This window comes from Pistacia vera, unplaced genomic scaffold, assembly GCF_008641045.1.
Source record: "Pistacia vera cultivar Batoury unplaced genomic scaffold, PisVer_v2 Contig374, whole genome shotgun sequence".
NCBI lineage: Eukaryota > Viridiplantae > Streptophyta > Magnoliopsida > Sapindales > Anacardiaceae > Pistacia > Pistacia vera.
This window is the reverse complement of record NW_022196195.1, coordinates 1,537,179-1,609,267: the sequence shown is the minus strand read 5'-3', so window position 1 is coordinate 1,609,267 and position 72,089 is coordinate 1,537,179. Positions and strand designations below refer to the sequence as shown.

The 72,089-nt window shown below is 37.1% G+C and overlaps 1 protein-coding gene, 1 non-coding gene and 1 pseudogene across 2 annotated transcripts; 2 read left to right on the top strand and 1 right to left on the bottom strand.

Annotated features, from left to right (window-relative positions):
• Nucleotides 1-4,980: 4,980 nt before the first annotated feature.
• Nucleotides 4,981-5,087, top strand: LOC116140669. The gene has a single exon (XR_004129679.1). It is a non-coding gene; the product is annotated as a small nucleolar RNA R71 (small nucleolar RNA).
• A 45,730-nt stretch (nucleotides 5,088-50,817) lies between these two features.
• LOC116140661 lies at nucleotides 50,818-53,113 on the top strand. Its single transcript, XM_031426258.1, has 4 exons — nucleotides 50,818-51,239; nucleotides 51,324-51,471; nucleotides 51,925-52,091; nucleotides 52,616-53,113. Exons 1-4 carry the CDS (start codon nucleotides 50,877-50,879, stop codon nucleotides 52,634-52,636), a joined length of 699 nt encoding a protein of 232 aa, XP_031282118.1. The 5' UTR covers nucleotides 50,818-50,876; the 3' UTR covers nucleotides 52,637-53,113.
• A 9,641-nt stretch (nucleotides 53,114-62,754) lies between these two features.
• Nucleotides 62,755-69,293, bottom strand: LOC116140621 (annotated as a pseudogene).
• Nucleotides 69,294-72,089: the final 2,796 nt, after the last annotated feature.

Sequence of the window (72,089 nt, the reverse complement as noted above, 5' to 3'; positions counted from 1 at the left end):
TCCATAATTTGTGGATCAAAGTGAACCACCTCAAGTAGCACAAGAGCTACGTAGATCTGGGAGAGTACGCCATGAGCCCGAGAGATACAGTTATCTCATGACTCAACATGGTGACGTACTAGTCTACCAAGACGATGAATCCAGAACCTACGGAGACGCTATATTGGATCCAGATTCTGTTAAATGGCTTGAAGCCATGAAATCTGAAATGGACTCCATGTACCAAAACCAAGTGTGGTCTCTGGTGGAACTACCTAAAGGGGCAAAACCCATAGGGTGTAAATGGGTCTTTGAGAAGAAGACTAGCATGGATGACATCATGCATACTTATAAAGCACGACTGGTTGCCAAAGGTTTCAAACAAATTCATGGCATTGACTATGAAGAAACCTTTTCGCCGGTTGCCATGATTAAATCCATCCGGATTATGCTTGCAATTGCTGCATATCATGACTATGAGATTTGGCAAATGGATGTCAAAACTGCTTTCCTGAATGGAAACCTTGAGGAGGATGTGTATATGACACAACCTGATGGTTTCGTTCTTGATAGTCAAGCTAATAAGGAATGCAAGTTGCAGAGATCCATTTATGGACTCAAGCAAGCTTCAAGGAGCTGGAACATTCGTTTTGATGAAGCCGTAAAAGAATTCAATTTTATCAAGAACGAAGATGAGCCCTGTGTTTACAAGAAAGTGAGTGGGAGCGTAGTAGTAGTCCTAGTGTTGTATGTTGATGACATACTTCTGATCGGGAATGATATACCGAACTTGCAGTCGGTAAAGACTTGGTTATCCAAGTGCTTCTCCATGAAGGACTTAGGGGAAGCAGCTTACATCCTTGGAATAAAGATCTATCATGATAGAACGTGTAGGTTGCTCAAACTAAGTCAGAGCACATAGACAAGGTACTGAACGCATTCAGTATAGAAAAATCCAGGAAGGGATTTCTTTTGATGGCATATGGTGTCTATCTCTGTAAGGATATGTGTCCTTAACCACACAATGAGAGACATAGAATGAATAGGATCCCACATGCTTCAGCAAGTGGATCCATCTTATATGCTAAGATTGATATATAATGTGCATTAAACACTTGTAGTGGATATCAATCAGACTCAAGTGAGCAATATGTTATGTACTTTGATTGATGTCTTATGTGCACTCAGCACTAGTAGTAGATATCAGCTAAATCCAAGTAAATGACACTGGGTGAGTGTCAATGGACATTCTTAAGTACTTGAAAAGGGCTTAAGAATATATATTCTTGGATTATGGAGGAAAGATGAGCTCACTGTAAGAGAATACAGTGACGCTATTTCTAAACGGGAAAAGGATGATTATAGTTCACAATTTGGGATTACACATTTTTGTCACAATGTAACTGCACTGAGCTGGAAGAACTCGGATCATTGTACTGCAGTGAGTTCTACAATTGATGCTAAGTGTATCGCATTTTAATGCTGCCGTGTAGGCGGTTTGGATCAAGAAGTTCATTACTGAACTTGATTTGATTTCAAGCATTGCTAATCCAGTATAGTTATACTGTGATAACAATGGAGCCATTGTTGTGGCTGAGAAATCACAGTCTTGTAGAATACCTACCAATCCAAACACTTACTTAGTTGATTCAATTTGATCTGAAGGATCGATAAGAAAGGGAATGTGCAGATTTGCAGAATACCTACCAATCCACCATTAAAGTTTCTGTCACTGTAGAAGCATGATGGGCCATTGGGTCATTCAATGTTGAGTGCATGAATAACTGGCTATAGTGCAGGCACTTGGGCCATTCAGTGTTGAATGCATGAATGATTGGCTATAGTGCAAGTAGGAGATTGTTGGAGTAGGTGCCCTATAGCCAATCAATTATTGTAGAATTGATTCTTTGTAATAATGTTCATTAATCAATAATAAAAGGCATCTTATTCTATATCACGTAAATCATTATTATGGAAATATGTATTGATATATGTCCTTAGAATGGTAGAACCGTGACGAGGGTATCAAGTGTTTCAAATCTTGATAGTGAGAACCCTATGAGCACATATGGTGGCCATTCTAGAAACGTCCGTAGCCCTAGTATTATTCTGAAGTAAGGGCACAGATAATACGGTAAGGCTATCATAGTGTTGAACGACCCTGTCGAAAGGCAGTGACTGATCTCACTTGTCAAGGTTGTTTGGTGACAACCTGGTGCAACACATGGGTGCTTGTTGTAGGCGATTACACCACAGCAAGTTCACTGGACTGACCCACCAGAGGATTCCATATGGATGGTAACCCCAGTGTCTATGGAACAAATCCTCTAACGAATGGTGGTGCATGTGATCCTTAGACTTGAGATCACCGGAGCGCCTTGTGCACCGATTGGTGTAGTTTGACACTAGCCTAACGCAGTTCTTTTCAGAGCTGTCAATACGGTGGTGATTGGCTGCATCAAGGAGTGTATCAAGACTATGGTGGATTGACAGAGGATTCATCACTCCCGGGTACGGGAGAAAGTTATCTCACGGCGCAATTCAGTATATGGCAATGACACTAAAACTGTGGCCACAGTGGGATTGAGTTGTTGCTCTATCCAGTTTATAATACGGGTCATTGGTCCAGAAACTGAATAAATAATATCGAGAGTAACCGAAGGTTGACACTATTTCTATGCCTTCGTCTCGTCGAGATAACGTATGATGAAAGGATCGAATTGCACGGTAACCATATCGTTGACAGGTAGCTACTTTGCTGAATCCGAATCTATCGAGTGGCCATGATGCCTTGCTAGGGGCCAATCTTGGTCTGTGTATTAGTGAGACGATTAATTGGTGTTAATCGCGATACTATACACTACCGGTATGATGAGGAGCCTATCGGTCACACACAACACACATAGAAGATAATTTAAGACTCAGGAAGAAAGAAGGGTGTTTTCGTCTTTTAAGGTGAAAGGGTATTTTGGTAATTTCACAGTGCAATTAAATTTGCTGAGGTCGTAGCCTTTATTTAATTTGTTAGAAAAATTAAATAAGTGAAATTACATTTAAATATATGTTCGCACATATTTAAATATATTATCATTATTGTTAAATGTTAATATATATTAATTGATTTTAATTGAGATAATGATGGAAAATAAAATATCAAATTGGGAGTGTTTGGCAACATAGGGTGCTTGGGTTGGAGCCCAAGCCTATTCCATATGGGAATAGGGCAACTTGATTATTTTACTATAAAAAGAAAAGTGTGTGATTATTCAATTAATTGATTTCCTTTGAAATTAAAACACACACAGCCCCTCTCTTTCTCTCCCACGGCAGCAACACCTTTTGGCCTAAAAATCAATTCAACTGATTTGCTTTCTTCTTAATCTTGAAGCCAAAGAGAATCTAGCAAATCCCTCTTTGGTTCTTTTGAGATTGTCTTCGTATGGACTACGTGGGTTCGATCCTACACTTGGATCAGTAGCAAAACATTTGTTGACAAATTTGGAGGAGCCTCCAACGTGCGTTTGTTTTCTTTAAACTCAGATTTATTTTTCCTGCAGATTTTATTTTAATATGAATTGTAGAATTATACCCTTGATCTTGGCTCATGTAAACGATCTCTATATTATATTTGTTTTGTTTTCGCTGCGTATATGAGACCGTTTACTAACATAAATTAATACTAGCACGTAAATCACATAAAACATGATCAAAAGTAATGTCTCCTATAATGCAAGGAATAGTAAAACTCCCTGGATCTTTGAGCTTTGTGGGTAGCTTCTTCTGGAGAATGGCGCTGCACTCCTTTGTGAGCATTACCATTTCCTCATCTTCTAGCTTCCTTTTGTTTGATAAAATTTCCTTAAGAAATTTTGCGTAGCTCGACATCTATTGCAATGCATTTGCAAAAGGAATGTTAATATGTAGTTTTTTAAATATTTCAATAAATTTGGAAAATTGCTTATCCTGATTCTTTTTCTTCAGTCTCTGAGGAAAACGCACGGGTGGAGTGTGATGTGCCAACTCTGGTGGCATCTCGGGAAATGGCAATTTCTCTTTCTTTTTCTTTTGCTTTTCTTCCCTCTTTTGTTCCTCTTCCTTAGAACTACTTGGTTTCTCATCAATTACGATCTCTTCATCAACGTCCTCATCATACTCTTCCCTTCATTTTGGTGACTCTTCTTCTTTCCTTGCTTGCCCCAATTCTTCCAAAACTGTCCCACTCCTTAAAATTATTGCATTTGCTTGCTCACATGGGTTCGTCACTATGTTCCTTGGTAGAGCACCCTGTGGTCTCTCATTTAGCTTTTCAGCCAATTACCCCATCTGTACCTCAAGATTCTAAATGGACGCCCCTTGATTTCTGAAATTCATCCTCATCTCATTCATAAAACCTGTGGTCTCTTGCATGAACTTCCTAAACATGTCCTCCAATTTTGTCACTCTTGAATCTCCTGGTTGATTATTCACCCCTGTTTGGTTATTTGGCAATGCTCTTTGGTTCCATTGATTATTTTGCTGGTTCTGATTGCCCCAAGATAGATTTTGTTGATTCCTCCAACCTGGATTATATGTGTTGGAAAAGGGATTGTTTGGTTGCCTCTGATTTCCTGCCAAGTAGTTCACTTTCTCCGATCATGAAGATGAAGAAGCAAATGTGTTCCCCACTTGACACTCGCTGCTCACGTGACTACCTGCACAAAAATCACAAGTTAGTTGAGGTGCTTGAATAGAGTTTACCTGCATAGTCCCCAACTATTTTTGAAGTGCTGTGAGTTGGGCTGAGATGGCCGTGAATGCGTCAACTTCATGAAGACCCATAGATTTTCTTGGTATTACTCTCTCATTAGGTCTTTGATAGTTGTTGCTTGCCAAAACTTCAAGCAACTCATAAGCCTTCTCTGGTGTTTATTCTGTAAGGCTCCTCCCGATGCGGCATCTACCATAGTTTGCACGTTACCCATCAATCCATTGTAGAATGTCTAGACTTGTAGCCAAACTGGCAACCCATGGTGTGGACATTTCCTCATAAGTTCCTTGTATCTCTCCCAAGTCTCATAAAATGACTCAGATTCTTCTTGTAGAAATGATGTGATATCATTTCTCATCTTCGCGGATTTTGCTGGAGGAAAGAATTTGGTTAGGAACTTCTGTGCTAGATCGTTCCATGTTGTGATAGTTCCTAATGGTAGTGCCATTAACCACCCCTTAGCTTTATCCCCTAATGAGAATGGGAATAGTCTCAACCTAATGGCATCATCTGACACTCCGTTTGACTTGAAGGTGTCACAAATTTCCAAAAAGTTTGCAATATGCTGATTCGGATCTTCCTTCAATTCTCCATTAAACCTTACCGACTGCTGGATCATTTGAATGATTGCTGGCTTTATTTCAAAAGTGTTGGCTTAGACCGTTGGTCTCGTAATGCTCGAACCACTACCATCAACTATGGGAACTGAGAATTCCCTAAGTGTTCTGGTTTCTACCATTTCAACTACTATGACCTCTGGTTCAACCACTATAGCCTCTCGTTCTTTTCTCTCTCTGTTAAGTCTTCTGGCGGTTCTCTCAATCTCAGGATCAACAGGAACCACTAGCCAACGTCTTGCTCTTCGCATAAACTACACAGCAAGAGTGAAAGAAAGTGAGATCACAGACCAACTGAAAAATAAAAACAAAAGTAAAACAAAGAAATGATAAAAACAAAAATTAAAACTCCAATCTAGCTGACTAAAGAAAAACTCAATGTTAACATAAAAAAATCAATCCCTGGCAACGGCGCCAAAAACCTGATGCGTGTTTACTACAACATGCATAAATAGCAAGTGTACTAGTTGTAAAAAGTAATAAAGTGATGAGTGAGTATCGTTCTCACGAGGATTGTTTGCTAAGCACTAAGTTTTCTACTGTTTTCAAGTTGGAGCAGTCGAACTCGTTTGGATTAATGGGAGAATTTTAAACTAAAACTAAAGCAAAATTTGCTAAATTAAAACTAAACAATGAAAGCAAGAATTAAAACAAGGATAAAATCAATTCAAACAAATGGGTAGGGTTTTGACTTCATTCGGACTCTATGGGTTAAACCTAAGGATTATACTAATTCCATATTCACATGCATTGATTGTAAATCGAATTCTCTAAAGTGTAAAATATACCTTCTCAGGCTATATTTCCTTACTCTTCCCTATTAAACTTCCGCACCCAACAAAATGAAGACTAATAGTTCAAAGCTCATTAAGCACAAAGAATCCTAGATTGATTTCATTGATTCTCAAATCTATCTCTAGCATTCAATACTACAATGGTGATTATCCAAGAGCTTAACACGATTCATTTCTCAATCTCATCATGTTCATCACATAAAAACAATAAATTCAGAATAATCACACAATCAAAGCTAAATCATATGAAAATAATAACAATCAATTACTTAACCCATGGAATTCCGAATTACATCAAAACCCTAACCCAAAATGGGTTAGTTCATAGCTAAATCAACAACACAAACAAAAGAAACGAAAAACCCAATGTTCAACATAATGAAAATAAGAGAAAAGACAATAGATCTCCCAAAATGACGAATCCACTGGTTTCAATCTCGAATCTTCACCCTTTCAAATCAAAGTTCGCCCAAATTAAGCCTAAGAAAATGGAAATAGCTGCTCTCTCCTAAAAACGAACGACCCTTCACAAAAATGACTAAGTTTTGTTTTTATACCTCGCCCAAAAACCTAGGAAAATGCCCAAAAAATGGAACTATGCGGTTTGGAATTCGCAGACTTCGCCGCGACGACGAAGTGAAATAAAACTCTCGTGCGTAACTCTTTTCGTTGCCGCGAAGAACAAGCTTCGCCGCGGCGAACCTTCATGTGGAATTCTGAATTTACAGAATTGCCCTCCACTTGCTTTTTTGCTTGAATCTTCGACGCTCTCCTCATGTAAACAAGCTTCATAGTGCTCCACTCTACTTCAGAACTTTCCCAACTTCTGAGATCCGATCACTTCTGAGTCCAAAAACTCCAATTCGCTCATTATTTGCATAAAATGTGCATTTTAGCCTGAAACACAAAATATAAAGAATTAAGTAGCAATTTAGGTCAAAATGAACTAAAAAGTATCTGAAATCCGACTAAAAAGTCTAATAAAAACAGTATAATCCATGGATTATCAACTTCTCTTTCCTTCCGTAAACTTACTAGAAGGAAGTTGAGAGGATGTAGGTCGAAGCCCGATGAGAGACCTATGTTTACTCGGACGACTTTGAGGAAGAGGGCGAGGGTCAAGAGGAAATCGAGGAAGAAGACAAGGAGGAGGCCAAGCCCCGGATTGAAGTCAAGGATCTGACTCCCCTGACCACGAGAGGAAGTCACCATTCCTCCTGTCGATGAGCCATCTCTCCCTCTCGCAGATGACCTTCCTGGACTGGTTGAGGATGAAACTACTACTCCCCTAACTGCCTGGAACATCATCTTTGTTGTTTTTTGTTATTGCCCCCACCCCCCACCAACCTAAAGAATGTAATCAAACTCAATCAATATAAGAAAATTTTTATCATTTCCTCATCAAGCAATATTTATCATATTTATGCGGAGTCATTTCATTGTCCTAATTGGACTTGTAATATAAAATCCAAATTTTCTCTAAGTCATGCATAGCTCACTTCTTGAGGAGCTTTTTCGAATTTACGTGAGGAAATCTTATTTGTCGATCAACTTCGATTTCAGACTAATCATCCTTTTCGAGTTTTTTTTTTGGTCCCTGGCTTGAGGTCAATTTCCTTCGACCTTTTTTTTCTTGAATTTTTTCAAGTTTAACTTTGTCAATTTAGGATGTTTCATCCTTAAAGAGTTGGATTTTAGTGTGACTTTTTCGAGATAAGCTGCCTTTCTTGGACTCTTGACTCCGAGTTTTCATTTTGGGATATCATCGCTTAGGTCGCAATTTATGGATTGGTAATTAAATGCTAACGAACTAAAGGTGTTAATTATGACCAAAGAAGATAATGAATAATACCTCTTTTATTGATCAAGTGCTATGGCTGTAAACAGCCTTACAACGAATATAGAACAGTGAAACCCGAGCTGCTTATTAGTTATACCTTCGTAAGTTCTCGGCGTTCCAAGCTCACATTATCGCTTTGTCATTGAGGCGTTCCAGGTGAACAGATCCTACTGCAAGCTTTTCGAAGATCCTAAAAGGACCTTCTCATTTGGGTCCAAATGCCCCCAAGTTCAGGTTTTGGGTACCCTGGATGACCTTCTTGAGGACCAGATCGCCCACTACAAACTCTATGTTTTTTACTTTGGTATTGAAGTATCGTTTGGCTTGCTGTTGATACGAGGCAAGCCTTAACTGAGACTTGGCCCGATGTTCTTTGACCAAGTCTAGCCTCAAGCGGAGAAAGTCTTCATTTTCTTCTTCGTCAAAGGCTTCTCTTCGGAACAAACTGATTCCCACTTCAACCGGGGCCATTACCTCACACCCGTATGATAGAGAGAACAGGGTTTCACCTATCAAGCTCCTGGCCGTCGTTCTGTAGGACCATAGAGCTTCTGGAAATTCGTCGGCCCATCTTCCTTTAAGGTCATCAAGCTTTTTCTTTATGGTGTGCTTGATTACCTTGTTTACAGCCTCTACTTGCCCATTAGCTTAGGGCTGATAAACGGCGGCGAAGCTCTTCTTGATGACGAGCTGCTTGCAAAAGGTCCTAAAGTCTTCACTATCAAACTGTTTCTCGTTGTTGGTTATTATTGTGTGGGCAATCCCAAACTGACAAATTATGTTCTTATAGACAAAGTCTTTCAGCTTGTTTGACGTTATTGTTGCCAGGGGTTTGACCTCTGCCCACTTGGTGAAATAGTCCATGGCAACTACTGCGAACTTTACGCCCGCCTTTCCTTGAGGCAAGAGGTTGATAAGGTCAATAACCCAGATCGCGAATGGCCAAGGGCTTGTTAGAGTGGTCAATTCTTGCGATGGAGCTCACGGGATATCTGTAAATTTCTGGCATCTGTCACACTTGCGAACATAGTCTGCTACATCTTCACAAACTGTTGGCCAGTAATATCCCTGGCGAAGCACCTTGTATGCTAGAGGTCTGTCTCCTGCGTGGTTTCCATAAATTCCTTCGTGGATTTCTCTCAGAACATAGTTCGCGTCTTCATGGTCAATACATCGCAGCAGCGGCACATTGAATTCATGCTTATATAATTTATCGTTGATGAGTGTATACCATGCTGCTTTTGTGCAAAGTGTTCTGGCTTCAATTCTCTCATCTGGTAAAGTTTCATCCCTCAAGTAAGTGGTGATCGCATCCATCCAATGTAAGTGATTAATCTCGAGAAGGCAGCGAAAAAATTTAAAATAATATGGAAATCAATCACTTTTTCTACGCCAAGATCCGAGTATAGATCAAACTGTTCACAAGTTAATAAACAAAAAAATTTGTACAATGTAAATCAAAACCAATAATCCATACAAGGATTAGGAATACATTACCAACGTTTGGAGGCTCCTTCAATACTTTGATTTCGCTTGCCGTTTCAAGAAGAGAATCGCACGAACATCATCCACACGAAGATAATCCGTAGAACCTACTATTGTTTTGCTAAAACTAATAGAAGACTTCAAGAATCAAGTGAATCAAAAGAAGATCTTTGATTCCATACACTTTGAAAAACGTGAGAGAGAAGAAAAGGGTGGCTAGGGTTTTTCTTTTCAATCAATAAATGAATTGTTGTGTTATGTTTTAATTAAGTTTCACTTATATACTGTCACTTAATTAAAACCCTAATCCCAATAGGAATAGCCATGGACTCTCAAGTTAATCCATCCTTGCAACCATAAAGACACTCTTTATGGTATTTTAATTTTAATTGATTATTAATATAATTAAAATCAATTAACATATATACAATAACATTTAATTATTAATAATAATCCATTTAAATATATGCGTATATATATTTAAATATGATCTCACTAATTTTAATTTTAATATTAAAATTAAATACAGGCAACAACCTTAGCTAATTTAATTGCACTGTGAGATTACCAAAATACCTTTTCGTCCTAAAAGACGAAAATAGCCCTTTCACAAAAAAAATGATTCTTAAATTATCTCCTAAGTGTGTGACCCGTAGACTCCTTATCATATCGGCAGTGAGTAGTATTGCGATTAACACCAATTAATCATCTTACTACTCACAGACCAAGATTGGCCCCTAGCAAGGCATCATGGCCATCCGATAGATTCGGATTCAGTGAAACAGCTACCTATCAACGATATAGTTACCGTGCAATCAAATCATTTCATCATCTGTTATCTCATCGAGATTGAGGTACATAAATAGTGTCAACCTCAGTTATCCTCGATATATATGTATTCAGTTACTAGACCAATGACCGAAATAATAAATTGGATTGAACAACAACTTAATCCCACTGTGGTCACAGCTTTAGTGTCATTGCCATTCACTGAATTACGCCATGAGATAACTTCTCTCGTACCTAGGAGTGATGAATCCTTTGTCAATCCACTATAGTCTCGATACACTCCTTGATGCAGCCAATCACTACCATATTGATAGCTCTGAATAGAACTACGTTCGGCTTGTGTCAAACTACAGCAATCGGTGCACAAGGCGCTCCGGTGATCTTAAGTCTAAGGATCACATGCACCACCATTTGTTAAAGGATTTATTCCATAGACACTGGGTTACCATCCATATGGAATCCTCTGGTAGGTCTGTCCAGTGAACTTGCCTCCAGCAAGTACCCATGCGTTGCATCGGTTGTCGGCAAACAACTTTGACAAGTGAGATCGGTCACTGCCTTTTGACAGGGTCGTTCAACGCTATGATAGCCTTATCGTATTATATGTGTCCTTCATCAAAATAATACTGGGGCTATGGAAATTTCTAGAATGGCCACCATATGTATCATAGGGTTCTCACTATCAAGATTTGAAACACTTGATACCCTCGTTACGGTTTCACCATCCTAAGGACATATATCATTACATATAACTATGATTTACATGATATAGAAGGATATGCCTTTTTTATCGATGAATAAATATTTATTACAGAGTCAAACTCAAAGTAATAGATTGGCTCTAGGGCATCTACTCTAACATCCAACTGTATCTCCAGCTCGTAGCTATGACTGGTTCTTGTGGAGCGGTGATGCTTGGCTTCAATCTTGACTGGTATGGACTTAATCTTCTCTTGGCCCATTGTTGAGGCTAAGCGAGCTAGAGCATCTACTTGTGAGTTCTTCTCCCTTGGGATCTAGAGGATTGTAGAGGACCTAAACTGCTTAAGCTTGGTTTCCACCGGCTAAAGGTAGGACACCATCTTGTCTTCCTTTGTTTGGTATTCCCTGATAACTTGGTGGACTACAAGCTGTGAGTCACTGTACACCTTGACAGATTCTGCCCTATTTCCTTGGCGAGGTGTATTCCCACGAGTAATGCCTTGTACTCAGCCTCATTGTTGTGGCAGTGAACTCGAATCTTACTACAGCTCTAATTAAGTTTCCCTTAGGACTTTTGAGCAAGAGCCCCGCTGCTACCCTTTTCTCGTTGTAGGAACCGTCCACATACAAGGTCCATTGCCACAAGTCATCGAACTTCGGCTTCTGTTTTTTGACATCCCTGGTGGTATCTACCCCCGACGGGCTTGCTTCGCCTTTTGGCTGCTAGGAGAACTCAGATATAATGTCTGCCAAAGCTTGGCCTTTGATCGTTGTCCTTGGGATATATTTGATATCGTGTTGACTCATTTCCATTGTCCATTGGATCAATCTACCTAATGCCTCGGGCTTCTACATTATTTTCTTCAGAGGGAAGTTTGTCAGCACGTGGATAGAGTATGCCTAGAAATAAGGTCGTATCTTTCTAGCAGCGACGACAAGGGTGAAGGCGAGCTTCTCCATTTTAGGATATCTCGTCTCCACGTCGAGCAGTCTCTTGCTCATACCAGCCATTGCACTCCTCACTCTTCGCATACCAATGCCACAGTGACGACGAACTTTGATATTGATAAGTACAATAGTAATGGCTCTCCTTGGATAGGCTTTGATAGTAGGGGAGGCTGTCCCAGATGTCTCTTCAGCTCTTGGAAAGCTTTCTCGCACTCCTCTGTCCATTTCAAACCTTTCTTCCCTTTCAAGGTTTCGAAGAAGGGTAGGCATATGTATGTGGCTTGAGAAACGAACCTGTTGAGTGTGACCACATGCCCCATCAAACTCTATACCTGCTTAATGCTAGTCAGGCTTTTCATATCGAGAAGAGCTTGAATCTTCTCTAGGTTGGCTTCGACAGCCCGCTGGTTCACAAGGAAGCCCATGAATTTTCCTAAGCTCACTCCAAAAGCACACTTCAAGGGGTTGAGCTTCGTTTGGTACTTTCTGAGAATCTCAAACATTGCCCCCAGATGCTCAACATGGCTTTCGGTGACCTCAGATTTGACGAGCATGTCATCGATGTACACTTCCATAGTCTTGCCAATTTGGTTGGCAAACATCTTTTTCACTAGGCGCTGGTAAGTTGCCTTAGCATTCTTGAGTCCGAATGGCATGACCTTGTAACAATAAATTTCATGGTCACTAATAAATGAGGTATGCTCCTCATCGGGCTGGTACATCAAGATTTGATTGTATCCCGAGTATGCATCCATAAAGCTAAGTAGTGCATTCCCAATTGTTGCATCTACTAGCTAATCGATCCGCGGAAGCAAAAAGTTGTCTTTGGGACAAGCTTTATTTATATCCGTAAAGTCAACACAAGTCCACCATTTGCCATTTGACTTTTTGACCAGGACTGGGTTAGCGAGCTAATCTGGGTATTTGATTTCCCTGATGAAGTTGATGTTCAGGAGTTTATCAACTACATCCTTGAGCGCTTTGGAGCGCTCTGAATCCATAGATCTTCTTTTCTGCCTTATCAACCAAGCTTTAGGATTAAGGTTCAAATTGTGTCACATTACCTCGGGGCTGATCCCTACCATGTCCGCATGCACCCACGCGAACACATCGAGGTTTTTCTTTCGGAAGCTCTCCAGATTATCAGCCACCTTGCCACTCAAGCTGTTGCCGACCTTCAGTACACAAGTTGGGTCTTCCTTACTGACCCTTATCTCTTGTAATTCTTCTGTTGACCTTGCTACGAGCTCTTCTCTATGGATGTGAGGATCTATGGTATCCTCGAGTGGTCAGGGTTCGGCTTAGATTCTACAATGATCATTGTCCTTGGGTGCAGCCATTCCTAAGCGACATTTATAGCTCGTTTGTAACATTCCTGAGATTCCTTGGTGTGGCTCTTGATCGTTGCGACTCCCCCAGCAGTCAAAAATCTCATTGCTTGGCTGCACACTAACCTGACTATGCTTAAATCATCCAAGATTGGCCTTCCGAGGATGATGTTGTATGTGGTCAGGTAGTCTACCACTAAAAAATTTGGCCATCACTGTTCTGACCATTGGCTCTGCCCCCAGGGTTACGGGAAGGTCGATTGTGCCCTTTAGAACCAAGTTGCCCTTTGGGTGACATCTTGAGTGAGGGAGGTATATTTTGCATACAGTGGGAAAGGCTGCCTGTCCCCATGGTTATCTATTTTTTGTTTCTTTTGGAACCTATTGCGATCACTGTCATTGTGGTCTCAGCCCCCACGCTTATCCGATGGACGATCTTGTAGTAGATGCCTTAGAGCCAATCAATTATTGTAGAATTAACTCTTTGTAATAATGTTCATTGATCAATAAACGGCATTTTATTCTATATAGCATAAATCATTATTGTATGTATTGATATATGTCTTTAGAATGGTAGAACCGTGACGAGGGTATCAAGTGTTTCAAATCTTGATAGTGAGAACCCTATGAGCACATATGGTGGCTATTTTAGAAACGTCCGTAGCCGCAGTATTATTATGAAGTAAGGGCACAGATAATACGGTAAGGCTATCATAGTGTTGAACGACCCTATCGAAAGGCAGTAACTAATCTCACTTGTCAAGGTTGTTTGGTGACAACCTGGTGCAACACATGGGTGCTTGCTGTAGGCAAGTTCACTGGACTAACCCACCAGAGGATTCCATATGGATGGTAACCCCTGTGTCTATGGAACAAATCCTCTAACGAATGGTGGTGCATGTGATCCTTAGACTTGAGATCACCGGAAAGTCTTGTGCACCGATTGGTGTAGTTTGACACTAGCCTAACGCAGCTCTTTTCATAGTTGTCAATATGGTGGTGATTGACTGCATCAAGGAGTGTATCAAGATAATGGTGGATAGACAGAGGATTCATCACTCCCTAGTACGGGAGAAGTTATCTCACGGCGCAATTCAGTAAATGGCAATGACACTAAAACAGTGGCCACAGTGGGATTGAGTTGTTGCTCTATCTAGTTTATAATACAGGTCATTGGTGTACCAACTAAATACACAATATCGAGAGTAACCGAAGGTTGACACTATTTCTATGCCTCGGCCTCGTCGAGATAACGGATGATGAAAGGATCGAATTGTACGGTAACCATATCGTTGACAAGTAACTACTTTGCTGAATCCGAATCTATCGGGTGGCCACGATGCCTTGCTAGGGGCCAATCTTGGTTTGTATATAGTGAGACGATTAATTGGTGTAAATCGCAATACTATACACTACCGGTGTGATGAGGAGCCTATGGGTCACACACAGAAGATAATGTAAGACTCAGGAAGAAAGAAGGGTGTTTTCGTCTTTCTAGGTGAAAGGGTATTTTGATAATTTTACAATGCAATTAAATTTGCTGAGGTCGTAGCCTTTATTTAATTTGTTAGAAAAATTAAATAAGTGAAATTACGTTTAAATATGTGTTCGCATATATTTAATTAAATCATCATTATTGTTAAATGTTAATATATATATTAAATATATATTAATTGATTTTAATTGAGATAATGATGAACTAAAATAAATATCTAATTGGGAGTGTTTAGAAACAAGGGGTGTTTGGGTTGGAGCGCAAGCCTATTCCATATGGGAACAGGGCAATTAAAATATCACTATAAAAGAAAAGTTTTAATTGAAAAGGGTAGTGAATTCATTATTCATTCCTTTGATTAAAAGGAAAAATCCACAGCCCCAAAACACACCCTCCTACGCTAGTTTTAGTTTTGATTGAAAATCAAATACTCTTCATTTCCTTCTTTGTTCTTAAGGTTAAAGAGGATCTAGCGAATCCTTCTTTAGTTCCTTGCGATTGTCTTCGTGTGAACTACATCGGTTCGATCCTACACTTTGGTTGATATCAAAATACATTCAGAGACAACTTAGAAGAGCCTCCAAACGTGCGTATGATTTCTTAAACCTTGAACTGATTTTTCTGCAGATTTAATATATATTGTATAAACTGTAAATTTGTACCCAGATCTTTGTTCTAAGGAACGATCTATCATGTTATTAATTTTTTGTTTTTCGCTGCATAATTGGGTCGTTTCCTAACAGTGGTATCAAAGCCTTGGGTATAAAATTTTTACAGTTTGTTGTATGATTAATAACATGTATTTGGTTGATAACATGTTATTTTCGATAAATCTACAAAATCTGCTTTTGGATGAATGATTCAAATGATAAATTGACTAATAATGTGTTGATGGATGTTATATTGGTTGGTTGATATCCTGGTTGAACGTGTGTGCGTTCGATTTGATTTGGATTCGTGTTATTACACAAAAACTAAAAAAAAAGGGGGAACTGTGCATATTGGGGATTTCCAGGTTTTGCCGCGGCGACGTACTCCCTGGAATTATTCGTCGCAACGACGTAGCTACTGTTCCAATCTTGTGTTTTTCGCGTAGGGACCAAACTACAGTTTTTTTTTTAATAACCTATAAAGCCAATAATCACTAGAAAGATTTCTAGCCCCACCCTCTTGAGGCCAAATTCGAATGTTTTGATAGGGTTTTTGCCGTTTTAGTGTTTCTGGCCAATTTAATTTAATTTAATTTTTTTTTTTAATTTTCTAGTTAGTTTTCAATTTTTGTCATTCATTCTAATTCTTTTATTAGGTTTTTTGTTGTATGACCAGGTCCTCTAACCTTGGTGAATTAACATTCGATCCAGAAATTGAAAGCACTTTGCGTAGGTTAAGGAAGGAAGTCGGAAAAATTCTAAGGAAAGCAATTTGGCTTTTGATTCCCAATTTGCTAGCAACTCTGATATAGAAGAGGAGGACGTCATGGCTGGAAATCAGACTTTGAAAGATCTTGTTGCCCTGATTTGAATCAAGCACCTTTATGCATAACGTTTCCTGTTTTAGATGCTGCTAATACTTGATGTAAAATCTGGACTAATACATCTCTTGCCACTTTCATGGCCTTGCAGGTGAAGATCCTCATAAGCATTTAAGGAGCTTCATGTGGTTTGCACGAGTATGAAAACTACAGGGGTGACCGAGGAGCAAATTAAATAAGAGCTTTCCGTTTTCTTTGAAGGATTCGGCTAAGGATTGGCTTATTTATCTACCCTCCGGAACTTAACCACATGGAACGAGATGAAGAGATTATTTTTGGAGAAATATTTCCCAGCTTCGAGGGCAGCCAACATTCGGAAAGAAATTTGGTGTAAGGCACAACGGAGAGTCCCTACATGAATACTGGGAACGCTTTAAGAAATTGGTGCAAGCTGCCCCCATCATCAGATTGAGCAGTTACTGATCCAGATACTTACGAGGGCCTTACATACACTGATAGGAGCATGATTGATGCTGCAAGTGGTGGAGCTTTGGTGGATAGACTCCTAAGGCGCGAAACTTGATTGCAAATATGGCGGCCAATTCTCAACAGTTTGGCAGTAGGCTAACCTTCCATCTAGGCGTGATAATGAGGTAAATATTCTTCCCTAGAACGACAAATCTCGAGTCTAACTTCTCTTGTTCGTCAAATAGCTGTAGGTAACATGCAAACAGTGAAGGCTTGCGAGATTTGTTCGATAGTGGGGCATCCAACTGACATGTGCCCAACTCTTCAAGAGAAGCCTATTGAGCAAGTGAATGCAGCAGGTGGTTTCCCTGGACAACCGCAAAGGAAGTATGATCCTTATTCGAGCACAATATACCCTGGATGGAGGGATCACCCCAATCTTGGCTATGGGAATCCACAGTGAATCAGCCTCACCATCAAAACCGCCCAAATTACCAGCAGTACCAGCAGCCATACCCCCTAGACAACAATCGAGCCAAACTTCTAATTCTGGTATGTCTTTAGAAGATATTGTTAAGTCTCTTGCAAAATACATTTGCAATTTCAACAGGAGACTGGAGAGCCAGTGTTCAAAGTTTGGAGAATCAGATGAGTCAAATGGCAACCGCGATCAATAGGTTGGAGGCGCAAGTTCAGGGAAATTACCCTCTCAAAAGGTGGTCAATCCAAGAGAGAATGTAAGTGCGATCGTTGAGAAGTGGTAAAGAGGTTGAGATTCCAACAAAGGCAGCCCCTGCATCGTCGAAGGAAGAAAGGAGAAGAGTAGTTGTAGCAGCAACGTTCCCAACGACGATGGTATTCCTAAGCGTAAGTTTCCGCCTTTGTCCGACTATAAACCGGTACCACCTTTTCCTCAAGCTTTAGCAGAATCTAGAAAAGATGAGCAAAATAGAGATATATATGAGACTTTTCGTAGATGGAGGTAAATATTCCACTTTTTGATGCTATTAAACAAGTACCTCGTTATGAAATTCTTGAAAGAATTGTGCACACTTAAGAGGAAACAAAAACTTAAGGGGTGTGAAAAGGTGAGAGGGGAGAGAATGTTTCTGCAGTGATTCAGAGAAAACTTCCAGCAAAGTGCAAGGATCCCGGTATGTTTACTATCCCTTGTACGATAGGTAACACTATGTTTGAGAAAGCCATGTTAGATTTAGGAGTTCTATTAATGTCATGCCATATTCCAATATGCTTCTTTGAAACTTGGACTTTGAATAAAACTAGTGTTGTGATTCAATTAGCTGATGGATCTAATGCCTATCCTAAGGGTGTAGTTGAGGATGTTTTGGTAAAAGTTAATGGCTAATTTTCCCTATTGATTTCTATGTACTTGATATGGAAAATGGTGTCAAACTGCCCCTATTTTGTAGGAAGACCATTCTTAAAACATCCAAGACTAAGATAGATGTTCATAATGGCATACTTACAATGGAATTTGATGGTGAAATGTTAAGTTTGACATTTATGATGCCATGAAATATGATGATGATGATGATGATGATGATGATGATGTATTCTATTGAGTGGGTGATTCTTTAGCACAAGAAGTTTTTGAACTCAATGGAAAAGATGGATTGGAGTTGCCATTAGTAAGCATCTTGAGGAAGAGAATGAGGAGTTAGCTTTAGTACTGATTGCAAGAAACGGTTGCAGCATGGAATGATTCTCCAAAGTTATAGCAGCAGTCAGGTAAATTCTTGTATTGCATTACCAATTTAATGAGAGGCCTTTACCTTCTGTTTTGCAGGCCCCCGTTCAGATTGAAGCCTCTCCCTAGTTACCTCAAGAACGTGTTCTGGGAGATGGTAGAAGTTACTTAGTGCATCGCAAGAACAAAAGCCTTGTGCGAGCCAACGACATAAACAAAGGCGCTACTTGGGAGGACACCCAAGGGGAGTTTGTTTTCTTTTTCTCGCGTTTTGAATTTTGGTTATTTTTGCCTTTCTTTGCATTTCATCTTACATTGGGGACAATGTAAGCTTTAAGTGTGGGGGAGGGGATTTAGGTTGATTTAGGTGTGGTTTAAGTTATGTTTCAAAAAAAAAAAAAAAAAAAAAAAAAAATCTGCAGTTTAAGGGTATATCGGCTGGAAACCAGAACCCGCTTAAAAACTGCTAGCAGTACTTGGCAACCTCTGGTATAACAACGCCACGTACACCTTAAACGAAATACCCCGCATTTGTTTTAGGAAGGTTTATGCTTTAAGTCATATCTTTGAACATCTAGTGATGCATGAAATAGTAACTTGACTTTGTGTTGAACATATTCCTGATTTAGGATGTTAGCAATATTTCATAAAATAGAGTTAATCATATTTGAATCTGTAATATCCCACTTGAGGTACGTATTTAAGATTTGCTGTATTAGTTAAAAGTTTACGTTTCAGCTTCAATTGAGTTTATTTGTTCATGTAGTTGAGTGGTGATTGGTTACCTTGAATTGGTTGAATTGGTGAAGTTGGGAATCCAATCTTCGCGGGGCGAAGAATAAGCTTTGCCGCGGCGAGGAGGAGGAGTTGCACCACGGGTAGGTTCGCCCTGTTTCGCCGGGGCGACGCAAAGTTCTTCGCCGCGGCGACGAGCCTAAGACAAAGTTTCTTGAGTTTTCTAGAGAATTCTTCTTTGGGACACAATGACCATTACCCCTAATTAGTAGGAAAAGTGGGGAGTAAAATGAAAGGAAATTTAGTAGAGATTGTGTTTGGATGGGGGTATATTTGTAAAGAACAAAGGATATAGATGGAATTTCAAAGAAGAGTAAGGGCAAAATGGGAAAAGTGTTATATATGAACTAAAAAGAAGTAAAGTGTAGAGAAAGCCTTTATTCATTTCATTCCACCGCCTCTTCCATTGCCCATTTTCTCTCAATTTCTCCATCCAATTCCAAGATTTCTAAGGGATTAAGAGGGGTTTGAGTAGAGATTTCATCTAAGGCATCCTAAGGTAAGGATTCATGCTTAGATGTGAGTTTTCTTATAATTGTAGTGAAGTCTATATGGTTGCTGCTGTCCTTGTGGTTGTTTTGAGTTGTAGAGAAGAGACAAGACCCAAAGGGAAGGAAAAGTGCTAAAGAAGTCATCTTTGCACAAGGTAAGTAAATCCAACCAACTTGAGTTTTAAACAAGCTTTTTGTGTAGAGATGTATGCATGATCAGTATGTAGTATGATAATGAGAAAATGAATTGGATGAGTAGCTATTTTTGTAGTTGTTGGATAGATTCCATGTATGAGAAGTGTTTTAATGTGTATTGAGAATGGAATTTGAGATGAAGTTTGAGAGATGTGTGTGAAGTTTTTTGGGAGTGCTTTTCTGACAGGGATTATGAGTATTTGAGGGAGTTTTTCCCCAATTGGATGGCTGGAGAATGAAGTATAGTAGTAATTCTAGTAGAGTGTTTTTATGCACATGAGTTGTTGATGAATGCCTAGGTGGAATTGCCCTGTCACTGCCGTGACTTTCTAAGTAATTTTTGGGCATCTTAGTTTGAAATGGGCTGAGACCAAAACAGATAAGTTGTAGCCTGTTTCTAAGCTTTAAAACGAAACCAAAATCGTAGCAATCTGAGGTGTATAGCACAAGTTATGGCCGTTTTAGGGTAACCTGTGCAGAATAACGGTTTGAGGAAATCTTGTAGTTGGCATTTATTAGTGCATTAGTGAGCATGAGTTAGCTCCAACACATTGTTTATGCACTTAAGTAGTAAGAAGTAGCTTGAGATTTAGTAGAGAATTTGAGCATAAGCTACTTTAAGAGGTAAGAGAAAGAGAATAGAGTAGGTTGTGCGATGGGGAACCGTGAGTAATGGGTAGAGTATTCCCGCATGTACGCGCATTGAGAGAGCGGCCTGAGTATGGATAGAGAAGTGGTGTAGCCCGTGAGAGTGCATGCGGATGAGGGCTATACCCGAGTACCCGAGAGAGAGATTATACCACATGGCCAGGGTTCCGAATCCATGCATAACCGAGTCCGATCGGCTAGGATGAGTAGAGATCACGTAGAGTGGGAGCGATGCCCGGCCGTGCCCCCGGGTAGATGGGGTCGTGATTTACTAAGAGAGGTAATAGAAAGAGTTCTAAGAGAAAGAAAACGAGATAAAGAGAGAAGTACCCAAAGAGAAATTGAATGAGGAGTTGTAAGGAAAGAATTAGAGAAAGAGAGTTACGGGGCTAGCATGAGTAGAGGATTACTTACTGAGCATTATTTAGTGCTACACCCGTGTGTTTCCTATGTTTTGGGACCTAGGTGAGGACACTGTCGGATGGATGTCGGCGTTCGAGAAGAAGCGGTTACACTGTCCCTTACGTTTTTTGATGACTTTTGTATATGGTATACATTTTATGTAAAAAATGTATATGTTTGTAGAATATATTTAATAAAAGAAAATTTTGGGGCAATTTCTTTTTTTTTGTATGTATTTCATTATAAGTTTTGAGTAGTAGTGGCTAACAGAATCCTTGGAGTTTGAAGCAATATGTCTTGAGAAGTTGTGTGAACTTGGTGACGAAGCATGATTGAGGAATGTATAACAACATTAAAAGAAAAAAAAAAAAAAAGTTGTTTCTCTTAAGCTAGTCCTAAATTTGGGTTTAAGCAAATAGGATAAAGAAAAGAAAGGTTGTGGTGAGCGTCGAACACACTCACTCATAAACACAACCATGAAATGAGATGGAGCATAAAATGCACTCATTCTTTTCAAACAGAAAAAAAAAAAAAAAAAAACGAGAAAAAAAAAGTTATCCTAGTTTGCTACCCAGTTTGTAGTAGTAAAGAGAATAGTAAAAGAAAAGTTGAGAGGGGAGTTGTACATGAATTGGTTGTGATTAGTTCCCTGTTTGCATTGACTGATTAAGAGTAATTGTGGAAGATGATAAAGAGAGATGAATGTCATTAATTGTTTTATTTTATTTGCTGCTTCCTAAGTTAGGTATGAATATGCATGGATTAAATATTGTTGCTTTGCATCATGCTGATGTTCTTGAGATGCTTGAGATGATGGTGTTCCTGATATGACTTGAGTGTAGGGTTTGTTGAATAGTTTGCCCGAGGACGTGCAAAGCTAAGTGTGCGGAGAATTTGATGGGAATGCAAAATGTCATATTTAACCCCCTTAATGTTTAGTCTTTATACGTATTTGTTTCCTAATTGTACTCATTATTACTTTATTTTGGTTTAGGAAGCAAATGGAGGTGTTAATTGAAAAACGGAATTATAGGGAATTTGGACAGTTTCGCCACTGTTCGTATTCTGGGCAATTCTCTCATCCGAGCTAGATTGAGATGATTCAAAATGTTGTGGAACGCTAAGAATATATCTACAACTTTCATGTTTTGGTAGTTTTTAGAGATAGGGCTGAATAAAGGTTGTAATCGAGCTTGAAGTTGACGCACCGCATTGCCGACGTCCTGGAGCGTTCTGATGTCATGCAAGTCAGTCTATATTGCACGTTTTGAAGACATACTTGCTGCACGAAAATTACAGGGAACACCACTTTCCTATTTTATTAGGACTCTATTTTATTTTATTCCAATTAATCAGATTAGGATAAGTGTTATTTAGGATATTAGAATGTTAGGAGATTGAGTGGGAATGCATAAGACTGGATTTTTGCAAAGGGATCAGATTATTTAGGGGACCACGCCTCTCTCTCTTTTCTGCTCTGGAATTTTCTTTCACTTGTGTTTTTGTGATGGCCATGAGCGGCTAGAACTTTTGTAACTTGGTCGAAGGAAATGGAAACCTCGGAATCAAATAAACGTGAGATCTTTCTGTTTTTAGTGTTAAATTCATGTTGAGTATTGAATGTTTTCTGTGCATATTTTTATGATTGATGCATTTAATTACTAGGAGGCTACTAGTGTATGTTGTTGTTAAATCTACTGCTAAGTTTGAATCAAATCCGTAATTGTTTGATCCCTCCAACTTGTGAAGTAATTAGGGTTGTAATTTGCTACGTCAGGAATTAGTAACCTTACGAAGAGCATTCAACTAAATACAACTGCTGTGTTTGTGTTGTTTAGCCTCATCGATCTCTCTAATCTTAAGGCTGCCACTAGATTAAATCTTGAGCGTGTCTAGGATTTTTTTAGGGGTAAGTTAATTAGGAGAGCTTGTTTTCTGATTAATTACAATTAAGGAGAGATAGGAAATTGTTCCAACGGTGAATATTCAGTGTGAATTGATTATCTTGCATCAATGATCAGTTGTAAGATTCCGATGGTGGATGTTGACAGAGACCAAGTTCGTCATTTTGATTGAATTCGAATTAAATTGTTTTTGTTTTTGCTGAGATAGTTTTCTGTTTTTACACAAACCCCCCAGCCTTTTTCACATCAAAGAAAATTCGGCTAGACACTCTTCGTGGGATCAACCCTTGCTTACCCTATTTACAGTTCAGTAGTTAGGTTTGGAAGGTTTTAATTCTGGGTGCCTACGACAGCACGCCAATTATCCAAATGAGCAACAAATCGTGTATACTTTAACCAAGGAGAAATCATTGTTGCAATTAGACAAGAAGAGAAAGAAAATAATCCTAAGGATAATAGTACGGAAATACAAAAAGCCTTGTGCCATGAAGATCTAAAAATGTTTGAGAAACTAAAAATATTTTGGCTTCAACAAGAAGGTATCCATGCTAACGAGCAATTACGTACTCGTAAGGTAAAATATGTGATAATAACTCTAAAACATAAATCATTGTCCCAAACAATTTTAAATAAATATTTTATTTTATTTTAAACCTTTAATTTTATGTAACATATTTTTTTGTAATATATAGATAATTATTACTATATAGAGGCAACTTTCCTTAAAGCGAGAATTAGAAAAATTATAACTTATTACAATGTAGAGTTTATTCTTATTTATAACTATCCCAAATTGGGACTAGAATTTTTTATGACTATGTAGAGTTTATTCCTATATCGAGTATCACTATAGAGAGGTATTACTGTATATATTTACTGTTATTTTACGAGTATACTAGCTAGAAAGAGAGTCATTACAGACCACCAGGGAAGAAAGAGAAAGGCCGGTACCTCCGACAGTGCAAAACTGTATTGAGCCTATTTATGGACTGCCAAGCCAACACTAACCGTCCGAATTTAGGGGTATGACGGACCCATTAGAGGCAGAGGAATGGTTTAGGTTTGTGGAACGCACGACAACACTTTTTCCCATGACGAACAGAGAATTGAGCCTATTTATGGACTGCCAAGCCAACACCAACCGTCTGAATTTAGGGGTACCACGGACCCATTAGAGGCAAAGGAATGGTTTAGGTCTGTGGAATGCACGACGACACTTTTTCCCATGACGGACAGAGAAAAGATACGGTATGCAAGCTTTCTATTTCGGGGTGATGCCAGAATTTGGTGGGAATTGATGGAAGATACCCACGATTTAGCTTCTATGACATGGGAAGATTTCAGAAGATTGTTTGAGGCTGAATATAGAACACTGGATCAGGTTCATGAGAAGATCCAAGAGTTTATCAATTTGAAGCAAGTGTCTAGTACGGTAAAAGAGGATTCTGTAAGATTTAACTCTCTTGCACGGCTCACACCAGGTATAGTAAACACACCAGAGTTGAGAAAAGATAAGTTTGTTCATGGGCTAAAACTAGAAATAGTCTGTGATGTGATGGCAGGAACTGAGCCCCCTCATACTTATAGTGAAGCTTTAGAGCGAGCTTTAAGGGCAGAAATATTTGCAAATAAGCTCACCTCAGCGGGACCATCAAAAACAGTACCGAGTGACCCATCTCCCGCTCCACCGAGAGAAAGAAGTGATGTTTCAAGAAAAAGGGAAGTGAGGAACAAGAAGAGATCCCAACCTAAGAAGAACAGAAGAGACTGGCAGAGTAAACGACCCAGACCTACTGAGTTTTCCCCCTGTCCAAAGTGTGGGAGAACGCACTCGGGGGAGTGTTTACGGGAGTTAGGCCGAAATGTATGCTATAGGTGCTAATAGCCAGGGCACTTGATGAAAGATTGTAAAGCCCCACTTGCACCTGCAGCACAAACTTCCAGAGGTACAAATGCTAGGGTTTTTACTGTGGCACAGAGTGAAGCAGAGGCCAGTCCGTCCACAGTTACTAGTAAGTTATTATTTCATGTAGTTCCTCTTTATGCATTGATTGATTCTGGAGCTACACATTCTTTTATTACTCATGGAATGGTAGAAAGATTAGGTTTGAAACCTGTTGTAGTAAATCAGCCTATTAAGATAGAATTACCTGATGGGGTTAGTGTGGTGACCCATGAGATACTTCCAGCGGAGTCCGTAATATCCATGGAAGGGAGTTACCAGTTGATTTGATAGTGCTTGATATGCTCGACTTTGATGTTATTTTGGGCATGGATTTCCTAGGGAGGCATGGAGTAGAAATTGATTGTTGGAAGAAAAAAGCAAGATTTAATCTTGATGACGGAGATAAATTTAGTTTTGGAGAGGGCCATCAGTTGAGTATGTTAATTAGTAGTGTAAAGGCTAGAAAGATGTTAAGAAAGGGGTGTTCTAGGTATATTGCTCATGTAGTGCACAGTAGTGATGTCCCACAACCAGAGATTCAAAATGTGCCACTAGTCCAGGAGTTTTTAGATGTATTTTCAGAGGATTTTTCGGGTTTACCTCCGAAAAGAGAAGTAGAATTCGGTCTTGAATTGGCACCAAGGACCGTACCAATTTCGAAAGCACCTTACCGGATGGCCCTAGCCGAGCTTCAGGAATTGAAGAAGGAACTCCAAGAACTCCTAGATAAAGGTTTTATCCAACCCAGTCATTCTCCTTGGGGAGCCACAATTTTGTTTGTGAAGAAGAAAGATGGATCCCCGCGGATGTGTATAGATTACAGAGAGTTGAATAAAGTGACAGTGAAGAATAAGTATCTATTACCTCGTATAGATTGTTAGAGTAGATGCCCTAGAGCTAATCAATTATTGTAGAATTGACTCTTTATAATAATGTTCATTAATCAATAAAAGGCATTTTATTCTATATCGCGTAAATCATTATTATTGCAATATGTATGGATATATGTCCTTAGAATGGTAGAACCGTGACAAGGGTATCAAGTGTTTCAAATCTTGATAGTGAGAACCCTATGAACACATATGGTGGCCATTCTAGAAACTTTCGTAGCCCTAGTAATATTCTGAAGTAAGGGCACAGATAATACGGTAAGGCTATCATAATGTTGAACAACCCTGTCAAAAGGCAGTGACTGATCTCACTTATTGAGGTTGTTTGGTGACAACCTGGTGGAACACATAGGTGCTTGCTATAGGCGAATGCACCACAGCAAGTTCACTAGACTGACCCACCAGAGGATTCCATATGGATGGTAACCCTAGTGTCTATGGAACAAATCCTCTAACAAATGGTGGTACATGTGATCCTTAGACTTGAGATTACCGGAGCGCCTTGTGCACTTATTGGTGTAGTTTGACACTACCCTAACACAGTTCTATTCAGAGTTGTCGATACGGTGGTGATTGGCTGCATCAAGAAGTGTATCAAGACTATGGTGGATTGACAGAGGATTCACCACTCCCGGGTACGGGAGAAGTTATCTCACGACGCAATTTAGTATATGGCAATGACACTAAAACTGTGGCCACAGTGGGATTGAGTTGTTGCTCTATCCAGATTATAATACAAGTCATTGGTCTAGAAACTGAATACATAATATCGAGAGTAACCGAAGGTTGACACTATTTCTATGCCTTCATCTCATCGAGATAACAGATGATGAAAAGATTGAATTGTACGGTAACCATATCGTTGACAGGTAGCTACTTTGCTGAATCCGAATCTATCGGGTGGCCATGATGCCTTGCTAGGGGCCAATCTTGGTCTGTGTATTAGTGAGACGATTAATTGGTGTTAATCGCGATACTATACACTACCGGTATGATGAGGAGCCTATGGGTCACACACATAGAAGATAATTTAAGAGCCAAGAAGAAAGAAGGGCGTTTTCGTCTTTTTAGGCGAAAGGGTATTTTGGTAATTTCACAGTGCAATTAAATTTGCTGAGGTCGTAGCCTTTATTTAATTTATTAGAAAAATTAAATAAGTGAAATTACGTTTAAATATGTGTTCGCATATATTTAAATAAATTATCATTATTGTTAAATGTTAATATATATATTAAATATATATTAATTCATTTTAATTGAAGATAATGATGAATTAAAATAAATATCTAATTGGGAGTGTTTGGAAACATGGGGTGTTTGGGTTGGAGCCTAAGCCTATTCCATTTGGGAATAGGGCAATTAAAAATATCACTATAAAAGAAAATGTTTCTTTGTAAAATGTAATTGGTTTTTCATTACACTCATTTTCATTGAAAAGAAAACACATAGCCCCATATTTCCTCTCCCACGGCAGTATTGTTTTTGATTGAAAACAAACATTTCTTTTCTTCTTTTATCTTAAAGCTAAGGAGGATCTAGCAAATCCCTCCTTAGTTCTTTGTGATTGTCATCATGTAGACTACGTCGGTTCGATCCTACACTTGGATCAGTAGAAAAAACTTTCAAAGACAAATTTGGAGGAGCCTCCAAACATGCTTATGGTTTCTAAACACATGATTAATTTCTGCAGATTTCTATTTTAACATAAACTGTAAAATTGTACCTTTGATCTTGGCTCAATGGGAACGATCCTTGTTATTATGATTTTTTTTTCTGCTGCGTATATGGACCGTTTCCTAACATAGATGACTTATTTGATCAGCTGAAAGGAGCAACAGTGTTTTCAAAGATTGATTTGAGGTCGAGTTATCATCAAGTAAGAGTGGTAGAACAAGATATTGCCAAGACTGCTTTTCGGAGGAGATATGGGCATTATGAATTTGTGGTGATGCCTTTTGGGTTAACCAATGCTCCAGCAGTTTTTATGGATTTAATGAACCACGTGTTTCACGATTGTCTTAATCAATTTATAGTGGTGTTTATTGATGACATCCTGGTTTATTCCAAGTTAAGAAAGGAGCATGAGGAACACTTAAGATTTGTGCTACAACTATTGAGAGAAAATAAGCTGTTTGCCAAGTTCTCTAAGTGTGAGTTTGGCTAGATCAAGTGATATTTTTGGGTCATACTGTCTCTAAAGAAGGTATATCAGTGGATCCTAGCAAAGCGAAGGCAATTCTTGAGTGGCAACAACCGAAGATAGTAAAGGAAGTTGGAAGTTTCTTGAGGCTAGCAGGCTACTATAGGCGGTTTGTAGCATGATTTGCCCAATTGGCTAAGCCACTGACAGCTCTCACCAAATAGAGAACTCCTTTTGTATGGTCAGATGCTTGTGAAGAGAGTTTCCAGGAACTGAAGAAAAGATTAACCACTGCTCCCATTTTGGTGTTACCATAGGACGGTGTGGATTATGACATTTATACCGATGCCTCACTACAGGGACTTGGTGCTGTGTTGATGCAGTTAGGTAGGGTAACATGTTATGCTTCTCGACAATTGAAAGAGTACGAGCCGAGAAACCCTACACATGATTTAGAGTTTGCAGCTGTAGTCTTTGCATTAAAGATATGGTGGAAACGATCCATTGAGGTAGCAGAAAACAAAAATTAATAACAACACGGATCGTTCCATAGAACCAAGATCAGGGCACAAATTTACAGTTTATATCAAAATAAGAATTTGCATAAAATTAGTTTAGAGTTTTAAGGAATCATACGCATGTTTGGAGGCTCCTCCAATTTGTCTCTGAATTTATTTTGCTATCGAACCAATATAGTCCACACGAAGACAATCGCAAGGAACTAAAGAGGGATTTGCTAGATCCTCTTTAGCCTTAAGAACAAAGAAGAAAAATCAAAGAAATTTGATTTTAAGCAGAAACCATTCTGATGTGGGAGAGTGTTTAAGGGGCTGGAGGTTTTTCTCTTTTTCAATGAATGAGTGAAATGAAAAATCTCTTACCTTTTGCAATTAAAACTTTTCTTTTATAGTAAAGTTTAATTACCCTATTACCATATGGAATAGCCTTGGGCTCCAACCCAAACCCCCGTTTCCAAACACTCCAATTAGATATTTATTTTAATTCATCATTATCTCAATTAAAATCAGTTAATATATATTTAATATATATAATTAACATTTAACATAATGTATTTATTTTAAATATATTATTTAATACTTTTGCCCAACATATTCTGTACTTCATTCCTGAATTCCTTGAATTTATCAAAGGCTTCAGATTTATGTCTCATAAGGTAGACATAACCATATCTACTGAAATCATCAGTAAATGTGATGAAGTATGAATATCCACCTCTGGCTTCAACTGTTAGTGGACCACATACATCACTATGGATGATGCCTAACAGTTCAGTAGCCCTTTCACTTTGTCCTGTGAAAGGAGACTTGGTCATCTTGCCTAAAAGGCATGACTCGCATACCTCAAATGACTGAAAGTCAAAAGGGGCCAAAACTCCATCCCTTTGAAGTTTTGCAATGCGAGTCTTATTAACATGACACAATCTACAATGCCAGAGATATGTTTGGTTTTGATCGCTATGTTTAGCTTTCTTGGTTTCAATATTGAGAATATCTTTATTGTTTAAATCAAGAACATATAATCCATTATATAACCTTGCAATTCCAAATAGAATACCATTCAAACTAAAGGACAACAATCCATTAGATATCTCAAAATGATACCCCATATTATCCAAAGCGGATACTGAAATAATATTTCTAGAAATAGAAGGTACGTGATAACAGTAATGTAGGTCCAACAACAAGCTCGTAGGCAAACATAAACAGTAAGTCCCTACAGCCAATGCAGCCACATGTGCTCCATTTCCAACTCGTAGGTCCACATTTCCCTTGGCGAGCACTCTACTCTGCCTTAGTCCCTGCACATCAGTACAAATGTAAGTACCACATCCCATGTCAATGACCCAAGATGTTGAGGGAGAGAAGTTAATCTCAATCATAAACATACCTGAAGTCGTAGCATCTGACTTCTTTTTGCTTACGAGGAAAGCCTTGCAGTGTTTCCTCTAGTGGCTAGGCTTGCCACAAAAGAAGCAGACTACTTTGCCTTTCCCTATGCCACTCTCAGGCCCAAAAGCAACCTGTCCTTTGGGCTTGGGCTTGGGTTTGGCCTTGGCCTTACCCTTGCCGTTACCCTTTCCTTTACTGGCAGTAACCAGTAAAATAGGCTTGGACTTCTTCAAGTCCTGCTCTACAGTCCTCAGCATGTTCAAAAGTTCCGACAGGGTTTTCACCATCGTGTTCATATTGAAATTCATTATGAACGGTACATAAGAGTCAGGCAAGGATTGCAGAATCAAATCCATTTGTAATTCTGCATCCAACTTAAATCCCAAAGTCTCAAGTCTCTCTATGTGCTCGATCATCTTGAGCACATGAGGACCAACTTGGGCTCCCTCAGTCAGACGACTCCCAAACAGTGCTTTCGACACCTTGTACCTCTCATGTCGAGCATTTCCTTCGAAAAGCTCCTTGAGGTGTAGAATAATGGAAGCAACATCCATATTCTCATGCTGCTGGTGTCATCGATGCTAACATCAAGCATTGAACGCCATCAACATCATCAAGGAGCTTTTGATAAGTATCCTTTACTTCCTGAGTGGCATCAGGATCAGGCTCAGCCAAGTATGACTTTTCAAGGATATACAATTTCTTTTCCGACTTAAGTATAATCTGAAGATTACAATACCAGTCTAAGAAATTGGATCCATCCAACCTGTTTTCTTTCTCAATTATAGGTCGCAGGTTCATTATGCTCATTTTGGTTAATCTACAATTGCAGAAAAGATAAAGTCATTATAAAATTCATTGTTATTCAATATGGTCTTTTATTAAACGATTCTCCCACTATTTTACTCAAGTCAATAGCCCTCACTATTAACTCGGGAAAGCCTGTTGACTTTCCTAGCGGACCGAGATCCCATCCTTCCCATTTCAAACCTTCACTTTGGCGAACAAGTCAAAATGAGTTGATTAGGTAGGCCAACAAACTTAATCCACAACAGTCGATAACTCCTACTATCAACCTCAAATATGAAAAAGCCAACAAGCCAATCACACAATCCAATAGCTCCAACCATTGTCCTTAAGTGTGATTCTCAGTATCAGTAGATTGGACACTACATGCCACCACGTACACATAATATGTGTACTTCTCTACTATGCCTATGACGCATTTATCAACCTTCGCTTTGGCGAACAAGCAAAACCGTCATTTTAAGTCGACCCATCACCATTAAGGAAAACTCCAATGCATTTTAACCTCCCACTAGCAGAAGTGTACCTTTCACTTTGGCAAATAAGGTTTCGACAAACAGTGGTTTGATTAAGACCATGGTGATGGAAGGCTTACGTGACTTAATATACTTTAATTGAGGGTTTGTTATTTAATGTCTCACTAGATTATTATCTTTGTTAGAATGACATTGTTTGGCATGTTATTGAACATTCAACCTTAGCATGCATTCTAAACAAAATATTAGAACGTGCCAATACATGGCCCAACTCAAACCGATTTCCTCGAGCCTAGAGGAATCGGTAGGTCACCTAGGGGTCCTGTAATAAAATCTTGAGTCTTCAAGGATGGTCGTCCTTTCCTTGACCCGTCTTCAAATACATTACAAAAATATCATACTAAATTTACAATAAAATTAATCTCAAACTAATTTTACATCAACAAATTTAGAAACCTCGATTTACATTCGAGGGGAATGAGATAAAAAGAGAATGTACATCGAGAAGAAGAGAAAGGCAGGACACGCAGGCCCTATTTAATAAATTTACAACCATACATACCCAAAAATCTTAAAACATTCACCATAGGTCTAAGGCCATGTACCGGGCACCATGCAATATACAAACAAGTACATGGCATTCATTAAAAAATAATCACTTTTGAATTGGGTGGGTTAATTATTATTACCCTTGACAATCTGCAAATCTACATTTGGTCCAAAAGTTTTGAAACTTTACAATCTGGCCCCTGTGCACTCGGAAGCGCGCTTGTTGCGGCGATGGTTTAGATCACTGCAGCGTACACTGATCAACGTGGTGCTCACGCTTCACTTGCGATCGCCGTGGTGATGGGTTATATCGTCGCAGCGAGCGCTGATTGCGAACAGCGCTCGTCCTAAGGACAATCCATTGCCGCGGTAAGCGCTGATTTTGCGATCAGCGTGGACGCTAACAACGCACACTGCAACAATGGGTTATATCACCGTGGCAAACAGACACTGATCTGTAGCAACAAATCAGTTCAACCAGCAACCAAAACACCCCAAACAGATAACAAATCAGTTCAACCAGCAACCAAAACACCCCAAACAGATTTTGCAATCAATCTAAACTATTGATTTCAACAAAAATCCATAACCAAATATTCCAAAGTTGCAGATCATCAATAGATTTAAATTAATCAATTAATAGATTTCTTAAAATATCCTCTCATGGCAGATTTTGTGCAAATTCTTCAAGGCAACATGTTATCAATCAAATACATGTAATCAACCATCCACAAAACTGTAAAATCTGGTACCCAAGGCTCTGATACCACTGTTAGGAAACGATCCATTGAGGCAACGGAAAACAAAAATTAATAACAACACGGATTGTTCCACAGAACCAAGATCAGGGCAAAAATTTACAGTTTATATCAAAATAAGAATATGCATAAAATTAGTTTAGAGTTTTAAGGAATCATACGCACGTTTGGAGGCTCCTCCAAGTTGTCTCTGAATGTATTTTGCTATCGACCCAAGTGTAGGATTGAACCAATGTAGTCCACACGAAGACAATCGCAAGGAACTAAAGAGGGATTTCCTAGATCCTTTTTAGCCTTAAGAACAAAGAAGAAAAATCAAAGAAATTTGATTTTAGGCAAAAACCATTCTGACGTGGGAGAGTGTTTAAGGGGCTGGAGGCTTGTCTCTTTTCCAATGAATGAGTGAAATGAAAAATCTCTTACCTTTTACAATTAAAACTTTTCTTTTATAGTAAAGTTTAATTGCCCTATTCCCATATGGAATAGGCTTGGGCTCCAACCCAAACACCCCTTGTTTCCAAACACTCCCAATTAGATATTTATTTTAATTCATCATTATCTCAATTAATATATATATTAACATTTAACAATAATGACAATTTATTTAAATATATGCTAACACATATTTAAACGTAATTTCACTTATTTATTTTTTCTAACAAATTAAATAAAGGCTACAACCTCAGCAAATTTAATTACGCTGTAAAATTACCAAAATACCATTTCGCTTAAAAAGGCGAAAACGTCCTTCTAACTTCCTCGCTCTTAAATTATCTTCTATGTGTGTGTCTTATAGGCTCCTCATCATACCGGTAGTGTATAGTATCGCGATTAACACCAATTAATCGTCTCACTAATACACAAACCAAGATTGGCCCCTAGCAAGGCATCATGGCCACCCGATAGATTCGGATTCAGCAAAGTAGCTACCTGTCAACGATATGGTTACCGTACATTTTGATCATTTCATCATCCGTTATCTTGACGAGACTGAGGCATAGAAATAGTGTCAACCTTCGATTACTCTCGATATTGTGTATTCAGTTACTAGACTAATGACCTGTATTAAAAACTGGATAGAACAACAACTCAATCCCACTATAGCCATAGTTTTTAGTGTCATTGCCATTTACTGAATTGTGCCATGAGATAACTTCTCCCGTACTCGGGAGTGATGAATCCTCTGTCTATCCACCATAGTCTTGATACACTTCTTGATGCAGCCAATCACCACCGTATTTACAGTTCTGAATAGAACTGCATTAGGCTAGTGTCAAACTACACCAATCGGTGCACAAGGCGCTCTGGTGATCTCAAGTCCAAGGATCACATGCACCACCATTCGTTAGAGGATTCGTTCCATAGACACTGGGGTTACCATCCATATGGAATCCTCTGGTGGGTCAGTCCAGTGAACTTGCTGTGGTGTAATCGCCTACAACAAGCACCCATGTGTTGCACCAGGTTGTCACCAAACAACCTTGACAAGTGAGATCAGTCACTGCCTTTCGACAGGGTCGTTCAACACTATGATAGCCTTACCGTATTATATGTGCCCTTACTTCAGAATAATACTGGGGCTACGGACGTTTCTAGAATGGCCACCATATGTGCTCATAGGGTTCTCACTATCAAGATTTGAAACACTTGATACCCCCGTCACGGTTCTACCATTCTAAAGACATATATCAATACATACAATGATGATTTACGTGATATAGTATAAAATGCCTTTTATTGATCAATGAACATTATTACAAAGAGTCAATTCTACAATAATTGATTGGCTCTAGGGCATCTACTCTAACATTACCTATATGGTGCAAAGAGTAATATCTACACTGACCACAAGAGTTTGAAGTATTTCTTCACTCAAAGAGAGCTAAATATGAGACAGAGGAGGTGGTTAGAGCTGGTTAAAGATTATGATTGTGAAATTAAGTATCAGCCTAGAAAAGCCAATGTAGTAGCCGATGCCTTGAGTAGAAAAGCCTATTTGTCCCGATTCACAAAGCAGCAAGAATTATTGAAAGAATTATGCCGAGAATAGATTGAGGTGATACCGGGAAGGATTGCCAGGTTAGAAATTCAGTCCACTTTACTGGAAGAGATTAAAGAAAAGCAAGTTGCTGGTGAGTGGTGTTAGGAAATAAGTCAGCAAGTGCTTGAGGACAAGATACCAGAATTCCACTTGTTAGACAGTGTCCTCCATTTTAGGAATCGCTTATGCATTCCCCAAGATACTGAATTGAAGAGGAGATTTCTTACGGAGGCTCATGACACACCATACACTGCTCATCTTGGAGCAACCAAGATGTATCAAGATTTAAAAAGGGGCTATTGGTGGCCAGGTATGAAGAAAGATATCAGAGATTATGTGGCTAAGGATTTGATTTGTCAACAGGTGAAAGTAGAACACCAAAGACCATCAGGTTTGCTTCAGCCACTCAGTATTCCTGAATGGAAATGGGAGAGTATATCCATGGATTTTATTACAGGCCTTCCCAGAGTTCAGAAAGGGGTTTAATGCCATATGGGTGATATTAGACAGATTAACGAAATCAGCCCATTTTCTTCCAGTAAAGGATAGCACTACCTTAGATTAGTTGGCCCAGATCTATGTCAGGGAGATAGTTAGACTCCATGGTGTCCCAAGACCATAGTGTTAGATAGAGATTCTAGATTTGTTTTAGCTTTTTGGACTAGTCTATAGAGAAACTTGGGTACCAGATTAGCATTTAGTACAGCATACCATTCTCAGACAGATGGCCAGACTGAGAGAACAAATCAGATACTTGAGGATATTTTGAGAGCATGTTATATGGATTATAGAATGACTTAGCATGAGATGTTACCTTTGGTGGAGTTTTCCTATAACAACAGCTATCATTCCACCATTAAGATGCCTCCTTATTAAGCCATGTATGGCAGATGGTGTAGATCTCCATTATATTTGGATGAGGTATGAGAGAAAGATGTGTTAAATGCAACTCTTGGGCTGGATATAACTCAGAAAATGATAGAGGATATCAAGTTGATCAGAAGTAGAATGAAGCAAGCCGAGGACAGACAGAAAAGTTATACAGATTGAAAGAGAAAAGATGTTGAGTTCGAAGTGGGTGACAAAGTGTTTATTAAAATTTCCCCCTATAAGCGAGTGATATGCTTTAGCGGTAAAGGAAAGTTCGCACCTAGATACATTGGCCCCTTTGAAGTATTACAATGGGTTGGAAAGGTAACTTATAAGCTGGCGCTACCACCTAATATGGATAGGGTGCACAATGTGTTCCATGTTTCGATGCTCCACAGGTATGTCAGTGACCCCTTCCATATACTGAAAGTAGAAGAAGTGGACTTAGAAGAGAATCTCATTTATAAGGAGCGTCTAGTGCAGATATTTGACAGAAAGATTAAAGAGCTCTGAAACAAAAGTATTCCACTCGTAAAACTCCTATGGAGGAATCATATGGTGGAAGAAGCAACATGGGAGGTAGAGCAAGATATGCGGAACTGCCATCTCAAATTGTTTATTTCAATTTCGGGGACGAAATTCTTGTAAGGGGGGGAGAATTGTAATGTCCACATCGAGGTATGTAGCTTAACTTATGCCCTTATACCCTTAGTTGATTTGTGTTATAGTTATTTTGAGAAAATGTGAAGAAAATGCCTTGAAATTTCATTTGGGGTAAAATGGTCTTTTCACTCAAACTTAGTTGAAATTGTGGAGAGTGAAAAGAGATAGAATTTCATGGAGAATGCAATAAAATGAGGGCATTATGGTAATTGACTAAGCGACATAGATGGAATTTTAAAGAAAGTGCAAGGGCAAAATGGGAAACTATGTATTAAATTATGTTATATCAAGGATTGAAGACTGAAACCCTAGCCACTCTTCATCCATTTTCACGCCACCTTCACTTTCATATTCTCTCAATTTCTTGATTTCTTTTTCAAGGGAAATTCATAGATTTTGGGAACTTTTTAGTGGATTTTCAATCCCAAGCATCCTTAGGTAAGATCCTTGCACCAAGAAGTGAGTTTTAATTTTTAAAGTGTTGAATTTTGATGATTTGTGTTCATAGGATTTAAGAGAAAGAGAGTTGGATCAAACATGATTTTTTAAAGTGTTGGATTGCTGACATATAAGGTAAGTAAATCCTACCCTAAGTATGATTTAAGTAATATTGTGTAGAGAATTTCTTTTATGCATATATATGTTTTATATGAAGAACTAATTGATGGATTTGGTGTTATGATGATTATCACTTATCCATGAGAAGTTGTGTTGGTGTATTTGAGTTTGATGAATGTTTGGATGAATTTGGAAGAATTGGAGTGGAAATTTTCGAGTGTATATTTTGGATAGGTTTGGTGTTAAATATGAGGGTTTTATTCCCAATTTTTGTGGCTTAGAAAAGAGATAGAAGTGTACCAAATTAGAGTTACTTTGTGCACATAGTTGTTTGATGAATTGTCAAAGAAGTACATGTATGAGTATGATTATGTTTTATATGAGATGAGTTTGTAGATGGCAGAGAATGACATGTTGCATTCCATTTGCATAATTGCTTTAAACAAGTGAATTTAGAAAGAATTATAAGCATGAAACCATTTACATGCATACATATTCATAAGAGCATGAAAAGCCCTAAAGAATGTTAAAGAGTAAAATAAAGAAATGTGAATATTAAAGAAGTTCAAAACTGAATTTTTATTTAAAAAAGTGTAAAAAGATAAAAAGAAAAAGGTTCTTGCGATAGGGAACCCATGAGTGACAAGAAGAATTTTCCCCACATGCACGCCGCCTTTAGTGCGGCCTAATGTTGGTAACGGTCCCGTATACGCAGCGGAAACAAAAACAAATAATTCAGGGATCGTTACATGAGCCAAGATCAAGGGTATAATTTTACAATTTTATCATAATAAGAATCTGCAGAAATATTAAACATGGTTAAGAGAAACAAACGCGTTGGAGGCTCCACCAAATTTGTTACGAATGTTTTTCTACCGATCCAAGTGTAGGATCGAACCCACGTAGTCCACACGAAGACAATCTCAAAGAACCAAAGAGGGATTTGCTAGATCCTCTTTGGCTTCAAGATGAAGAAGAAGGAAAAAATCAATTAAATTGATTCTAGGCAAATGAATCTGCGTGGGAGAGTCAATATTGGGCTGCTGTCCTTTTTGGTTTTCAAAGAAAATCAACTAAAATAAATTAACACCTTCTTTTACATTTAACTTTCTTTTATAGTAAAACCTTAATGCCCTATTCCATATGGAAAAGGTTTGGGCTCCAACCCAAACACCCCCTAATTAGATATTTTATTAATTTCATCATTATCTCAATTAAACTCAATTAATATATATTTAATATATTATTAACATTTAACAATAATGATGATTTATTTAAATATATGCGAACATATATAAACGTAATTTCACTTATTTAATTTTTCTAATAAATTAAATAAAGGCTACGACCTCAGCAAATTTAATTACACTGTGAAATTACCAAAATACCCTTTCTAAAAAGACAAAAACGCCCTTCCTTCTTCTTGGATCTTAAATTATCTTCTATGTGTGTGACACATAGGCTCCTCATCATATCGACATGTATAGTTCGCGATTAACACCAATTAATCGTCTCACTAAACACAGACCAAGATTGGCCCCTAGCAAGGCATCATGGCCACCTGATAGATTCGGTCACAAAGTAGCTACCTGTCAACGATATGGTTACCGTACAATTCGATCCTTTCATCATACGTTATCTTGACGAGACGAGGCATAGAAATAGTGTCAACCTTCGGTTACTCTCGATATTATGTTTTAGTTTCTGGACCATACCCGTATTATAAACTGATAAGCAACAACTCAATCCCACTGTGGCCACAGTTTTAACGTCTGCCATATACTGAATTGCGCCGTGAGATAACTTCTCCCGTACCCGGTTGAATCCTCTATCAATCCACCATAGTCTTGATACACTCCTTGATGCAGCCAATCACCGCCGTATTGACACTCTAAAAAGAACTGCGTTAGGCTAGTGTCAAACTACACCAATCAGTGCACAAGGCGCTCCGGTGATCTCAAGTCTAAGGACACATGCACCACCATTCGTTAGAGGATTTGTTCCATAGACACTGGGTTACCATCCTATAGAACCTCTGGTGGTCAGTCCAGTGAACTTGCTACGGTGTAATCGCCTAGCAAGCACCCATTGTTGCACCAGGTTGTCACCAAACAACCTTGACAAGTGAGATCAGTCATTGCCTTTCGACAGAGTCGTTTCAACACTATGATACCTTACCATATACTATGCCCTTACTTCAGAATGATACTGGGCTACGGACGTTTCTAGAATGGCCACCATATGTGCTCACAGGGTTCTCACTATCAAGATTTGAAACACTTGATACCCTCGTCACGTTCTACCATTCTACGGACATATATCAATACATATGCATAATAATGATTTACGCGATATAAATAAGATGCCTTTTATTATTGATTAATGAACATTATTACAAAGAGTCAATTCTACATAATTGATGGCTCTAGGGCACTTACACCAACAATCGCCACTTGCCCTATCCCAATCATTCATGCACTCAACACTGAATGACCCAAGTGCCTCCTTGCTAGTCATTTATGTACTCAACATGGAATGACCCAAGTGCCTGCACTATAGCCAGTCATTCATGTACTCAACATTGAATGACCCAAGTGCCCATCATGCTTCTGCTACAACAGAAACTTCAATAGTGGGTTGGTAGGTATTTTACAAATCTGCATATTCCCTTTCTTATCGATCTTTCAGATCAGATTGAATCAACTAAGTAAGTGTTTGATCACTGGTGAGACGGTGATTCCTCAGCCACAACAATGCTCCATTGTTATCGCAGTACAACTATACTGGATTAGCAATGCTTGAAATCACATCAAGTTCAGTAATGAACTCTTGACCAAACCGCCTACACGGCTGCATTAAATAATGTGTTACACTTAGCATCAATTGTAGAATCCGCTGCAGTACACTGATTCGAACTCTTCCAGCTCACTGCAGTCACATTGAGACATTGTGTAATCCCAAATTGCGAACTATAATCATCCTTTTTCCCATTTGGAAATAGCATCACTGTATTCTCCTACAATGAGTTCATCTTTCCCCCATAATCCAGAATATATATTCTTAAGCCTTTTTCAAGTACTTAAGAATGTCCATTGACACTCACCCAATTCATTCACTTGGATTTAGTTGATACTTCTACTATTGCTGAATGCACTAAGACATCAATCTAAGTACATAACATATTGCTCACTTGAGCCTGATTGATATCCACTACAAGTGCTGAATGCACATTAGATATCAATCTTAGCATATAAGATGGATCCACTTGCTAAAGCATGTGGGATCCTTTTCATTCTATCTCTCTCATTATTGGTTAAAGACCCATATCCTTACGAGATAGACAACATATGCCATCAGAAGAAATCCCTTCTTAGATTAATTTTTTTTTTTTTTTTTAATACTGAATGGTGTCAGTACCTTGTCTATGTACTTTGACTTAGTTTGAGCAACCTACATGATCTATCACGATAGATCTTTATTCCAAGGATGTAGGCTGCTTCCCCTAAGTCCTTCACGAGAAGCACTTGGTAACCAAGTCTTTACCGACTGCAAGTTCGGTATATCATTCCCATCAGAAGTATGTCATCGACATACAACACTGGGAATGCTACTACGCTCCCACTCACTTTCTTGTACACAGGGCTCATCTTCGTTCTTGATAAAACCGAATTCTTTTACGGCTTCATCAAACAGAATGTTCCAACTCCTTGAACTGCTTGAGTCCATAAATGGATCTCTCAACTTACATACCTTATTAGCTTGACTATCAAGAAAAAACCATCAGTTTTCATGTACACATCTTCCCTCAAGGTTTCCGTTCAGGAAAGTAGTTTTGACATCCTTTGCCAAAACTCATAGTCTGATTGCAGCAATTGCAAGCATAACCGATGGATTTAATCATGGCAACCGGTGAAAAGGTTTCTTCATAGTCAATGCCATGAATTTGTTTGAAACTTTTGGCACACCAGCCATGCTTTATAAGTATGCACTTTGCCATCCTTGTCAGTTCTTCTTCTTAAAGACCCATTTACACCATATGGTTTTACCCCTTCAGGTGGTTCCACCAGATACCACACTTGGTTCTGGTACATGGAGTCCATCTCAGATTCATGGCTTCAAGCCATTTAATGGAATCGGGATCTGATATAGCATCTTCGTAGGTTCTGTTCATCGTCTTGGCAGACCAGTATGTTCACCATGTTGGTCATTAGATAACCGTATCTCTCAGGCTCATGGCGTACTCTCCCAGATCTATGTAGCTCCTGTCTACCTGAGGTGTTCACTTTGACCACAAGTTGTGGAGTAACCTCCTCATGATGCTCAACCACTTCCTGTGGCACATCATTCCATCCTTTGTCTAGTTATCTTTGTGGTCTAGAACTTCATCGAGTTCTACTTTCTCCCACTAGTACTTCTTAGAAAATATCCTTTCTAAGAAGACACCAATCGAGCAACAAAAATTTTGCGCTCTCTGGGTGGTAGACATAATATCCTTTGGTCTCCTTGGATGCCCCACAAATATACATTTACAGGATTTTGGGCCCAGCTTGTTCGAAGTCAATTTCTTTATAAAGCTTCGCAACCCCATATCCTTAGATAAGACAAGTTGGGCTTTCGCCCACTCCATAGCTCATATGGAGTCTTATCTACAAACTTGACGGCACACACGTTCAAACGTGAGTCGCAGTCTCTAGGCTAACCCCATAACGATGCAGGTAAATCCTAAAACTCATCATGGACCTAACCATACCAAGTAAGGTCCTGTTCCTCCTTTCCGACACTCCTTTGTGTTGGGGTGTATAGGAAGGGTGAGTTGTGATACTATCCCACTCCTTCAGGTTTGTCTAGCTCAACTTGCCAAAGTTGGCATAGTAGTCATTTTGGGATTATCCTTGTTGTCTTTCTTAAGAACATATTATTATGAAACATTCCATAAAGAATATTATTTATACTCAAGGACAATATCCATTAGTAAACTAATATTCTCATTTGTCCTATGTGGACACAGAAATATAATTTCTAGAAACTGAAGAAAAACCATAATAATCCACAATTTCCAAGAACAAGTCCATCGGCTAAATCAGACGATAAGATCCTACAGCAAATGCAGCAGCACGTGCTTCATTTCCAACTGGTAGGTCCACCTCTCCCTCTGAGCATCTACTCTACCGTAGTTCCTACACATCAATCAAGTGACTACCACATCTTGTGTCAACAGATTTTTACGGGAGAATTATCTCAATAACGTACCTGACGAAGAAGTAACATTCTTCTCTTCCTTTGCTAGGAAGGCCTTGCAATGTTTCCTCTAGTGGTTGGGATTCCCACAGTGAGGACAAACGCCTTCCTTTCTGCAACAGTTCTTTCCATCAACTTCTGAGCCCTTTCCTTTTCACTTGAGTTGGCTTCAACCAACGTCAATGTTTCTGACATTTTCATGCCTGACTCAATAGCCTTTAACAAATCCAGAAGCTTGAAAAGGTATTCTTCTTATCTTCCCAATGAAGTCATAGACAAATGTGAGAATAAGATATGGCAAGATTGTAATATTAGGTTTATCATTAAACCTTCATTAAGTCCACATCCTAAAATCTCAACTTATTCTATATCTCGGTCCACTTGAGTAATGATCGCCAATTTTGGTACCTTTTTCCATCCTACATCTGAATACGACTGAGACACCATATGCTTCTCATTTCTTCGAAGAAAATGAAGAATAGAAGCTAAATCCATTTTCTGGCACTGTTCGCAGTAATGTGCCATTGATGCAAGCACAATGTATCTAGTCTTTCTACTTTTGTATCATGTGTATGCTTCACATAACATACTCAGTCTCATGGATAGAACTATCAGCAGGCTCTGATGATAGAGCTTGCTCAATAGTGTATAATCTATCGCTTGACTGAAGTATATTATTTATACTTCTATACCCCTCAACGAAATTTTCCCCATTCCTTTTTCTCCCAGTTCGATGATTGTCGCAGTGATGTTGGGATCATTTTGCTCAAATTTAAGTGAATCTACAAGTGCAGAAAATAACTATTATTACCATGTTCATTATTATTGTTTAATATGGTCTTTTATTAACGAAGCTCCCACTATTTTACTCAAGTCAATAGCCCTCACCATTAACTCGGGAAAGCCGTTGACTTTCCTAGTGGACCGAGATCCCATCCTGCCCATTTCAAACCTTCGCTTTGGCGAACAGCCAAATGAGTTGACTAGGTAGGCCAATAAACTTAATCTACACCAGTTGATAGCTCTCCCACTATCAACCTCAAATGTGAGAAAGCCAACAAGCCAATCACACAATCCAATGGACACTACATGCCATCGTCCTCAAGTGTATTCTCAATATCATAGAGTGGAACTACATGTCACCACGTCACACAATATGTTACTCTCTACTATGCCTATGACGCGCGTTTATCAACTTTTGCTTTGACGAACACAAAACCGTCATTTTAAGTCGACCCATCACCATTAAGGAAAACTCCAATGCATTTAACCTCCCACTGGTAGAAGTGTACCCTCGCTTTGGCGAACAAGGTTCGACGAACAGTGGTTTGATTAAAACCATGGTGATGGAAGGCTTTCGTGACTTATATACTTTGATTGAGGGTTTTGTCATTTATGTCTCACCATGTTATCTTTGTTAGAATGACATTGTTTGGCATGTTTTGAACATTCACCTTATCATGCATTTTAAACAAAATATTAAAACGTGCTGGTACATGGCCCATCTAAAACCGATTTGCTTAAGCCTAGAGGAATCTGTGGGTCACCCTAGGGGTACTGTAATAAACATCTTGAGTCTTCAAGTGTGGTTGCCTCGTCCTTTGCTCCGTCTTCAAGTACATTACAAAAAAATATCGTTCTAAATTTACAATAAATAATTATACAAAGTCTTTACATCAATAAATTTAGAAACCTCGATTTACATTCGAGGGGAGTTAGATGAGAAGAGAATGTATATCAACAAGGAGGAGAAAGGCAGGACACGCAGGCCCTATTTAATAAAATACAACCATACATACCCAAAAATATTTAAAACATTCACCCTTAGGTCTAAGGCTCATGTACCAGGCACCATGCAATATACAAACAAGTACAAAGCATACATTTCAAAAACAATCAATTTTTGAAATTAGTGGGTTAATTACATTTACCCCCTGACAATTTGCAGATCTACAGTTTGGTCCAAAAGTTTTGAAACTTTGCATTTTAGCCCCTACACACTCTGAAGTGCGCTCGCTGCAGTGTTGAGTTAGATCGCTGCAGCGTGCATTGGTAACTTGACGTTCACACTTAACGTACGTTCGCTGCGACAATAGCCGCGGCGATTTGGTACAGCGCACGTCCGAAGGACGATCGCCGCGGCGATGGGTTATATCGCCATGGCAAGCACTGGTTTCGTCACCAGCGCTCGTCCAGAGGACGATCGCCGCGGCGATGGTTTATATTGCCGCGGCGAGCGCTGGTTTCGTCACCAACATGAGCGTGAACAACGCTCGCTGCATTGATGGGTTATATCGTCGCAGCGAGCGCTGGTTTCGTCACCAACATGAGCGTGAACAACGCTCGCTGCATTGATGGGTTATATCGTCGCGGCGAGCGTACACAGATCTGTAGCTCCGGATCTGTTCACACAGCAACCAAAAACACTCTGAATGGATTTTGCAATCAACCAAACACATTGATCTCAACAAAAATCCATCAACCATTATTCCAAACATGCAGATCATCAACACCTAAGAATAAGAAAGAAGAAATGGTACAGTCCATAAGAGTGTATGTGGATAAGGGCTGTACCCAAGAAAAAAGAATACACTCACACAGCTAAGGTTCCAAATCCATATCTCAACCGAGTCCAATTGGAAAAAGAATAAGAAAGAAAAGAAAAGAAAAGAATGAGAAAGAAAAGAAAGAAAGAAAGAAAAGAAAGATTTGAAAAGAAAAGAAAGAATAGAAAGAAAGAAACAAAGAAAGACTAGAAAAGGAAGCAAAAAGAGAAATACAGAGAAAAGAAACAGAAAACATAGTAAGAAAATTAGAAAAGAAAATGCATATTTTATACATTTGTGCATTTGCATTATATATATGCATAATACCATGCCCATTATCTGAGTAGTGGGAAATTAGAACAGAGAGAAAGAACAAAGATAGAACAGAGAAAAAATAGAAAGAAAAACAGAGTAAGAGTAGAGAAAGAATAAAGAAGAATGGGGAAGTGTGAAGTAAGGAAAGAAATTCAGAATTTAAGCAACGGCGAGAGCAGGGTAGCATAACAGGTTTACTTACTGAGCAATTAGTGCTCACCCCGTTGTTTTCAATGTTTTTGCACGAATTAGGTGAGATGCGGTCACTTGGAACTTCACACAGTAGAAGGGTTGGGCAAAACTGTCGAGTTAATATTTTGAGACTTTATTATGTTTTGTAAAGATTTGTGTATAAAGAAAATTAAATATGGGCCCATAATTTTATACTCGTTTATATGTATATATTTTCATATATATATTTAGTGAGTTTTACTGTTATTTTACGAGTATACTAGCTAGAAAAAAAGTCATTACATTAATACTTTTAATTCATCTATGGATTATCAATCCATTTACATTAACTCTTGCTCACATACATCATCTTAAAACATGTATTACATTGCATCTTCATGCCATTTCATAACATTAATCATGCATTGACATTATGACCATGTATATCTTTCAAGGATCATCTAACTAATGGGTAAACATTAGTACATGACTTAATCACGTAAATATATAATCATTTTCTAATCATAAGAATTAATTATGTTAAATCTTAAACTTTAATAACTAGAAGCTTATACTTCAGGCCATTTTCCATCCATTTTCTAAACAAATTGGCTCTTGGCCTAAACATAAAAGTTGTAGAGCTATCTCTTAAATTTCTAGTGCTTCAAGAATCATCTCATTTTGATTTTTATAACTCAAGTTATAGTCAAAATACTGAAGCATGTTTAACATAACCCCTAAGCTTACCAATCTGAATATTTCATATTAAACTATGTCACATCAATTCCTATTGACAATTAACCAATAGGTCAACTTATGGATCACATAAACCTCCTCTTAATAGTCTTTAACATCTTAAAGGAAGTGTAAAATCTCATTGCCATAATCATCCATTATTGTTATAACATTGTAAGCTAATGCAAACAACATATCAACATTTCTAATAGCAACCATTCAACACCATGTGGCCTCCAATCCTACAAGTTTTGCCACAATCAGCATCCACACTTCATTTTCTTCAATCAAACATAACAACTCATAAAACATAAATAGCAATAACTTCATGTATAATGAATTAAAGGCAATAAATAGAATAAATGAGTTCAACTACACTCGCCATCAACTAATTCTATGCCTTAAAGCCTTAATTTAAGGTTTCAAAAAAATCTATAAACGCTAGCATAATCCCTAAAGTCATAGGAGGTTCTTCCTTACCTTTTTAAAGAATTCCTCCAACAAATCATTTGTCTTTGTCTTCTTTTATACCTTAATCCTACATATATAACATTATACCTCAACATCTACTTCAAATCTTCAAATCACATCAAGACTAGGGTTTTTAATCCTTACCTTAAACCCTTCAACTTGAAGATCCAAGGCTCCTATCTTGTTCTCCTTGAAAAATTATGCAAAACTCCTTTAAAACTTAGAGAGAGAAGGCTTGTTTCATGGAAGATTTGAGAGAAAATGGAAGAAAGGTTGAAGAAATGCTCTCTCCCTTGGCTTAAACGAATTTCCTCTCATTTATAGGAAAACATTTCATTAATTTTTCAAAATTATACTATTGGCCCAATTATTTTAATTGTAGAACTCATAAGTCCTTAATTCTTCATATAAGGGCATTTTGGTCATTTCGCTCTAAACATAATTATTACTTAATTAATGTCATTAAATGCAATTAAGCCTACTCATCCTTGACTTTTCAATGCTTATCCATAGGCAAAATGACTATTTGGCCCCTAATACCTTTCTATGGATAATTGATTCATATCGTTCCAAATGAATTGACTATTTTGCCCTTAGTTAGATTTTATGCTTTTTAACATAAAATTAACATCTAAAAGACTATTTTGAGTTAGGAACATACCTTTGACATCTTGGGTATTACAGGATTTTGCAATCAATCTAAACTACTGATTTCAACAAAAATCCATAACCCAATATACCAAACTTGCAGATCATCAATAAATTAAATTAATCAATTAAATTGATTTCTTAAAACATGCTTTCAAGGCAGATTTTGTGCAGATTCATCAAGGCAACATGTTATCAATCAAATATATGTAATTAACCATACATAAAATTATAAAATCTGGTACCCTAGGCTCTGATACCACTGTTAGGAAACGATCAAGTTATGGCAGCGGAAAACAAAAATTATTTACAATATGGATCGTTCCTTAGAACCAAGATCAAGGCACAAATTTATAGTTTACACATTATATTAGAATCTGTAGAAAAAAAAATCAGTTTAGAGTTAAGAAATCATAAGCACGTTTGGAGGCTCCTCCAACTTGTCTCTGAACAGGTTTCGCTACCGATCCAAGGATAGGTTTGAACCAGCGGTAGTCCACACGAAGATAACCCCGAGGAACTAAAGAGGGATTTGCTAGATCCTCTTTAGCCTTAAAATCCGAAAACAAATTGAATAATATTTTGATTCAACACAAAAGCAATCTGGCGTGGGAAAAGAGAAAAGGGGGCTGGTATTTTTAATCTTAATGATTGAATGAAATGTTTTATCATTTCACAAAAATTCTGCACTTATATAGTGCACACAATGCCCTATTCCCTCATGGAATAGGCTTGGGAACCAACCCAAACAACCCCTATGTCCAAATAGCCTCATTTAGATATTTTAATTATTATTATTATTATTTCAATTAAATTAAATTAATATATATATATATCATATATTAACATTTAACAATAACAATAATTCATTTAAATATATGAGAACACATATTTAAATATAATCTCACATATTTAATTTTTAATATCAAATTAAATAAAGGCTACGACCTCAGCAAATTTAATTGCACTGTGAGATTACCAAAATACCCTTTTGCCTAAAAAGATGAAAACACCCTTCTTATAAACTAGTTCTTAAATTATCTTCTACGTGTGTGACCCGTAGGCTCCTTATCACACCGGTAGTGTGTAGTATCGTGATTAACACCAATTAATCATCTCACTATACACAGACCAAGATTGGCCTCTAGCAAGGCATCATGACCACCCGATAGATTCGAATTCAGCGAAGCAGCTACTTGTCAAAGATATGGTTATTGTATAGTCCAATCCTTTCATCATCTGTTATCTCAACGAGACCGAGGCACAGAAATAGTGTCAACCTCAGTTACTCTCGATATGTATGTATTTAGTTACTGGACCAATGACCGAAATAATAATCTGGATAGAGCAACAACTCAATCCCACTGTGGCCACAGTTTTAGTGTCATTACCATTTACTAAATTGCACTGTGAGATAACTTCTCCTGTACCCGGGAGTGATGAATCATTTGTTAATCCACCATAGTCTTGATACACTCCTTGATGCAGCCAATCACTACTGTATTGACAGCGCTTAATAGAACTATGTTGGGCTAGTGTCAAACTGTACCAATCAGTGCACAAGGTGCTCCAGTAATCTCAAGTTTAAGGATCACATCCACCACCATTTGTTAGAGGATTTGTTCCATAGACACTAGGGTTACCATCCATATGGAATCCTCTAGTGGGTCAGTCCAGTGAACTTGCCTACAACAAGCACCCATGTGTTGCACCATGTTGTCATCAAACAACCTTGATAAGTGAGATCAGTCACTGCCTTTCGACAACGTCGTTCAACACTATGATAGCCTTATCGTATTATCTATGCACTTACTTCAGAATAATACTAAGGCTACGAACGTTTCTAGAATGACCACCATATAAGCTCATAGGGTTCTCACTATCAAGATTTGAAACACTTGATACCCTCGTCACGGTTCTACATTCTAAGGACATATATCAATACATACAATAATGATTTACGCGATATAGAATAAAATGTTTTTTTATTGATCAATGAACATTATTACAAAGAGTCAATTCTACAATAATTGATTGGCTCTAGGGCACCCACTCTAACATCTCATACTTATTTTTTAGGTATGACCACTTAGGTTCATTGTAACCTAGTTGTGTGCCCAATATTGTATTCCGATATATTTCGTCATAACTCTTTATGATCAAAACTCCTACCGATCATGGTAGGCATTTAGCAGTGCTCCATAACCCTAAAGCCACAATGAAGTTATACTCCAATGAACCTATCCGATCGTATGTACCATGTAATAAAATCCCTCCATCATCTAATCCCGATTAAGAATAGTTCATGGTATGTCAAAACCCTTAACTTAATCTTTAATCAAATCGTCAATCAATACAGTGAAACGTGTTATCATGAAACTACTTTTCATATGACATCTTTATATACTCTGGGCAAAGATTTGCTTTTTCCAATGTTTATTGACATTCGACTAGGAACTCTACATCAAACTATTTTGAGTCAACGGATTCCGTCTTGACCATCACTTGTTCTCGTTCATGAATAACATATGACCAAATGGGCTTCTTGCATAAAACATAACTAGTCTCGTGCTTATACACCATATGAACCATACGCATCCTATGTCAAATCCAATCGTGATATATCAAGTCTAAGGATATGTAGTACACTATTACGATCTACGATGTAGTCCATGTGATTCATCATAATTCGTCATATTTGATAAACAATTCACTAATCGTTTATCTATGCTAATGCCCTAGTGTCATAACTCTATTATCCCGTGATATTCAATGGAGATATTCAGCATGCCTACTATGCAATGTTATTGCCCAATTAACATTACTTACGTAAGGAATGTTTCGATAATTTAATCTTCTAAAGATCCACATCATCCAAACATTATATATATATGTTGTATAAACGAAGCAGTAAACAAACATGTGAAAAATAAGAACTCTTTCTTTTATGAATAATAAATATTTACAAGAAATAATGTCTTAAAACCGACAACATGATTGGTTCCTAGGACATACAACCATACACTAACAGAAGGGGTGGCTGAATTTACCTCTATTTGATAACTAAACACTTAGTTGCCAAAAAACATTATTTGCAACTAAAACATTAGTCATCAAAAATTAATTTTACTAACATATTGTTTCATTTTTCTGGGAAATGAGGGCGCCAAAAAATGGCAATTACTTTGGGCGACTAAATTCAATTTAGTTGTTAAAGATGAGTTTCAGCAACTATTTTAATTAGTTGCAAAATAATTAGTTGCTGATTCTATATTTTCTTGTAGTGAATCTATTGTCGAACCCGTTTGTTGTAACTTTGTTAGATCTCCAAAGAAATCATTAAATTGAGTAGGACCAAATCTACTATGAAGGTCACCCTTGAAAACCTACCAAGTGATGATAGGAGTTCCTTGCTCCCTCAAATTAATAGGATATGTGTCCCCTTCCAAATTGAATGATACTGGTTGTATTTTTTCCTCTTTTGAAGTGTAGTAGAACTCAAAAACTGATTAGTGCGACATATCCAACTTGAGGGATCTTCTTATCAATTGAAGCGAGAGAAATTTAGCTTCACTATCAAGGAAGATACGATATGGTGGAGTTTTCTCGAGCAGTCTCCTCAGACTCTGTAGTCTCATGTTTAGTAGTTTTCTCCCAAGTCTGACGACTGGTATTAGAGAGTTGATGAAAGCATGGATTCATCACTTTGAACATCTTTTCAATATGCTTTAACGTAACATTATTTCTTGATGAGCATCTACAATGTCTGGCTTTGATACTAATTTGTCACATGTTCGGTAACTGATATAGTAATTGGTCGATTTAATGGTTGAGAGGAAGTTTTTCTAGTTCTATCTATTTTTTAATGAAATAAAAAGCAAGTCAATTAAGAAAATTGGTTTGCTTGAAGGGAACTGAAGACATCCTGATTCTTAAAGGAAACTCGACACCTTGTAACTGAAAGAATTGTTATTCCAAATATGTGTTTATATATTAAGGAGAGTAAATACAAATAATTACATAAAAAAATAAGATACTCTATTCAATTATATTTTATCTCTAAACATCTCAATCTCTTGAGAAAAGCTCAACAATTTATTAATCACCTAACATCCACACATCTTAATTGGACTTTAAATAGACCAAGCAACTCTTGACAATGGTATATAAATATAACCCCTAACGTTTGATTTGATGCTGACCTTATTATAAAAATCGTCATATTTGTGTCTAAAAATCTATGAAGTTTATAAATATTTATAGTCTTAAGGTCAGAAGATATATATGGTTGATATTATCTCATATTTCATACGACTCCATTCGACCACACAACACAGCTATGGCACTTGCTCTCAAATTTCTTACTCTCTCCTCACTTTGTTTTCCTCCATCCACAACTTCACTCTTCCTTCTGCGGTCTAATTATTCACAATCTTTAAAGCTCAATAACAAACCTTCCTCAATCTACACCATCAATTCCAAGTCCTTTCGTCTCTTTTATCGTTTCTCCGTTGATGATGAAAATGATGATGAAAACTCAAACTCTAGCTTCGATGAAGCAGTTGCACTTTTCAACAAGAGGGCTTACTATGAATGTCATGATTCTCTTGAAGCTCTATGGTACAGCGCCGAAGAACCAACTAGAACTCTCATTCATGGTATTCTTCAATGCGCTGTGGGATTTTATCACCTATTTAACCAGGTAATTAGTTTAGTTTTTCTAATAATTAATTAAACTCTCTATTAGAATTAATTGCTGTTTAAAATAATTAATTAATTAATACAGAACCATAAAGGAGCAATGATGGAGTTGGGAGAAGGACTTGGTAAGCTCCGTAAAATGAATTTTTCGAGTGGACCATTTCATGAGTTTGAGCGGGAGATTTCTGCAACTTTGGATTTTATTTATCAAACTCAAATTGAATTGGCTGCCTGTAAGTCTTTTCCCATTATCTTACTACATATTTAAAGATTTGATTATTGTGTCAATTTATAGTAATCCAACCATTATAATTTAATTATGTAATAGTTTGTTAAATTGATAATATAAATAGCTATACTTCAACCAAACAAAATAATGTTTGACTGAGAAAGGGATTATGGAAATTTTGAGACGATAATCTACTTTTATCAAGTGATTTATTAGATAATAGAAAATGAGAGATCTTAAATACTACTCGAAATTCATAACTGTAGGGAGGGACCATTGAACGGGGGCTCATTTACAAAAAGTTGAAATGGATACTCTAATTGAATTGGAGTCAACTTGTAAAACTAGTCAATTGGTTTTGTTTGATGATTAATGATCAATAATTGATAATTAAAGGTAAAATACATTGATATGAAGAAAATAATTGATTAGTTGAAATTTGTGTTGTTCAATTCAGGCATTGATGATCTATGTCTTGCAATGGATCAATCAGAAAGATCATATCAACTTCTTGGGGACTATGGTGCTGGGCAACATTTGTATCATCTTGAGAGTGATCACAATGAAATTATGTATATAGTCTTCCACCCTCCAAGATCTTATGCCTCTCACAGCTCTTTAAAGGTAAAACTTCCCCTTTTAAATGCTACTCAACAACATTTAATTAATACCCTCTAAATAGAAATACAATTGATTTTGTATCATATTACTTGATCTGTCAACTACTCTAATATAGAGAGTTCATCACAAGGAACTGTCGAAGTTAAAAAGACCATGAAAAAGAAAAGTACTCCACTCATTGAACAAAACCAATTATCATCTTTTCGCTTAACAGGAATCAATACATCTCATTGAGATCATTCACATCTGCACTGCCTGATTGTAGACGAAAAAGAATCTCCTGTCATGCCATGAACCATAGAAATTAACATTAACTCATAATGAAACAATAACTGAAAAATATTGGTGCAAATTTGCATTACCACTGAATATTCCACAGCAAACAATACTTGCAATTAACGAGAAAACTTTGGATGAGATGATCAATACATATATAAATGTTAAGGCAAGATTTCTCAAGCTTCCATTTCTTTATACTATCAAAGAATTCTTGTGCTCATCTATTCCATTTCGTCATATTATGATAGGCAAGTTGGCCAACGCTATGATAGGGAAGAATTTCGGTATGCATAAGGCAAAACAAAATCAGAAGAGTTCAGAAATATTAGTCATTTTTGGAATGTCTTGAAGGACTATTTCATGCAAGAGGCTTTTGTAAAAGCTCACTTGGATGACCAGTAAATATGATGATGTTGACCGTCGATGGAGTATTCTCACCGCTACGATCGATGGGATCCCATTTAAAGGCAAAAATAGAAACAGAAAAAGAATGATGATGCTACATTTGAGACGATGTGATAGAAACAAATCTTAAAATAGCATTAAAAAGTAACCCATCCAATGATATTAAACATCCAGAAAATTGCCATTTACATGTGTCCCAGGCAGAAAATTCACAAGTACCACTTCACCTCATCTCAGACATTCTAAGAAAACTTATAGCTGAATAAGAAAGAGGGTCAAAAAGATTGCTTTGAAATATAGGAGGAACGTTAGGCTTGTCTTGCTCCTCCACATTGCATATGTATGCCAACAAACCAGGGTGCATTTGAAGGGCCCTCTGATTGCCAAGAAAAAAAGTTTATACTTGATTGAGCATGTAGATGTTAAAGCTTATACTTGCAATACCAACAAAGCATTTAAGAATCAAATGTGACCACACGCCGATCAATATGACTCAAACTTTCTATACTCGTTAATGTCTATGCTCAATCTATTGTAGCATTTGAGAAGGAACACTATGAGTTTTCAAAATTAAACAAAGATTTCCTTGGTGGTGGTGCTCGACCCACAAAGTTCATGATTGAAATTTCAGTTTTACCATCATTTTCTTCAAGTGATCATAAATGACTATTTTTTAACCGTAATATATCATTGTAATTTCAAAATCAAAAAAGAAAAAACAATATTTACACACACAAAAAAAAAAAAAAAATGTATTCGCTTTACTAATGACTTTGTTTAATGAAAAAATAAAATCTTTTAAGAAACAAATTTAATAAAACTATTGGATAAACTCCCCTTCGTTTAGTTTATTTTGAGAATTTTGTAATAATTGCATAGTCAAAGTTATCCAAAAGATTTTCTTTTTTCCTTGTTTCAAATGGCACTCTCTCAGAGACGAAAAAGGATCTTAAAAAGACATGATTGAAAAACCCTTGAACTAGATTGTCTTTAGAAACAATCTAGGACTATTGTAGCTTGCCTAATCTTAATTATCCTTTAAGAGACTTATAAGATTCATATGAATCAAGATTGGGAGAAGCACTGTATTAGAGTAGTCTACTACTGTTAGTCAGCTTAGTTAGTCCGCAACTTGATTTGATCTATGTAACGTCCACATTGCGGTACATAGCTTAATTATGCTTGTTTGCCCTTAGTTATGTTTGTATGCTCTTAATGTTGCTTAGTTGCCCTTAGTTTTGTTGGTTTTAAGGTGGAAGATTGACAAAGTTGGAAATTTTAGACTTCGCCGCGGCCAAGAAAAAAGTTTGCCGTGGCGACGTATGCTCTGGAATTTTTCGCCAAGGCAAAGAGCTAGCTGGAATTCTTGAGAAAATTCTAGAGAAATTTCTTGAAGGGAAAAATGATTATTCTACCCCTAATTAGTTGAAAATATGGGAAGTGAAAAGTAAGGAAATTTGATGGAGAATGCAATGGTGATGAGGGCATTTTTGTAATTGACTAAATGACAAAGATGAAATTTTCAAGAAAGTGTAAGGGCAAAATGGGAAAGTATGAATATTAATATGAGATAGTAAGGGTTCAAGCACACAAACCCTACCATTCTCTACACCCCACACACCACTTTCATTCTCAATCTCTTCATCAAATTTCCAAGGAAAATTAGAGGGCTTTTGGTTGGATTTTGGTAGAGATTTTATCCTAAGCATCCAAAGGTAAGAATTCTTGCAATAGATATGAGATTAATTTTTAAAGTGTTGAATTCTTATAGTTTTTATGCTTAGAGTTTTAGAGAAAGAACAAGTCTACCAAAGAAAGAGAGATTCTAGTGGAAGTACTCAAGTGCAAGGTAAGTAAATTGAACCCTAATCCTTGATTGAGCAATAAAAGTGTAGAGATTTTCTTATATGGATTTATATGCTTGAGATTTGTTGATGGAATTGTTGTTGAGTTTGTTGATGATCCATGATTGGATTTACACCATGAGAAGGGATGGTTGTGTTGATAGAAATTGATGGAAGTTTGGTTGAATTTAGAAAGAGTTTGAGTATAATTTATGGAGTTTATTTCCTGGCCAGGTTTAATAATGTTTTAAGGGAGTTTTACTCAAAATATTGGTGGTTTGAGAAAGAAGTAGAAGTATAGCTAAATTAGAATTTGAGTATGCATGCATTATGTTTGATGAAATGTCCAAGAGAAGTGTATGTTTGAGTGTATTTATTTGTGATCTTGATATGAGCTTGTAGATGATAGAGAAAGACTTATTTTTATGCTACATGGCATTCTTGCATTAAATATTTGCATTTAGAAAGAATAATAAGCGTGAATCATCTACATGCAAACATATGCATATGTATGGGAACTTAAAGAATAAAGAGAAAGAAAGAAAGCACTAAAGAACAAAGAGAAAGAAAGAAAAGTACTAAAGGAAAGAAAATAAAGGTTGTTGCGATGGGAAACCCATGGGTGACAAAAAGAAGAATATTCCCACATACACGCCACCTTCAGTGAGTGGCCTAAGAATAAGAAGAAGAATTTGTACGGCCCGTAAGAGTGCATATGGATGAGGGTTGTACCCAGAAGAAATACCTACATGCATACCACCTTAAATGAGTAGCCTAAGAAGAAAAGAATTTGCACAGTCTGTAAGAGTGCATGTAGATAAGGACTGTACTCACTCACACGACCAAGGTTCTGAATCCACGCATCAACCGAGTCCGATCGGCAAAGAATAAGAATAAGAAAGAATAAGCAAGCAAGCAAGAAAAGAAGAAGAAAGAAAGAAAGAAAGAAATATAGAAAACAGAAAGAAAACAGAATAAGAAACGGAAAAGAAAATAGAGAATGCATCTCTATGCATTTGTGTATTTGCATCTCATCTATGCATGATACCATGATTCCTATCTTGGATAGTGAGAAATTAGAAGAAAGAAAGAATAGAAAGAACTAGAAAGAAAGAACAAAGAAAGTTAGAACAAAAGAACAGTGAGAACTAGCAATAAAGAAAGAATAGAAAAAGAACAAAGAAAGAATCGAGAAGAAGAAAAAGAGTAACATAACGAAAGAATTCAGAATATGAGCAACGGAGATAGAAGATTAGTGTAGCAGATTTACTTACTGAGCAACTAGTGCTCACCCCGTTGTTTCTAAATGTTTTTACAAGAAATAGGTGAGAAGCGGTCGGATGGACGTCGAGGAGCGGAGAGAAATGGCACTACTGTCCACTGTTTTGAGCTTGTGTATATGATACTTTTGCTATGTAAAGAATTATATATATATATAATAAAGAAATTTTTGGGCCCATTACTTTTCATTTTTATGCTTATGTTTTTTTTTATCGTATTATATTTTCCAAGTATATTAGCTAGAAAGAATCATTATAATCTAGGTACTCCAAATCAATCCCTCGACTCTAAATCAATCCTTCGTTTCTTTTTGGAGTAGTGAAAGAAGAGATTTCAGAAATTGAAGCAATAATGGCAGGTGTCAATGGAGAACCGAATATAGCAGCAACAGATCCAAATTTGCCTCTTTATATACATCCATCAAATACTCCAGGTTCGGTCTTAGTCTCAGAACAACTTATTGGGACTGAAAATTATGGAATTTGGAGTAAAGCTATGACAGTATCATTGCGTGCTAAAAACAAGTTAGGGTTTGTGGATGGAACTTGCAAGAAATCGACATTTGATACTCTTTTACATGCACAATGGGAAAGGCGCAATTCTTTGGTATTGGCCTGGATTTTCAACACAGTATCCAAATATATTTTTAGGGGAATTGTTTACTCTACAAATGCGTCTCAAGTCTAGCAAGATCTTCAGGAGCAATATCACAAGGTATTGGTACAAGAATTTTTGGAATTCACAGAGAAGTTATGAATCTTGTCCATGGTACAAACTATGTGGCAGTGTATTTTAACAAACTAAAATCTCTATGGCATGAATTGAATGCTTTAGTAAGCTTGCCACCTCCTGACAGTGCTACAGCAAAGGCTTATCATGAACATTTAAACCAGCAAAAATTATTGCAATTCTTCATGGGACTTAATGATTCCTACTCAATGGTGCCTAGCCAAATACTATTAATGTCACCACTGGTGTCGGTGAAACAGGTGTACTCAATTGTGAATCAGGATGAAAGTCAGAAGATACTTGCTGGAATCAACACCAATTCAGAGCTTTCAACTGCACTTTATGCACAGAATAATCAAAAATCACAAAACCGGAATCCGAAGTACAAAGGAAAGAAGCCATATTTTGAGTGTGAGCACTGTCATCTTCCTGGACATAGAAAGGATACCTGTTACAAGATACACGGCTACCCTACAGATTATCAGTTCACAAAAAGAAAAAATGGAGGAAAAGCTAAGGCCAATCAGGTGTAATCTTCACAACTGACCAGTGATTCTAAGTCTGGCACAAATCTTGGAACCATTCTTACAACTGAGCAATATAATTAGCTCTTGCAACTGCTTGGGAAAGAGAATGTATCAGCTCCAGTAGCTAACCTTGCAAGTAATCTTGTTTCTCTGTATTCATGTCATATTGCCAGTAATTGGATTATAGATTCAGGAGCGACAGACCATATGACATATGACTATTTAGGCCTAGAATCTCCTATTGATATAGGCACATCCCATAACACATTGGTAGGACTTCCAAATGGTACCAAAACTAACATACAACATACTGGTTTTGTTAGTTTGGATGAAAGGATTTCTTTAGATAATGTGCTTCATTTACCAGATTTTAAGTACAACTTGCTTTCAGTGTCCAAGTTAACTGCTTTAAACAATTGTTCAGTTACATTTTATCCTGATTTTTGTTCGATTCAGGACCTTTGGAGTGGCAAGTTGAAGGGGATTGGTAAACATAAGCAAGGGCTATACTATTTCATGCATCTTTTAAAGCTAAAAACCAATGTAACCAATTTACAAACAATAAGTGACAATGCCCACAAAACTTCCTGTTGTATGCAAAACGTATCTTTTGGTTTACAAACTAACAAAGATTGTATCTCTTTGTCATCATCTGCATCTTCTTTCAATAATAATCCAGAAATTTGGCATCATAGGTTAGGGCATGTTCCATATCACATCTTAATATTGATACATGCTAATTTGTCACTGACACATACACCCTACTATTATATATGTCCACTAGCTAAACAAACTAGGATTCCATTTCCGTTGAGTCAATCTACTACTGCTTGTACCTTTGATCTATTGCATATGGATGTTTGGGGTCCATATAAGATACCCACTCATGGAAATGCAAGATATTTCTTAACCATTGTGGATGATCATTCTAGGATAACTTGGCTTTTCCTCATGCAATTCAAATCTGATGTTTTTTTCAAACCTTTAAACATTTTTTGTCCATGGTACAAAATCAATTTGTCAAGACTCCTTAGTGCATCCGGACTGATAATGCATTAAAATTCTTTAATAAAAATTGTTTTGAGTTGTTGCATGACAAAGGTATAGAATACCAAAGTACTTGTACATATTCCCCTCAACAAAATGGTATTGTTGAGAGGAAGCACAGACATTTATTGGAAGTAGCCAGAGCCTTGAAATTTCATTCACATGTTCCAGATAATTTTTGGGGGTATTGTGTAAAGATAGCAGTCTACATTATAAATAGGTTACCTACTAAAATTCTTCAAGGGCAATCACCATATGAAAAAATTTTCCATAAAAAACCTAACCTTGATCACTTGAAAGTTTTTGGCTCCCTTGCTTATGCTACTGCCATGTCTCCTAAGGACAAGTTCTCGCCAAGGTCCACTCCATGTGTTTTCTTAGGCTACTCACCTACCCAAAAAGGTTATTATTTGTATGATTTAAAAACACATTCTGTTCAAGTTAGTTGAGATGTGGTCTTTTATGAAACAATTTTTCCATTTACTTTGTCAAAATAACCACAACCTATGTTTTTATCAGAACCATTCCTGGAATTAGATTCTGTTTCACATTCCTCATTTGTCATAGATCAGTCTACTTTATCTAGAGATGTTTCATTAGTTCAGACAACAGAACCGGCCTTTATTATCCCTTTCCTTGATTCTTCCCTTCCAGAATCCACTCAATCTGATTCCTCACAATCATCACAGGTTGTTCCTCAATTTTCTTCCACAGAATCATCACATATAAACCCTTCCATTAGAAATCTACTAGGATATCAAAACCTCATATCTGGACAACAGACTTTATTTGTCCCACACTATCCAAAACAAATTTAGTTACTCATGTCAAGTATTCTATTAATACTTTTTTATCCTATTCCCATCTTTCACCTACCTATCAAGCTTACTTATCTCAGTTTTCCTCACTCACTAAAACCTTCCACTTTCAATCAAGCCTCAAAAGATCCTAATTGGGTAGATGCCATGCAAAAGGAGATTCAAGCCTTAGAGCATAATGTTACTTGGTCTTTAGTTCCTTTACCTCCTGGCAAGACCCCTATAGGGTGTAAATGGGTGTATAAACTCAAATACAAATCTGATGGCACTTTAGAAAGGTATAAAGTCAGGAGAGTGGCCAAGGGATACACTCAACAAGCAGGGGTGGATTATGATGAAACTTTTCTCCTATGGTTAAAATGGTTACTGTTCGGATTGTTCTAGCTTTAGTTTCAATGTATGACTGGCCTTTGTTTCAAATGGATGTGGATAATGCTTTCTTGCAAGGAGATTTACAGGAGGAAATTTACATGAAATTGCCACAAGGGTTTTCTCAACCAGGTAAGCAACATTTGGTTTGCAAACTTCATAAATCACTTTATGGTTTAAGGCAAGCCTCTCGGGCTTGGAATTACAAGCTTACTTCAGCCTTGCTTTCTGGTGGTTTTAGTCAATCTCACTTAGATCATTCTCTGTTTATTAAGAGAGATCATTCCAAGCTTATTATTTTGCTTGTCTATGTTGATGATATCGTTATCACTGGTAATGATATGTCACTTATCTCTAATACTAAGTCTCTACTGCATACACATTTCAAAATCAAAGACCTAGGGTCTTTAAAATATTTCTTGGGGTTTGAGGTGGCTCGATCACATAAAGGTATCACTATTTGTCAAAGAAAATATGCACTTGAGTTGATTGCATCGTCAGGGTTATCTGGATCCAAGCCTGCCCTTGTTCCCCTAGATCAAAATATGAAATTCACTTCTGCACAATATGATAGGTTGTTTAATCTCTCAAATGATACTCTCTTATCTGATCCTACTTCTTATCAAAGGCTTGTAGGTAAGCTTCTTTATCTTTGTCAAACTCGGCCAAACATTAGTTACTCATTAAATCTTCTCAACCAATTCATGTAGTCTCCTAAGAACTCTCATATGGTTGCTGCCTTGAAAATCGTTAGATATATCAAGCAAGCTCCTGGTCTTGGTTTGTATTTTCCTTCTCATAATTCTCTCCAATTGGCAGCTTATAGTGATTCTAACTGGGCGTCATGTCTTATGACCAGAAAATCCATAACAGGATATTGTGTTTTACTTGGCAATTCTTTGTTATCCTGGAAATCAAAAAGACAAGCAACCGTGTCTAAATCTTCTTCAGAGACTGAGTATAGGGCCATGGCCTCCACTGTTTGTGAAGTAACCTAGATTGTGCAAATTCTTTCTGAGCTTGGCTTTAAGGATTTGGCTCCTATTAGTTTATTTTGTGACAATCAATTTGCTCTTCACATAGCTTCTAATCCTATGTTTCATGAGCGGACAAAACATATTGATATTGATTGTCATATTGTTCGCACTAGCCTCAAGAATGGTTTAATCAAAACAGCTCATGTTTCTACACAAGACCAGCCTGCTGACATTTTTACTAAAGCTCTTGGCAGTAAAGCTCAATCTCATTTGCTTGGCAAGTTGGGTGTCTTAGATATTTTTCACCCTCCAACTTAAGGGGGGGTATTAGAGTAGTCTACTGCTGTTAGTCAACTTAGTTAGTTTACTATTAATTGTTAGTATAGTTACAAGTTACTTGAGTGGTGGTTGCATCCAGCTGTGTAACTATAGTTAATAAATTCAGTAACTATGACTAGTAAATGTTGGTTAATAGCAAAAGTTGTAATTAAACTTGTATATAGTTTGTAACGAAAAACAGAGCAATACATGAGAGAAAATTCTTTCTTCATGAAAACTCTCCTTTCTGCATTTCATTTCACACTCTACCCAACTTGAAGGCAAGAGAAGATTCTAACAAGGCCAGGACAACCATGGTAAAAAATTTGTATTCCTGGCCCAACAAATTGAATATATCAGGAAAGGTTTCAATGATTTGTACAGCTATAAATACAAGCACGAAAAAACATTTGAGACACTCTTAAACCATGTATTTTATACCAAACACCTTGGTGAGCTTCAAATACAAAATATTTCTCACTTCATTTAGGTTTGTTTAGTGCTATTTTATTTTACCTTTTCATGCTTTATGCTTATTTTATTTATTTATTTTGTATTTATTTTAGGTTTTGAAATAAATGAGGATAAAAAAGGAAATTTTGAAGCAAAAGGAGGAGAGGGATGTAAATTCTTAAAATTTTAGAGGCCAAGCAAGGGTTTTTCTTGAATAATCAGAGCATCTTTGGGTATTTTGGAGACAACTTGAGCTACAGATATCGGAATCTCTTGGTTATTGCAGCGTTGGAAAACTAATTGAGAGAGCTAAAATTCTTATGTTTATGACTTTGCCCAAGTCAACCGAAACCGGGAAGAAAATCATGACACAACAGTATGGAAAAATCAAAACCTTGAAAAATAGGAGATTGGTGAAGGAATTCATGGAGTAGCCATCTTCATAGTTTTTTCTTCTCTTCTTTCCTTTTTTTAAGTCAATGTTTTGTCAGTTTGAAATTATGCTTTTCCTTTGTTCAAGTATGAACTAATTTCATTTTGCTAGGGATTTGATGTAGCCTCTCCTTGACGATTTGAATCCTTAAATTATATTATTGAAGTTTTTATCAATCTTTGTTGAGCATGCATCACTGTACTTAATGCTTTTGAATGATTGATCACCATTTGAATGATTTGTTGTGCATGTTGAGAATAATGCATATAAATTGTTTCTTGTGATGTGTGCCATGAATTGAATGAAAGACAGAGATGTGTCATGTGATTTGTGTGGTTTTTATTGAAATACTATAGAACTTAATGTGTTCATATGATTTTAAATTCACATAGAGATATCGTAGGTTATTATATGAGTAATTTCGGTTCTACTTGAGAGAGGGTTTCAAATAAGTTAAGAGTATTTTGCTATTAACATTGGATGATAAAATTTCAGTAACATGTTTTTAGGATTTAGATTGAATTGGTTAGGTCAAATTGAATCCCTTAGCATTTTTTTCCATTGGTGATTCAAGCTTGTTAATTGCATTCTTTAATTGATTTTAACTTTTGATTTATAAAATTCGTAATATTTCAATTTTCGTTATTTTCAAATAATTTAAAACTAGAACAATTTTGGTATTTAATAGGTAAACAATCTTCGTGAGAACGATACTCTACTCATTTAACTATATTACTTGAACAACTAGTACATTTGCTATATTTTTCACAACACACCTTGTGGCTTGACCAAATGACATCAAAGAAATCAATTTGCTGTTGCAATAAGCTTGGTCTTGGTAATGCATGACCTACTGCTAATTAAATCCTCAATCTTGGTACTTAGGATTTGTCAGACCACAATAAAATATGTTATTTTTGTTTTGTCTTTCTTTATAATTAAATTTATTGTAAACTAGGTTAACTGTATTTGCTCACCTAAGAGATGTTAAGTCGTAAGTGTCACAGCAATGTCGAAAACTATAAAAACCTCCTGAAATTACCAAAACCCCTGAAAACTATTATTCTTTCACATTATTGATCACATATAGAGCCCTTTGAGACTTGGCAATTAACCCGTGAAAACTATTATTCTTTCACATTATTGATCACCATCAATTGCTCACACCACTAAAAGTTGGTTAAAATTACAGACCACCTGAAACCAATTGACCACCGTCTGGGTTGCCTATACCTTCAGTAACAAGAGTTTTTGTGTTTCCACTGTTATGGTTGATGTCAAAGCTTTAATACCACAGATGGAGCAGTATCATATCTAAGTAAGTATTATCACTTAAGTGTACCTTTTTCCAAACAAAAAATGGAAATAAGAAAATCAAGGCTACAATGAACAATTATCGGCCTAAGACCATACAGACATGGTTTCATGCACACATGCATAAACAGTTGGAGATACCTGAATTACTTTGTTGTCATCATCTTCTAAGCTGAATTAGAGTTTCCATGCTTATAACCTACATCTCGAGATGACCGACAATGGAGTAGAGTAGATGAATTGGATTAAATCTAGAGAGATGTTAAGGTCCCACACAAACTGAGAAATGACTTTTTGTGCTGATGATGTTGTTACTGAGAATCTAGTAAGGAGATAATCACGGTTAGGCACCTACACAACATTGAAATGTCTAAAATTTTACTTTTGAGAAGATAGAATTGTAGATCTAACATGCATGAAAAATTCAAGAAAAATGCCCTCTTTCTACTAGTCTAACTAAAAGAGATAAGAGATAATGATATTAATAAGATACAAAAGCATCAAGTAGCACACAGCCTCCTGCATCTACAAGCCATGGTAGATTTGGTCTGATTTTTGACCAATCCAAGCTGCTAACAATTATGCTACAAAAGAAAACACATATATGCCTGTTAGAAGATCTGAGTAAGAAATCAGGCCCTGACATTGGGGTTCCAGCACAAAATATGAAAAAGTGAACATGATGAGTGGACAACAATAGAAAGACCCATGAGGATGAGAATGATAGATGGACATATTCACCTTGCTACATATGTTGCATTACCAATCAAAGCAAAGAGAAACATTAGAGGATTAAGGCCCTGCACATCATCCATGAAAAAATCATGATCTTATTGAATTGTCTCACACACAAACACCAATTTTCTTTTCTTTGTACCACAGGATCAAGCAATCCCTTTCTCAAAGAAAAAAACAAAAGAAAAAAAAAAAAAAAAAAAAAAAAGCCAAATTCCATTCCAAACGAACTTTACATTTATATATACAACTGAATTTACTGAAAAAAAAATAATTTCAAACCTATACTTTCTTACCTCCACATTCCCCCTTCTCATCTGCAAATAATAGAACAAGATACAAGAACAAAAGTTTCAGAAAGACGATAATGAAACTGGTTAACGGATATATAAATAAAAGAACAATTTGTCAGATTGAGAAAGATGACGATAGACTACTACATCCATGCTTCAAAGAAATACCATAAAAAACAGTTTTGCTGGCATATAGATGGTTTATTTATACCAGCTCATAGTCTTTCCAATACCATACAATTTCTATTGGAAAAAAGCAGACACATGCAAACATCATCTATATTCATACGAAACATGAAAACCGATGGACACTTATTTCTGCAGATCAGGAAAACCTTACTACAGTAAATACTACCATAAGTCAGTTAAAAAGTAAAGCTTACATTCAAACAAATTTGGGGAAGCCGTCCACCCTATAAATTGCTGCCATTGCCCAACCAAGGAACTTCCAATTCCACTGCTTCCTTCAATACCATTTCTTGTAATACCCACCATGTACCTGAAACTCAAATGCATACAAGATAAAAAGGAAATAATAAAAAATAAAAAAACAAACCAGCAGGAAAAAACTAGAGTGAATCTAAGGAAATGGCAAGAAAATGAAGCCAGTGATCATTCAGCAACTCTGGTTTTCCCTTCAACGTACGTTAACTCTATTTTTTTCTAAAAATAAATAAATGATTTCCTTTCTTTTTTTCTTTTTTTTTTGGGTTTCGTCTTTCCCATGTTTATTTTTTGTCTTTCAACTAGAAACGAACACAAATTATATGATCAACCAGCTATGGCTGAAACTGACTTGCCAATTTAAATTCCAACGTATAGCCATTAATGGACATGCTGTAGCCAACAATGAAATGATCTAACCAGATCCATACACTCTAAACCTAATCTGCTAGTGCCATACAAAAAAACAAGATAGTGCTTGAATTACCTGCAACAGCTTTCTCCCAACTTGAATCACAAATCCTTTATTTGATTTCTCAAACTCAATGTTAGATAACCGATAGCTAAGTATTCAAGATTAACAGTTCTAAGAAATATCATTATTGAGACCTGAAATAGAAATATGGAATCAAAAAAATTATGTCCCATAAAACGTTTGTTGATTCCATCAATTATTGTAAACTTAAGAGTGGGCTGCATAATCTCACCAAGCTAGCATGGTTTTGATGTTTGGAGATGGTGCAGATTGTGTAGAAACTGTCCACCAAGCAAGGGTGTTCAATGGAAATCCAGAATGATCAGAGGTGGGACTCATCTTTGTACTAACAAAGATCCAGCCGTAGGTGTATGACTCCTTGATAGAGATCTGGCAGACCTGATGAATTTACAAAGAAAAAGTTTTACATTATTATCACAAACATCATTAACCATTATGAAATATTTTTAATCAGTGTTCTAGAAATATAAAGTTCCTTTTGGTTGGAAATCCATTCAATAGAAAGCGAAAGCCCTCATCAAAAGTGCAGTTGATATTCAAATTTTACCCAAATATGATGCCCTTGCAGGGGAAAAATAAGCATCAAATTCGCCTAAATGACAGCAAAGGTAAACATAAAATTCCAGTGACCCAATCATATGCACAAAAAAGAGATAAGTTCCTTCTTAAAAAATAAGAAAGCATGAGAAAACTCAGTTTTGAAATTTCCATCTTCAAGTGTCTCTTGCATCCAACTCAGAATTTCTTTAGAAGTACCAAGAGCTTTTAACTACACCCAGAGGAGTACTCACGGAGCAAATATGCAAAGAAAATGAGGCATAGAGATTTGTGCATCTAATAAAGAGAACTATAAATGTTTAATTAATGGAAAACAGATTCACAGGGAAGAAGAGAGAGAAGAAAGATTGTCAGTCTTGCCTGTCGAACAAGAGAGGAGAAATCTTAAGTCAGATGATCCCAGTGTTCTCGGTAGAACGTTTGCAATCATAGGTTCATACATTTTCCTCACAGAACTGTTGTAAGTAGTATGAGAAGTTGAGTGCTCGAACACCTAATTCGAGTTGTGAAGAGCTCAAAGCTGTCAAACTGACAGAATGTTATACAAAAGACTAGTTTTTATATTAAGGATGCTAGCAGTGTCTTTTTAGTCTCTTTCATTCTCTCACTCTCCTTTGACACATGTACAGGAGATGAAGGAAGGTGCAAGTGGTGGAATATATTCTTCCTTTGTCTCTTGTACACGTCATATAGTGCAAAAGAAAGTTTTTTAGCATTTGTTTTGTATAATCCTTCTGTTTTGAAGTCTAAGCACAATCAAGGTCAGGAATAAATAGTTTGACATTTACGAAGTTCTTAATCTGCATGACTTCTTACAGGCAAGGAAATCTCTTACCTGTTGGAGAAAATAAAATTCAAACTTTAGAGAGCCTAAGTATTTCAACAACAACAACAAAACACACACACACACACACACCAAAGTGTGTTTGATGCTGATAATCAGATACTAGGCACAATGATGTCTACTGAAGAAATCAAGGTAGAATTTTAATTACATGAGTATAGTTCTCTTCGAGGAGACATAGTTCCAGGAAGTGCTGGAAGAGGAATAGGTAATCGGAGCATTATCTCTGTCTGAAATGCACAACCCGCTTTTCCGTTTGTCAGAACAGTTTACTTGTTTTCCAACATCATTATTGCTTTGTCCAGTCTTATCTGCTGATTCAGTTTGGATAGGCTTGAATCCCTAAAATACAAAGCATTTAAAGTATAGTCATGCAGTCAATCACACCCATTAAGTCTAGAATGCTTCAACTTTAATAGCGCTAACTATGCTCTAAATAAGAAACTAGTGGTTAAAAATACCCGAGAAAGTAGAAACATAACAAAGATAAACATCGTAAAACCACTGCAAACAGAGAGGGAACAAGAAAATATAATTATCTAAAACTCACTCTCTAATAAGGTGAAACATTTGATATTTTCTACAAGCACCTTCAGTCAGCAAAGCTAAGTTAGACTTACAAAATTGATAGGCCCAAAGAAACTTGTTCCTCAAATTCACCGAAACTAAGACTAACAATTTTCACCAAATAAAAGTTTCAACAATTCCAATATAAGTTGATCAATCCAAGATGATTAAAAATGGAATATGTTGATATTCGAAGTTCTTCATACTAAACTAGTCACAACAGTACTCTAATTGCATTAATAGTTAACATTAATACACAAGAAATTTATGCTTTAATGCTTATTGTTGGGTGCATAGAGTTGTTAATCCCTGAATTAAGACCTACTGATAGACCTCCCATTAAAAAGTTTTATCATTACAAAGGGCATAAGGGACAATCGGGTCAGAAGTGTAAAGAGTGTGAGGTGCCTTGCTGTTGGTTTTTAAGAGAATTGGTTACAGTCACGTGGAGGGGGAATCAGTTGTATTTGTGTGAGTGGGGAATCAAGTTGTTAGTATAGAGATTGGTGATCTTGAAGGTAGTATAAATAAGGGTCAATGTTGGTGAAGGATATAGATCAATTTAGTGTCATTGTGGGAGGTCCCCAGCTCCTCGATTGCTGGGATCTATCTGTGGATTTCCTATTGTTTGTTGTTTCTTTTCCATTCTCTAGAAATATAATCTGGTTGAGACTCGATTGAGTGAAATTGTCTGTTTTTCTGGACTGTTTGTGCTGTTGCTTGTAATATTGTAGGGAGTCTTAACACCTACTAAGTAATCAACTGTGCTGGGCTTGAATCTAGGAGAAAGCAGTATCTATAATCCACCCTATAGTTTCTGTCCTTTCATGTCTATGAAAAATATTGAATTCAATAGAATTATTGGCATGCTACTAAGTAACAAAACAGCAAAAAGTGTGTTCTTCCATGAAAAAACAGAATTCACATTAAAACATTACAGTTAGTTTCCAGTGTGTTCTTAGTTATTGATATGAACTCTTCTTCACAATTTAAGATATGTCAATTTCCGACAGAGCAAGATTCCAACTACGTTTGTTTAGATCAGTTGTACTATAAACAAAAGCCACATAGATCTAATCTTTTACAACCTTCGACTCAAAACTTGGCTCATAACTACAACATGTTTTCTCTCGTGCAATTCACTTTTCACAATAAGATGCTTTCTGTTTTGTCTCCGTGAGTTTTACCCAGTTCAAAGTGTAGTAATTTAACTTCTCCAGTTGTAATTTGTAATTCGATCTTAAAAATAAAATAAAACTTCACATTGCAGTTATTTCTAAACACCATAAGAAAATTTGAGCATGCAAATTCTTACCTTGTGCAGACATCCATTGTATTTTAGTCGAGGAAATGTGACCATAGTATACGGTTTGTGAACCAAGATCAAGTAATTAATGTATACAGCTGCACAAGAAGGACAAGAGACAGTGAAACTAAAATAGAATTCATAAAACTTCATAAAAATTCATGCTTGAGCACAGATCCTTACCAGTGCCATATAGTACTGGGTTGGAAGCTGCAAAGCAAGCGAAAAAGCTCAGTGACACAGCACAACAGAATTTCAATGAAAAAAAATAAAAAAAATGAAAAAGCGCTAACCACTTCTACTTCTCCTACGGTCACTTGGGAGCCAGAGAATTTTTTCTTTCCATCTTTGACAATAATTTAGACATTATGAACTTCAAAAAAGAAAGTCTAAGAACTTACAATACACATTAACTTGCTGCTTATGTTTCATATGGGAAAGAGATTGAGCTTCATGGTATACTAAATGATCTAAAAATTACCCAAATGCAAACTCCCAAGAATATGGATACACTCGAAAGCTAATGATCCTATCATCTAACACTAACAAGATTTTTTATTTTTTATTTTTTTATTTTTTTTTTTTTTGATAATCCAGAAATTAACTGCACTTGCGGTGCAAGTGGCGAATCGAAACTGCTGCCCCCAACAACACCTGCCATAGCTGGGGAGCGTTTAAATATAGCTTGTTGGCCCATAAGGAGATACTCACAGTATCAAACAGAAACGAAAGAAAAAAAGTTCACATAATGTCTTACATCATAAACTGATCTTATAATTTTCTAGATCGCCAAGACATAAAAAAACAAAAAAGAATGTCTCGCCCATGAATAAAACTAATTAAACAAATTACCGTAGCTGGTTCCAGAATGCAGCCAAAAAGATTGAAAAGATCCCTGTAAAAAACAGTTATCTTACAAGTTTTTTTTTCTTGATTTAGTAATTTAAATACACAAATCAAATGTAATTAACCAAAAGTTATGAGTCAAAAACTACCCACCCAATAATCCAAGTGGTTAGAAAGCATAGAGAGGCCATCGGTGGATTTCTGCCGGTAATTGTATGATTTGAGGAATTTCAGCAACAACCCAAACGACTACACTTATGGGCCCAAACCTAACGAAATTTCATCTGCTATTGCAAAGACAATAATCCAAGTTTTCTTGCATTCACGACAATGCAGAGTTCTGGGACAAAACACCTCTGAGTTTTTGTAAACTCCCATCATTCAATGCAAAGAGAAAACAGAAAATTTTCTTGTAATATATATATATATATATATGTTCTGTCGACCTCTTTCAGAAGGTGAAGCGAGGCGTGAAGTTGCCACGCCTACAGTACACTATATTACAAGGTACACGTTCCTTGAATTGGCTACAGTGTTGGAATTGGCTACAGTGTTGGAATTGTGCCGCGTCGTAATTCTAATTTAATTAATTCAAAATTATTTGGCATCTCGGCTTAGCCGCGGTGTCATCCTGATTTAGCCAATCACGTCCGACGCCTAGCGTTTCATTTTTAAAGTGCGGCCCTAAAATGGTTTAGATTTAGAGCATATTTATTGGGCTCTTTATTGGTTAAAATAGTTTTTTTTTTTTTTTTTTTTTTTTAAGAGTAAACGACTTGTTCCACCCAAGGTTGGAGAATTTGCAAGTTTTCATCCAGGTTTACAAATTCCAAATTTTACTCTTAAATTAAACATGTTAAGAATTTTGACTTCTGATACAGTTGTAGAGGGTGCTATTACCATAATACCTTTCTTATTACACTGTCACCCAGCCACCATCATTATCACCATCCAGTCATCACCACCACCCACCAACACCATCTTTCACCACATCACAACCAAGCCCCACAGTAACCACCCACTACCATTCCACCGATCCACCACAATCGCAATCCCTCTAAACCCCAAAGTCAGCCCCACTGCCACCAACAGCCACCACAAATCACTCACAAACTCAGCCACAAACCCACTAAAAACAACCACAATCTAGCCCAACACCACCAACCACTTGTGTAATGACTTTCTCTAGCTAGTATACTCGTAAAATAAACAGTAAAACTCAATATATATATATATATATATAATATAAATATATATATTATATATATATATATATACCAAATCACTCACAAACTCAGCCACAACCCACTAAAAAACAACCACAAATCGAGCCCACACCACCAACCACTTGTGTAATGACTCTTCTAGCTAGTATACTCATAAAATAAAACAGTAAACTAAAATATAATATATATATATATATAACAAAAATAATGGGCCCAATTTTTCTTTATATATACAAAACTATACATAGTGTAAATAAATTTCTCAAGAAGCTCGACAGTGTTGCCCGACCCTTCCACATCTTGACATTCCAAGCGACCGCATCTCATCTACTACCTGCAAAAACATTGAAAACAACGGGGTGAGCACTAATTGCTCAGTAACTAAACCCGCTATGCTACCCTTCTATCTCCGTTGCTCATATTCTGAATTCTTTCCTTACATCACACTTCTCTCTTCTTCTCTATTCTTTTCTATACTTTCTCTTTGTTATTTCTCTATTCTTCTTCTGTTCTTTCTCTATTCTTTTTCTATTCTATCTCTCTGAATAATATTAATGCCATGATGCATGTGCATAAATGCATAAAGAATGCAATTTCTTTTTTGTTTTCTGTTTCTCTTCTTTCTTTCTGTGTTCTATTCTTTCTATTTTGTTCTTTCTTTCGTTCTATTCCTTCTTTCTTTCTATTCTGTTCTTTCTTTCTATGTTCTATTCTTTCTTTCTTTCTTTTCTGTTCTTTCTTTCTATGTTCTATTCCTTCTTTCTTTATGTTCTATTCTTTCTTTTTGTGTTCTCCTATTTCTTTCGTTCTATTCTTTCTTTCTTTCTATTCTGTTCTTTCTTTCTATGCCGATCGGACTTGGTTGAGGCATGGATTCGGAACCCTGGCCATGTGAGTGGGTACAGTCCTCATCTACATGCACTTCTATCGGACTGTACAACTCTTCTTTCTGATTCTGAGGCCGCTCACTAAAGGCGGCGTGCATGTAGGTAAATTATGTTGGTACAGTTCTCATCCACATACACTTCTAACGAACTGTACACTTACTTCTTTCTAATTCTGAGGCCGCTCACTGAAGGCGGTGTGTATGTGGGACTATTATTCTCTGTCACTCACGGGTTCCCCATCGCAACAACCTTCTCTTCTTTAATTTTTTTTTACAATTAATTCTTTTCTTTCTTTTTCTTTATTCTTTACTATTCTCATCCATGTGTATGTGCATGGAACTATGTTCATTCTTTGCTATTCTTTCTAAATGCAAATGTGAGAATGTGAGAATGCATTATGCATATAAAAAATATCATTAGAGAACTAGTATTTTCTACCAACAACATTCCCATACTTAAAATCAATCATAGATTATTAGACTACAAAATATTTTGAGGTAGTCATTCTGCACAGGTCATATTCAAGAAGACATATCTCGCGTTATACACATCGGATTACTACGATCTTGGTCTCATTTTAAAGCTTAGAGACAAGGCTACAACATTTTTGTTTAGGTCTCAACCTAGTTCAATCAGTAAGATGCCCAAAAATCACTTAGAAAGTCACGGCTGTGACAGGGCAACCATGGTAACATGTTTTCTCTTAGGATTTTCATCAAACAAAGTGCATGCATACCCAAACTCTATTTGGTTACACTTCTACTTCTTTCTCAAGCCACCAATATTTGGAGCAAAACTCCATTAAATCAACACTAAACTTGGCCAGGAAACTACATTCCATAAAGTCTACTCAAACTCTTTCTAAATTCAACCAAACTTCCATCAATCACCATATAGGCAAAGTCTACATTCTCATGGCTGAATTTTAATTATCATCAAGTATCAATCTCATCAAAACTTCTCAAAAACATAAGCACATACATACATGTACAAATCTCTACAAAC

Excerpts from the sequence above, each read along its gene's own strand:
- LOC116140661 (XM_031426258.1), top strand. The coding sequence starts at position 50,877 with ATGGCACTTGCTCTCAAATTTCTTACTCTCTCCTCACTTTGTTTTCCT. Across the intron at positions 51,472-51,924 it reads TCAAATTGAATTGGCTGCCT|GCATTGATGATCTATGTCTT; the intron begins GTAAGTCTTTTC and ends TGTTCAATTCAG. Across the intron at positions 52,092-52,615 it reads CCTCTCACAGCTCTTTAAAG|GCAAGTTGGCCAACGCTATG; the intron begins GTAAAACTTCCC and ends ATATTATGATAG.